Below are 72,089 nucleotides of genomic sequence, written 5' to 3' on the forward strand. Positions count from 1 at the left end.
TAAAGCTAAACATACTTAAACCTAATGACCTACTCCTGGGTAGATATCCAATAGAAATCCATGAGTATGTATACCAAAAATATATGTAAGAAAATTTGTAAAAACCTGATTTGTGACTGCCCCAAACTGGAAGCAACCTAATGTCCATGAATGGAATAGATAAATTGTGTTTTAAATATACAATGGAGCCTACGCATTGATTTCAAAAGATGCACAGTTGATATAAGCTACAACATAGATGGACTTAACAGACCTAACATTAAATGAAAGCAGACAGATGCAGAATACTACACACTGTATGATTCTATTTACATGAAGTTCAAAAACAGTAAAAGCTTGTCTCTGAGATAGAAATCAGGATGTGGTTACCCCTTGGGAATAGTAAATAGGAGGGCTATGCAAAGAAGCCTTCAGCATGTTGGAAATATTCTATATCTTGACCTGAAATACATACAGAATACATATGTAAAAAAGCATCGACCTATATTCTTAATTCTTGCATCCGTTTTGGGATATAAGTTATAGCTTAATTTTAACAGAAAGAAATAAATGCATTTTGGATAACTCACAGGCTCTCTGGGGGGTGGGAGTGGGGCAGGGGAGAGAATCTGATTTGGAACCTGCAGGGCGGGAACAATGTGCCAGTGTGTTGTAGACTGGCCCATTAAAGACTCCTGTGCTATGGCGGGTGTAGCCAGTGCAACTTACACCTTAAAGTTCAAACACTAGCCATCGGAGGCTGCCACCGAAATCAAAGCCACAGCTGTCTCTGTGCCATTCTCTCACCACTCTGGCTAGAATGGATTCTGCACAAGACTGCTCATGTGCAACCTGTCTTGGGACAGCCCGGGGCAGGGCTATCAGATCGGCCGAGCCTCCGTACTTGCCCCTTAGTTGAAGGGAAGGATGGAGAGAAAGTACCTGTTACTATTTCATAAACTGGAGGGATTCCTCAAACATAAGATGGTGGTTCCAATATGAAGCATCCTGAAAGAATAACAAATGTCGGCACAGGGGGGGTAATTCAATTAGTCAACAAGTACTTAAAGTGTGTTTATGTTGTACTAGCCATTATGCTAGTGAAGGAAATCCTTAGGCTGCTTTCCTATGAGACTATTTCTCCTCGCTTATTTGCAGGAAAGGAAAGGAATTTGCGTCCATTTAGTGTTAAGGTGATGAGAGATAAGGCTCAGATCTTGGCAGTAGGCCTTTTCCTTCCAGAGCAGTGTGAGTTCACTTTTCTTTTTATAGGTTTTTGAAAAGCAAGAGTAATGATCTCGACTACCTTTTCCTTGAAAGAATGGAACACTACTTTTAATAGTGAACTTGAACCAATGAAACACTATATACATTAATGGCAATGGGTCCCAACCTGTAGACATCTTGGCAAACTGCCAGCATCTTGCCTCCACAGCTCCATTCTTGCCACTGTGGCAAAAACTATTGATGGCCTAGGATCTGTGCCCTGGAGTGAAGTACAACAGCCAAATATAAGAACAGAAATACACTTATAGGCTGGTGTTCTGTTAAGGAGTTGACAAACAATGTTTCTGGAAACATTCCTCTTTGCTAAAGTTATTTTAAGAAAACAAGAAATAACAGATTAACTTAAAAAAATTTTTTTTGATGTTTATTTATTTTTGAAGAGAGAGACAGAGCGTGATGGGGGAGGGGCAGAGAGAGAGGGAGACACAGAATCCGAAGCAGGCACCAGGCTCTGAGCTGTCAGCACAGAGCCCGATGTGGGGCTCGAACCCGTAAACCATGAGATCATGACCTGAACCGAAGTCGGAGGCTTAACCGACTGAGCCACCCAGGCACCCCCCAGATTAACTTTAAGCAATGAAAAATATTGTTCTCTATGCAAATATGGAAGCTAGAGGTGAAGTCAGGTATTGGCTAGAGTTTAGACAAAGTTTACAAACTCCTGTTCTCAAATCAGTAGAGATGACACCCTAGGAGCCTATAATGGCAACTTCTGTGTGTGTGTGTGTGTGTGTGTGTGTGCGTGTGTGTGTGAAGAAGAGAGAGAACAAGAGAGCTGTAAGCATTTGAAACAAGTACTGAAGACATAGTCGGTGTGGTACATGAAATGGAGTCATTAGCACTGTACTGAGCATATACTAGGACATCACTGAATATTTGTGACCTAAACGTGGAGCATTCTAAAAGGACTTTTTGGCCTGGAAGATTATATTAATAGAGCAAGTGGGAGATACTGGCCCTTTGGTTACAGTATTCACATAGCTATGTGATTTCTAAAGAATATCACATGGGACCTTGATTTGCTGTTATAAAAATGGGTAGAAATGAAATTGCACATGCATTTAGTGCCAAGGTAGCTGAAAAATGAACCAAGTGATATCACTAAGTTGAGAATTTGCTGAACACAAGACAGTGGCTGACTCTGTCTCTAAAAAAGCCTTGAGCAGGACAACACATGCACTTGTAGGGTTTTCCTGAGTTCAAATTGCATTAATTTTATCATCTGTAGAAAGGTACGCTCTCTAGCAATGTTCCTCTCGGTATTTAAAAGTTATAGGGGACATGGACAAAGTTTACTTTTGTTAATATAGCACACAAGTCATGCCACACGCACTTGTTACTTTATTCTATTAGTGAAGGATCTCTGGGTTGAAAGTGACAGAAGTTTAGTGAAAGTTAAAGTAAGGGGGAAAGGCAAATTATTTGCTTGCTCCAAGCCAGAGTTCAGCAGGTTGACTAATACTTAGTGCCGCCAGATTTACTCACATACCATCAGAAATCTCTTTCTCCACCTCTGCTCTGCTTTTTTTACATTCACTGTATTCACGAATGGGCTTTCTCTATCTGGTGGGAAAGTTGGCCTGTGTGGCAGCTCCATATTTAGCTGATCCTTACCGTTCACCATCCCAGAGGAGACAGCAGGCTTCTCTATCCCACTCTCGATATTTGAAAAGAACTCTGATTGACCCACCTAAGATAAATCCCACCAGGGGAAGATACCGTGCACGTGTGCGGGAGACCCCTTTGATAAGGTGACAAACAGGGGCAACGGAAGAAGAACAGAGCCATGGGGGCTGTCTTGCGGCAATCTTGGGGTCAGTGGATGAAATGAGGGGTGACTGCAAAGACGGACCAGCTATGCAGTGTCCACCTTAGCTGCTGTATGCCTCTTCTCACCATCACCCACCTTCCTAGACCTCTCACAGGATCATCAGCCTTGGGTACTGTATGATGTCAAGGGCAGGGAAAATTCTTGATATTAGTCTGCAGAGCAACCTGGAAATGGAATTCACCAACAAATGAAGTTTGCCAATCGCTGTATAGACCTAAGAGATCTTTCCAGTGATTACATACCTTCCAACTGTACCTGTCTCTGAAAGTAGAGACAGTATGTTCCAGCTGCACAGTATGTCTGGAATTAGTTTTACTCAAGGCCAAGTATAACGCTCCAGATTAATTTTTTATAGATAAAAAGCCCCAACCCAAGTATCTGGCAGAACTGGCTCGTGGTTGCTTTCTGTCACCAATGGGGGGGGGGGCTCAGAAAGGAGGAAGGCTTAGACAGGGGAATTGGGGCATTCCATGGGAATGCCCGATGGACCAGTCCCTGCCCACATCAGGCCCAGGAGGTAAGAGAGGCTAGCTATCACTGAAGTGGCGAAAGGGACTGAGGTCTTGGCTTTAAAAAATTTGACACTTTGGGGGCATTGGGGTCAAGCTCCCTCCCCCTGGATCACCCTCATTCTGTAGAGATCAATTTTGGTTGTTCAGTCTGGGCAACACCAAGCACTGAGTTTTGTAGTCAGTTCTGTTACTGTTTAGAGACAGAGGCCCACTTTCCTTTCAGGGGCATGTGGTCCCAACCAGCACGATAAAATAGACAAAAGAAAATCCACTGAAACAATGAAAAAATATTCTCTTCTCTTCTCCAAGTTCACTTATGTCCCTGGGTAAATGGCAGATAAGTAAAGGGAATCACAGAGTCTGGTGTGAGAATTTCCGTGGTTACAATTCTAAAAGACTTGTCTAGACTTCATTCTAAATCAGCTCTTTAAGTCGTAAGGTTGTTTTGTTGCTGTCGTTGTTGTTGATTTTGGTTCTGGGTTTTTGATTTATTTGTTTTTTGCCTTGAAAACATTGGGTCTTCTGTTACAAAATAAATTTCTGAATTTTTTCTTGAAAATCAAGATACCACACAAATTATGGAGACTAACCTTAGAAGTAACTTGGAGATGGAATTTTCCAACTAGTGACAGTTTGCCAATACCCGTATAGACTTAGATCTTTCCAGTGGATACATACCTTCCAACCATGCATGACAAATAGGTGCTATATTGGTGCTGCTCTGAGAGCAGATGGCTACCCACCAGCTGCCCAGCTGTCCCATTAGATCTTCTGGCCCCCACTGCTCTCTTGTCCTAAAGACCAATACTTGCCCTTCCATATACTGACTGACATTACAGAAAAAAAAAAAAAAAGTCCTGAAGTTCAACAGAGCAAAACTGACATTTAAAAAAAGGTATTTTAACTAGGAAACTAAACGGATATCTGTATGTACCAAATCCCAGAGGAAGTTCTAGAGGGTCTGATAAAAAGCGCTTAAGCTACGGAGTAGATAGATGTGGTCTCTTGACCTTATCAAATCACAACCTCTCAGAGGTTCGCCTATAAGGTGAGTGACCATCTATTTCATGATAATCATGACTGCCTTGTGGGCAAGTGTGAGGGCTAAAGATACAGTGTGGACTGCAAATGTGGACTCGTACAGACTGAAGCCTGGACCTGCTGAGGGATGTGCCTGGAGAAATGACTATCCCTTCATCCAGTTTTATGGTTAGTTCTTGGTATTGGGCTGAGATTGTCTCTAGATCTGTGCTCAAATTCATTTTGACCATATGGGAGAGCAATGAAACTAATTCTCTAGCTCCTATTCTGTCTCTTATTCTCTCCCTCCATGCAATTCTGGCAATTTTTAATCCACCTATTATTGTGTGCAATTGTATATAACCCGAAGCAATTACTGTATTGTTATCATGTTTAGGAGCAGTTTTCATCAGGAACTATACAAATATTCTATGATATGTATCTCTTCACAAGAAAGACAGCCTTAAACACACATACAAGACTGAACCCAAAGTGGAGAAGGCAGCTTTTTGTTGCCTAACCTGAGCGTTAGGCCAGACCTTTGCTCAGGGGGCGGTGGAGCTTCTGGGAGGTCACTGGTGGGTTTTCTTTGGCCCTATAATCTCCACTCACACCAGTCCCTCTTCCAAGTAAACCTACCACCCACTGTATGCTTTCAGCTTCAAGCCAACTTCTCTACCTGGTCCCCAACCACCCTCCATACCCCCCCACTCAAACTGTCATTCATAACATCCTTGTGCAGAGAGAAGGCAATGGTGCCACCAGCAAGGACCCTTTGCCAGGAGGGTTGAGTGGTAACTGTGGTATAAATTGGAGTCAAAATTTCTTTTCACTTTGTTGCTGAAAGGTATTTACTTGATTTTGAGAATAAGGATGAATAATTTTAGGGCGATATTAAGAAACAAAACAAAACAAACACAGAAAAGAAACCTTTAATGTGAGTATGTATTAAATGAGGGAAATTGTATTGCATAGGATTCCTTTGGTATTTAGATGTTATTGTCAATATTAATCTAGATACTAATCCAGAGATCATGAGAAGTCTTTTTTTCAAATGCTATTTGTATTTACATAGAATAGAAGTTGAAAGAAAATATTGGCTCATTAAGTGGAAATATTTTATAACAGAAAATGAATGTATGAAAAAGTACATTCATATAAAATAGGAAATGCATGGAAAATATTCATTCATGTAAAAGTTCCATTTATGTAAAAATTGGCATATCTATGTCAAGTGAACTATCTCAATAGCGAGTGAAAAAGGATTGCTTCAAGATTGCTTTTGTCTGTAGCACTCTCTTAAAAAAAATTAATCCAACTCTCTTTTGTTAAATGTCTACTATTACCTTGTCTCTTAAATGTTTATTCAGCTGTCTTAGAACAATGCAGGCTGTGGTTGGGATGTTACATTCAGAGACAAAGTTCCGCATTCCGAGAGGACTTTATTCTTTGCCTCCTCTTTAAATTCTAATGTTTTGAGCCATGTTGCTTAAATTAGTTTACCAGTAAAATGGAAAGGAAGAAAGAATGGGTAAACAAAGAGTTCCCCAAGGTGTAATTAATGGTGAACACCGCCTCAAGAAAATATAAGCACAACTTTCAGTGAGATCCTTCAAACATGAGCCATCCCGCTCTCAGAGAGTTTTGATTTCCATATTGTGGAGCACTCCAGAACCCTTCAAGGAAGTTCCACACATTTCTCTTCACTTCTCCGACTTCTTTTGTCCAGCATGGGCTGGTACGTTTCAGCCACTACACAGTAAGCAGTGTGAGGTGCCAGAACTCCAATTTCAACAACTCTGTGAGCTCCTTCATATACCTTTTGTTCCTGTACATAAGGGGAAAAGTGAGATGACAAATGGCTTTCAGTTAGTCACTGATTTGCTCTATTATTAAGAAGTTGTCCACGGTCTCAGTAGTGGTTGGATTATAGGGTTTCTTCCCAGACACATCCTCTTTCTCTAGAGTCCTAGTTCAGAGCCTGATAAAGGGACAGGTCATGGCTGTGTACATGCGACATAAGGGCTGTTGACTGGCTGACTCAATGGCCAGAATCCCTTTTCCAAGAATTTATGCTGTGCAGTGAGGAAAATGGAGGAGACTTGGAGACCACTGTAGACATGCAACATGGCCAGAGACACGGATCGGGGTCCTTTAAGACTCTCTTCTCTATCCGTCCTTCCCTGTCCCTTCGAAGCCCGGCAGCACTTTATTTCCTGTTCCTTCCTGTCCCTAAGATCACTTGTTTATTGGGAGTTTTATTAAGCTCCTCCCTTCCCCCTCCCCTTTTCTATTTGAACCAGTTTGAGTGAGTTTCTGTTCCTTACAACCATAGGAACCTTGTCTTAGATAGACACCAAAAAGGAACATTCAATTAACTATCAAACAAGATAAAGGCACAGATGGTGGATTAAAATACTATAACAAAATTGGCCTAAATATATAATGCTGTGATCCAAAAGCCACTTAAAGAGTGTGTAAAATCCATAAAAATTAGTATTTGTGGTCATCAAAGGGAATTAAATATTGTTAACACCAATCTTGATATATGCACCAATCTTTAGATAGTCACTTTAATTTCTCCAGATTAACTAGGCAGGATGAAGTGGAGACCAGCTGAGCAAAGGCACACACACACACACACACACACACACACACACACATCTGATGGTGATGCCAGTCACAAACTGCTTATCAATGAGGGTGGAAGTGAGAAGGAATTGAAAAAAAAAAAAAAGGTAAAGAAAAGTAAAAGGAATTGAGTGGCAAAAGAATGGACATACTTTAGAGCTAAAATGTTACTTAAATGAACAAAAGAAAAATACCAAACTTACCTATTCACCTGAACTTACCTTTCCTATTGAATTGTTAATTATAAAGACTCGATATACTAGCTCATAGTAATTTTCTATTGATACATTTTTTCCTTTTTGGTCTCTATATGGTAAACCTGGAGCATGAAGAATCACCAACAAAGATCCATTGACTTGAGTTATATTCATGACTGGAGGATCAATTTTCGCTGGAGAAAGAATGGGGAAATTTGACAAATCATTAAAATAATGTAATATTTCACATGGACACATTATACATAATAACAAGTCACTACTAAGTTCAGAGATCTGGCAAAAATCATTATGAAGAGATACTCTGACACCTAAAATATGAATGTCTGAGAATTCTCTTTAAAGATAATTTTTTATTTGCAAAGACTGGTACCTCCTGATTCAGCTTTAAGAGGACATTTATCAATCATTTCCCCAACTCATAGTGATTGTTTTGTAAAATGAGGTGTAAAAAGTTATTTGGGTGGAGATTTCAAATATTTTGTAGGTTCTTAAAGATGCGTAATTTCAAAGCAGCGTTAAAACCATTTGAAGACTTGTTGTTACAAAATTAATTCAACAGGGTTATGTTATGTACTATGGAAGAGCATGGGAAGGATCCAGAGAGAGAATTTTCGGTCCTTGCATTTTGATATGATTAACCAGATCATTATGAACTAGGAAAGAAAATTGGATAAATTAACACTTTAATTTTCTTCAGATTAACTAATGGCAATTCTAGGAAGAATTAATTCTATGATGGATTTGTTGTTGTCTTCCTTTTTGGTATTCGTTACATATTTTCAGTTTGTAAATTCATATCTTCTATAATTCTTGAAAATCAACCATTCTTGATAGATAAGAATGATGATAGCTAGACAGCTAGACAGCTAGACAGACAAGTGCATAAAGAGCTATATATGCTTTTCTTCTGGAATTTCAGTTCAACACCTGTTAGAATTTCTTACTTGATTCTCTATATATCTTAACTTTGGTTTTTCCATCTATTTTCCTCAGCAGAGTATTCTGAATGGCTTTTTCAGACCTGTCTTCCAATCCACCAATTTACTATTTGGCCATGTCTGAAGTGTATCAATGATTTTTTTTTTCATTTTGATGAGCTCTGGGTCTTTTTCAATCTATCTGGTCCTAAAAAATAATATTTTGCCTTTGATTATGCTTTTATTTTCTCTGTTATATCTTTAAACTTATTTATTTTGCTATATGCTTCCACGATTATAAGTACTTGAAGTGCTAGTAAGGTAGATGACTGTTTTTTCCAAACTTGCTTATATTGATCTACTCCCTTGTGTTTTTGTTGTTGAGCACATGTTTAAAGTTGATACTTTCTTTTTTCGCTGCTTTGGTTTGAATTTTTTAATCTAATTTAACTTAATTTTTTTTTAAATCGGGGGACAGTGCGAAATTCCCCACAAACAGAAATTGTGCAGCTGAGTTCCCCTGCTTGAGGAAATTGCAGGTGTCGGAAAGACCTGAGTGCTTTGGATGACCTCTGCCTTGAGAGAACCATGTGATCGTGGTATCTCCTCTGCCATGTAAGTATGAATTTTTAAATTAAAAAAAAATTAATGTCTATTTATTTATTTATTTTGAGAGAGAGAGAGAGAGAGAGAGCACAGCAGGGGAGGGGCAGAGAGAGACACACACACACACAGAATCCGAAGCAGGCTCCAGGCTCTGAGCTGTCAGCACAAGAGCCCAATGTGGGGCTCGAACCCACAAACCATGAGATCATGACCTGAGCCAAAGTTGGACACTCAACCAACTAAGCCACCCAGACATCCCTGAATTTTTAAATTTTAAATAAACTTTCATTAGCCTATAAGATAGGTACTGACAAATAAGTAAATTATATGGCTCAACAAATCTTTACAAATAAACACTCCTGAATAGCCATCATCCAGATTAAGAAACATTACTAGCACCCTAGAAACCTCCTTCATGTTTTCTCCTATTACTTAACCCCAGAAGATAACTACAATTGTACTGATTTCTATGACTGCATATATCAGTTTTTGAAATCATGCAATATACACTTTTTTGTGACTGGTTTCTTTCTCTCTCTATATATATATCTAGATCTAGGTCTATAGAGAGATATAGATATAGATAGATATAGGTATATAGATATATAGTTATATAGATATATAGATATATAGATATAGTAATAGGTATGCATATAGATATAGGTAGATACAGACACAGATACTTAAATTACGGGCTGAATTGTGTCCCCTGCAAATTCATAGGATGAAGTCCTAAGCCCCCTGTACCTCGGAATATGACCCTGTTTGGAGACAGGGACTTGGAAGCGGTTAATTAAAGTACAATGAAGCCATATTGACTTCATGGGTGGTATTGGTGGGCTTTACTCCAATATGACTGGTGTCCTTACAGGAAGACACGGACATGCGTGAGCACAGAGGGATGACCATGTGAGGACACAGAGAGAAAGCCAAGCCAAGGAAGAGAGGCCTTAGCCAAACCTGCTGATACTTTGGTCTTGGACTTCTGGCTGAAGAACTGTGGGAAAACAAATTTTTGTTGTGTCAGCCAGGGAATCTACGGTATTCCGTGACAGCCCTACCAAACTAACGTATATATTATGTAGTATATATATATATATATATATATATTAATCAATATTGTTGCATGTATCAAGAGTTCATTCTTTTGATTGCTATGTAGTATTTTTTTTAAAATGTTGATTCATTTCTGAGTGAGAGAGCATGAACAGGGGAGAGGCAGAGAGAGAGGAAGACAGAGGATCCGAAGCAGGCTCTGTGCTGACAGCAGCAAGCTACTGTGGGGCTCAAACTCACGAACCGCGAGATCATGACCTGAGCTGAAGTCGGACAGTCAACTGACTGAGCCACACAGGGGCCCCTATGTAGTATTTAATTATATGTATATCACAATTTATCTATTCACAGGCTTAGGTTGTTTTATGTAGGTTTAGCTTTTATAGATATTTCCATGCTTCAGGAGACCCACCAATTTATATTCCCTTTAGTGGCATATGAAAGTTCCCATTGTTTACATTCTAACATTTGGCATTATTATTTTTAAAAAAATTAATTTGGGCTATTCTGGGAAGTGTGTTTCATTGTGTTCCTTGTGTTTTTAAGTTGCATTTCCCTGACGACTAATGGAGTTTCACGTGTTTATTGGCCATTTGGATGTCCTCTTCTGAGAACAGCTGTTCCAGTCTTTTGCCCATTTTTTTAAATTGGTTTCCTCGTCTTCTTCTAATTAATTCGTAAGAGTTCTTTGTACATTCTGAGCACAGTTCTTTGTCAAATATAGCACTGTGAATATCTTCTCTCTGAGATTTGTGTTTTCATTATTTTAATGGTACGTTTTGATAAACAGAAGTTCTTAATTTTCGTGTAGTTCAATTTATCAGTTATTTCCTTCATCAGTAGCACTTTTTGGGGATCTGGCTATGCCAAAGCCATGAAAATATTCTCCCATGTTATCTTACAGAATAGGAGGCAGCAAATATTCTCTGTAAAGGGCCAGATAATAAATACCTCAGGCTTTCGGGCCGCATGTGTCTGTTGTAACTGCTCAACTTCGCCATGGCTTGCAGTGCAAAAATAGTCACAGGCAAAATGTAAATGAATGGGTGTGACTATGTTACAATAAAACTTTATTTACAAAATTAGAAGCAGGCAATTTGGCTCACAAGCTGTAGTTGCTAAGTTTTATTGTTTTCATCCAGCCAGACTCGGTTTTGTAAATGGGTGACGTAGGGGAACAAGACTTATTATTTTTCCAACTGATCTAATCTCGTTTAGACCATAGTGATGCCACTGAACTAAACTATGAACATAAATCAAATGATCGTATATGTGGGTTGTGTTGCTTCTCAGCACTGTATTTGGTTTTGTGTCTGCAGGGTATCCCTGTGGCACCATCAACCTGGTACAATCTCAAGATGGTGTTTTCTGAAACTCAAAAGTTCGATATATTCGAATCTCAAGACTTTATGAATTTAGGAAACACCTGACTGCTGACAGAGTGGAGACTAAAACACACACCCTCCTTTGTTTCCTCTCTTTCTCAGAAGGGCTCTCCCAGTCTGTTCTTTTATCTATAGGAGCTCTTCGAGGGTCTAAGATTTTATGAGGGTACTAGTTGTAACTCCCCACCTTGTGTAGACCTACAGCCTTGTCTCCTGCCCCAGGGGTGGGGGCTGTTACCACTTAGGGCCTAGTTCCCAAGTCTGGGAAAATGCCCTCAAGGACAGCAAGCCTTCCCTTTGTTTACCCTCTGGTTTCCCTTCTGGTTCCAGTTACTTTGCTTTGGAGGCCCAGGAGATTTCCTTTATTTTCTTTTATGTTCTTCTGTAGAGTTAAAAAAAAAAGGTTATGTTTTATCCAGACTTTCTAAGCATTTTAGAAGAGGACAGTTTCTACCATCACAAACCCCCACCCTATCCCATTTACTCTGAAACCAAAAGTTGTTAATTCACTTTCCAATTGTCGGAAATTTTGCCTAATTGTTTTGAAGGTGAAGGATTTCCCCCTTTTTTACACTTTAATTTTGTGAAGTGGTTGATATTTAATCCTGTTTGTGATTTCCTTGCTCCAAATTTGAGTGATAAGTTACCGTAGACCCCTTGTCTGTCTCTTGCAAGGTGAGAAGAGTTACTGCTTTTTGTAGGCTAGTTTAATGTATGTTTAATGTTCTCCTGGATAAAAAACATATTTCTAACATTCTTGTCACATATCTAACACCAAGAAAAAAAAACCAAAAAAAAAAAAAAAAATCCAGTCCTCTTTTTAAAATGTGACTCAGAGTTTAGACTTACTTCAATTGGTAGACATTAGTTAAAGATGAATACTGGCAAGGTTAAATACTACTGTGTATTTTCTTTCTCACTAATGTATTTATACATAAACTGATAATCCTTGCCCCTTCTGGCCCAAGCTGTTATTATTGAAGAATTTTCTTTTAATCATATGCATGCAGAACCTGTCCTTTGAATGTATGCGTTCATTATCTTAAATTTTTATTGTTTAATGTGATATTTAACCTTAAATACAGGTGAAGTATATATTTCCAGTGTTGGCCTAGAATTCCAGTGAGCCTGGCTGCAGATATCACAGGAGCTCCTACTGTGTGGTCCATGATGCTGAGCTTTGTAACTGAGTGACCATTCTTGACCCATGCACTGAATTGTGATTTTGTTTCAATGGACAATTTAAGATTACTTTATCTCCCAAGACCAATTCATTCGACTGCTCTCTCCTTGAAGCATTAGCTTCCCGGAGCATTCACAAATATAATGGACTCACTGGTTTCCTCCTACCTTGTACTCAGGCATCCTTTAGATACCTGGACTTATTCAACACTCCTCAATACTTTCTGCCTAGACAATCCTATCAAGGCCCATTGTACTACGTGCAAATGACTCACAAGTTTGTGTCTAATAGAGTCCTGGATCTGTATAGCTATTTCCCTTAGATATCTGAAAAGCATGTTAAACTCAACATATTCAAAACTGACTTATGGTCTCCATTATTCTCCATCCCATCAAACTGGTCTTTTCCCATCGAGTGGCATCCAAAAATATCTCAGTGATTCATCCGGTTATGCAAGCCAGAAGCTTGGAAGTCATCTTTGACATGTACCTTCTTCCTTACTTCTTTATGCAACCCATCTCCAGGCCCTGCCAATTTTTCCTACCGAATGTCCCTTCAATGATAAATTTTCTATAGTCCTTTCCATTATTCTAATTTAAGCCAAATCCTGTCTCTTACAGGCCAGTACAGGAACTCACTAACTCACTTCCCTGTATCCAGTCTCTTCCTTTTCTGATCTGTACTTCCCAAATACAGCCAAATTGATCTTTCCAATACACAAATCTGATCACATCATCCCCTGATTAAAATCACTTTATATCTTTCTGGAGGATGCTATAACTTCGTAATAGAAAATTCTCATTCCTGGTCTATCTCTCCAGTCCCATCTTATTTCACAGCCCCTCTGCCTGCCCCTCATCACCATGCAGCTGTCTTTCAGTCTCTTGTACCTGTCATGCTTCCTCCTGCTAGAGGGCCTTTGCCAATGCTATTCCCTTTGCCTGGACTTGTCCACCTTTTCTTATCTAGTTAACTTCTATTCATCTTTAGATACAAGCTCAAGTGCCATTTCCCCAGACATGCTTTTCCTGACATCCCTGATCATGTCCCTCCTTGACTAGGCTTTCATAGCACCGTGGGTCTGTTTTGTGCCACCTGTCATTGGTATCATTTTATGTTTATTTGTATTATTATCTTATTAAAGTCTGTCTTCCCCGTTGAACAGGAATCTCTATGAAGAAAGAAACTTCTTTGTGTCTTCTGTGCTTGCTATTTTCTCCCCAGGACCTAGTACAATGCCCAGAACGTAGGAAGTGCTTTATAAATACTTGCTGAATGCATGCATAAAGTCATTCAGCCATTACTGAATGATTTTTAAGTCATTCCATTAGAAACTCAGATCTATTCCAAAACTCCACAACTATTTTCAATTCAAGAAAATATGGCTTTAGATAAGACTAAAATCATATTGAGCCTCAAATGCTGCTTTAACTTAAGTTTTTTTTAATGTTGTGTTGTCCCTAGATAGATACCAGGAGTCAGAACCCCTTAACCTAAAGCAACACCCTGTTGTTCAGAAATGGATCTCACATTAAGTCAGTGCATCCAGTTGATTCATTAGGCCTGTATCATAGACTCTAGGAACATGCTGTTCTATTATCCCTAACAACATGCTTTTAAAAACATTTTTTTCAGAAAGCCTCAGGACCTGTGGCAAGAGAGGCAAACAAAGCTGGAGGTAAGGAAACAGGCAAGTGAGCAGGGCTCTTGCTGTCTCTTCAACAAGAGTAGCTCCAGTTTTGACTATGTGATGCCCTGCTTTCTTACTCTTCTTCTTAAGTGGTCTTGGAAGAAGGTTTTTGTTGTTTTTTAGAGGTTTGTTCCTTCCTGGGGCAGTCATACAGAAAGAACACAAAACCTCCTTAATGCAACACTATCTCAATTTAGATAGAATTGAGTCAAAACTTCAGCTCATCTCAGCCAACATCTTTGGCTAATCTTACCAACTAGCCTAACGGATCACACTCAAGAAAGCTTTGTTTGAGAAATAAATTTGAAGTTGACCCCATCTGTAGGTTTGAATATAGTAATAAAACTACTCTGAAAATTCCCCTCAGTGCTGTGTATCAGCCTAGTTGTGCAGTCTCCTTTCCTCCACCAGAGAATTGCTGAAGTGAACTGGGCTTCACTCTCAAGTTATTCCAAGAAATACTGTACTGGAGGCCATGGGTAGTTTACTCAATTGCCATTCTATTCTCTTACTGGTTGAAGATTTGCAAAACTAAAGATGTTTTTTTCTAAATCCAATTCCATCTAGCATTCTGGACATGATCTAATTAGTTTGGATTTAATTGGACATTACACTAGTTAGGTCATTAGGGTGAGATTTGGAAGCAAAGATTCTACCAGTTTTATGATAAATCTTTCATCCTTTCCCAGAGGGTAATTGTGAATTGAAGAAAGGTAAGTATGTATAGACTCTGGCCAGTAATGGGACCCTGGTTCTCAGTTGATGATAATTTCTGGGGACTCAGAATACCTCTTATAAGTGCATTCTTATAGAGGTCAGGCAATGAAAGTAAATTTAATAAGATGTACACCACAACTGACAGAATTCATTTCCATTCTGGTTCCCTGATCTGTGGCATGGAAGTTATGATGGGATGAAAGGCCAAGTGGAAGCCAATGGAATTTCTCTTTTGAACAAAATTTGTCCATCAAAAACACCTTGAAAAATGCCGGGGCAGTGAAATGTGTCACTTCCCCCACTTAAGTCATTTATTTGAATTGTACCCTCCTCTCCCCAAACCATGGATCTTAAATAATTAAAGGGATAATTGTACATGTACTCAGGTGATGACCACGGTGTAATTGCTATTCAGTTACAGTGTCTCTGTTCTGGAGCCAATCAATAGAGCTATTGTTTGGGGAATTTTTTTCCTCCTTTTGTCCAATAATTAGAAAGCATCAGAACAATTTCTTTTCACTTGGCTTTCATTGTCATCTGGATCTTTATCACATAGAGTCTACAGAGTCTTTGATATTTTTACCACGGGATATCATGACACTGATTGAACTTGGTATGCCTAGAGTTCTAGGCACTATAGATGCTTGAGTAAGAAACATGTTATAGAAACATGTTGGAGTAAGAAACATGTTGGAGCTATATTTCCTCTGGGGTTTGTTGAGACATTTCCTCTCAAGTGAAAGACAAGCTATTTCACTTTGCATCCCCTACTGCTAAGAAAGGTCCACTGGGTTTGTTGGGCCTCTATGCATTTTGTAGGAAACACATACCGTATTTAGATGTGCTACCCATTTGCAAAGTAACCCATAAGATTTTCAGCTTTGAGAAGGACCCAGACTAAATGACAGACTTCTCAACTAGTTCATGTTGCAAACAAGCTACTCTACCACTTGTCTTTTATGATCCAGAAAATCCAACAATCTTCAAAGTATCTGTGACAGATCAGGATGCTATTTAGAGACTGTGGCAGTTCTAAGTCCCTGGATGTTTTGGAACAAAGTCATACCCACTTTAGGAAACAACTATGTTTCTTTTGAAAAAAGCTCCAGATTTCCTTGTTCCTGAACCCTGATAGAAAATGAATGCTTGAATCAAGGGATATCAAGGAGCCATGTGGTCTGAGTTTCCTATCATAAACTGGATGTCCTCTGATACAGAAACTCATAAAATGCACAAAAACATGCCAACACTAAGTGGAAACAGATTATAGGAGTCTAGCCTCTAGCAGGTCTTAACATCAAATTAATTCACAAAAGTAGGTGGTTTATCCTCTCAGCACAACTATACATACTGTCTTATCACTTCTTCCTCCTTTATAGTTATGGCATCTTGAGGAGTCCCCTATGACTGGTTAAGAAGAAAAAAAAGAAGCCTGTTTCCCAGAAGGTTCTGCATGACATGATGGCACTGGCCAGAAGTGGACTGCTACAACATTATATACACTCAGTTGGTGGCAGGAGGTCTGGGTAAGAGGTATGTGGAGGGACCCTGAAGCAAATATTTCTGTGTCCATGTGAATGCAAAGCAAAATACACCTACCAAAAGGAAGCTTTCAAAACTAGGTGGATATGAAATTGCAAGGGACCCAGAATAGCCAAAACAATCTTGAAAAAAGAAGAACAAAGTAGGAGGGCTCACGCTTTTCAACTGCAAAGTTTGTTCCCAAGCAACAGTAATTAAGGCAGTGTGGTACTGGCACAAGGATAGATGTATAGATCATTGGAATCAAAGTGAGAACTTAAAAATAAACCCACAGGTCTATGATTAACTTTTTTTCACCAAGAGCACCAAGATCATTTGGAGGGAAAAGAATAGTCTTTTCAACAAATGACACTAGAACAACTGGATAGCCATTTATAAAGGAAGGAAGGTGGACCTTTACCTCACACCATATATAAAAATGAACTCGATGGAAAAAGATCAAAATGTAAGAGCTAAATCTATAAAACTCTTTTAAAAACTTCAGATAAACCTCCACAGCCTTAGATTTGGCAAGAGATTGGTAGATATTGCACCAAGAGCACAAGCAACAGGGAAAAAATAGATTGACCTCATAAAAATTTAAAAAATTTGTGTTTCAAATCACTCCACCAAGAAAGTGGAAAGACAAACCATAGAATGGGAGAAAATATTTGAAAATCATATATCTGACTAAGGACTAGTATCCATAATATATTAAGAGCTCTTACAACTCAATAATAAAAAGACAAATAATCTAATTTAACAATGAGCAAAGGAGCTAAATAGCTAATTCTCCAAGAGACGTTTGCAAACAGCCAATATGCACATGAAGAGATACTCAACACCATTAATCATCAGGGCAATGCAAATCAAAACCACACGAGATACGACTTCATACCCACTAAGACAGCTATAATCAAAAGGTTAGGTAAGTGTTGCTAAGGACGTGAAGAAATCATAACCCTCATACACCGCTGATGGGAATGTAAAATGGTGCAGCTGCTTTGGAAAACAGTCTGGCAGTTCCTCAAAGGATTAAACCAAAGTCACTATGAGATCTAGGGATTCTACTCCTACGTATATACCTACAAGAAATAAAATCATTTGTTTACACACAAACTTGTATACGAGTGTTCATAGAAACACTATCATAGCCAAAATGGAAAAACAATTCAGATGTCTATCAGCTGAGCAAACTGTGACATATTCATATACTAGAACATTATTCAGCCACAAAAAGAAGTGAAGTGCTGATACACGCTACAACACGAATGAACCTTAAAAACATTATGCTGGGTGAAAGTGGCCTGCCATGAAAGACCACATATTATATGATTCCACTCACGTGAATTGTCCAGAACTGAGAACTCTATAGATATAGAAAGTAGATTAGTCATTGCCTTGGCCTAAGGGACTGGAGAAATGAGAGAATAGGATGGCGATAGCCGAAGAGTGGGGCATTTCTTTCTGAGGTGATGAAAATGTTCTAAAATGGACTATAGGTGATGGTTGTAATGTCTGTGAATATACTAAAAACCGCTGAATTGTACACATGATATAGGGAACGTAAGGGGTGCCAATTATATCTCAATAAAGTTGTTTTAAAAACTCCAGGTGGAGGCAGTGAAAACTTATTTCCCCAGTGTCTCATACTTGCTCCATAGGCTCATGAGCAAAATGGTTGTGTGAAAGGAATGGAGACTTTATATAGATTCAAAAATATGGACTTCCCTTTTCAAAGCTGGATTGACACCACTGAATAGAAGAGGACCAGTGCTGAACCCCTAGTATAGTTCACTTTATATAGTAGATATATATATATATATATATATATATATATATATATTTCATCCCTTCCAACAGGGAGGGGAAAAGAGACAGGGGAATAGACACTTTTCTGATTATAGATTTGTCTTCTCTGCGTCAACGCTTTTATCAGCAGCCCCCCTGACCACCCACCATGAATGTAATGGATGCCTTATTCATGAGCATAGTACCTGACGAGACGTTGTTTATGACGGAAGAACTAAGTCAATGTGGAAGAGGTGAAGTTACTCTCATACCCACAGGAGTATTTGACCTCCTGATATATCCCATCACTTAGAAACCCCTGGTTTTATGGGAAGGTGAAGTGGCTAATTGAAAACTCAGTTTGAGAGCACCTTGTGAAGTTGAACATGAACTGGTATATGCTCTAATCTTGTGACCAATATATGGTGCTATTTCTTCCGTAGACAGCACTCACCAGTCTAGGATATAAGAAGTGGAAATGGGAGGGGCAGTTCTTGCTGTTAAACATGATGAGCAACTCATGAAATGGCTTGTTTCCAAGCCATTCTAATCACACTTGATTAGAACAACAATGGTTTCAAAAAATTGGAAATTGAGACCGCCTCCTGACTCTTTGGAGTTCTTTATGCCATTTAAGCACCATGGAGAAAATGAGATCCTGTGTTGTCTAGGGCAATTGGTTCTGACTCTCCAGGGGAAGCAGAGTTGCTATATACACGACAGGGTCAGGTAGAAGTCTGCTTAGTGTCCCCCTGGGATGCCTCTTAGAACTCCTACTTTCAGTGATAAAAATTAATGTAAAATTATGTTCAACTAATATGGTAAAGATTAAAAAGACTTAAACTCCTCAAGAGTGAAGAGCTGAGGTGCTACCTGGAAAGAAAGCAAATGTTGAGTTAATAATGAGAGAAGTTATAAATATTAACTAGAGCTACATGACTAGTCGCAGTTTTAAGGACTGTTGTAGATATCCATATTTTCTTTCTTGTTTTGTTATGCATGTTTTTGTACATGTAAATTAAGTGCTTTCCTTTTACTCTTTCCCTTTTGTTCACTATTTTATATAAGGTCGGTTGGTCATGGTTTCTTATAACTTATATTTTAGATTATATTATTCTAGGACTATGACTGAGAAAAAGAGTATATGTCATTGAGGAATGGATACAAGAACAAGCTTTTGGTCTTCCCTTTGGGGAGATGACTAAAAGTCTTAATTTCGTCAACAGAGAATCCTTCTGAAGAGTATTTTCAAGAACTTATTCCCCATGCTCAGAAAAGGACTAGACTTCTTTCTTAGTGCCTAAAACTTTTTTGTCCTAGCAGGTAACAATTGGGTAGCAGGCTAGACTGTGAGCTCTGCAGTCAGATGCCATAGAATGTGAATCCTGACTTGGGTTGTACAGGCCATGAGACCTGGCCACCTACTGGAGCCTCTGTGCCTTGGTTTTGTGGGCTATAAAATAAAGATAGTAAAAGCCATCTTTGGGGGTTGTTCTGAGAATTAGATCAAATGAGATGATGGTGTAGACCTCAGTAAAAGTCATCTTCTAGGGTTGTTCTGAGAAATAGGTCAAATGAGATGATGGTGTAGACCTCAGCAAAGCACAGGGCCTGCTCTATGGGGTTCCTTGGGGTCAGGAAGAGCAAATGTAAAGGAACTCCATGGAACTCACTTTCCCACCAGGGAGTGAAGCGCTGCGTCATGGTCCAGCCTGAGCGGATCCCAGCTGAGATGGTCCTCACCCTTCCATAGTAAGGTTCCTGTATATCTGATGTTTCATTGGTAAGGTCACAAAAGGATTCGAGAATACCCCAACAGTCCTCTTTATTTTTCCATTGTCTCTGTCCATACCTATAGAAGGAAAAGACAAAGATCTGAGGTTTTTTTTTTTTCTTCCCATTGAAGGAGTCATCCATTTTTTTCAGTCTATGAATGTTTTAAATGGGTTGAGATTTGTCCTCCAACATCAGCACCCCTGTGAAAGCTTATGGCTACTCTCATCAAGCATCTTTTACAAATATTTTATTCTTATTAATCCAAGTGTTATCTTGCTGAAAGAAAAACTCCACACAGACACCTTCTGTATCCCTAGCAAAGGGGTTTCGGGGTTTTTAATACTTAGTGAAGTTATTCTTCTAGTATATGAACCAACTTCCACTTTTGAGTACTAGCTTCCCACATCCTTAATGCTTCTGAGGTTTCAACCCTGTGGTTTTCTTCACTTCTCAGCAGCCTGCTGTTGAGTAACGTGGCCGATTCTGAGAAGTCGCTACCACTTTTTATCTCAGGTGTTGCTTACCCAACACATCTGGTCGCTATTTTTGTTGAAAATGGGGCAGGGGTTAATAGTGAGGAAATCCTGTAATTAGGAACTAGGTGTGAAGGAGGGGAGCCCATGATAGAAAGGTCTGAGTCAAAGAAACAGGTTGACTCAGCCCAAGACTATGGGACGATGTAACAGCAACAGGGAAGATTAAAGCTTCCCTTCCTTTTCTGTCACAAATCAGAAAAGACACAGGAAGACGATGGTGGAAACAGAGTGGAAATTAGAAGCTGGGTGAAAGTCTTCCCAAAACGTTTGCTTTGAAGACTTGAAATCTAGCTTTCTGGCCATATAATGAGGAATACTTCTGGCCTCTATACTCTGTAAACTATATAATGGCAACAGTGGCATTTTATCAAAGGACACCATTAGAGCAAAACCAGTGACATCAATTGAATACAGTTTGATGTCTTTTAATTGTTACTTATTGTTGAGACATTGTCTTTGCTAGCTACATTTAGTTGTTGTGGTTGGCTTCTCTTCTAACGTGGTAGCTCATTTTTTGTCCTATCCCAAATGGGACGTATATTAACAGTAGACCCACATGGATGGAATAGTACCATGAGCTTTCACCAAGTGAAAGATCTCAAAAATATAAATCTGCATTGTGCTCTTGAAAATACGATATAGAGAGGAATGGATCCAGGCATTCTGGATCTCATACAAGTTTGGGAGTATTCATTAAGAAAAAAAAAATTACAAATATAAAATTCTCCCATGGGATCTTAAAGTTTAATCTTCACTAGTTTCATGGTAAAACAACTTCTAATCCAATTTTAACACTGGACCATAAACAGGCCCTATTTATACCGCCTAAGGGGGAAGTATACAAAAAATCCCTATATTCTATATGCTGGAGTATCTCCAAGTAAGCACAAATCTGTTTTTAGCATGGAACAGTTTTTATTGGAAAGATGCATAAATTTTACAGCTGCTACACAAAATATGTTGAGAAAAGCAGCAGTATTTAGAGACTGAGAAACTTCTGGAAATAGTTCTTACGAGGTTAGCAAGAGGTTAATTAATGGGAAGATCTGACCTCAAGCCTACCCCCATGCTCGAGAGACATGGAATAAAAATGATGGAATAAAAAGTGCGATGTTGGTCCACAGCTACATCTGATGTTCTGAATTTCTAAGAAAAAACTCATGGGAGCAAAAGTGCAATATCTCCTGTCTCAGTATCTCTCATCCAGCATCTTAAATTGTGAAAGAGAAGGAGGAGGCTCAGAAAACCCCAACAAGTGTATGAGTGGGAAAACCCGCCACTTGCAAATCAGGAGCTTGTGTGTCCAAGGCCTGGATCCAGGGAAGGAATTGATTGTATCTGATGTTTTTTTTTTTTTGTTTTATTTTTTTTTAAACTTTATTTATTTTTGAGAGAGAGAGAGAGAGAGAGAGAGAGACAGCGTGTGAGCAGGGGAAGAGCAGAGAGAGAGAGGGAGACACAGAATCCGAAGCAGGCTCCAGGCTCCGAGCTGTCAGCACAGAGCCCGACACGGGGCTGGAACTCGCCATCTGCGAGATCATGACCTGAGCCGAAGCCAGCTGACCTGAGCCACCCAGGCGCCCCTATTGTGTCTGAGTTTTGATAACGATCCACCAGAAACATCCTGAAGAGCCCAGAGAGGAGCATGCAGCAGCACGCTCTGGTTTGTGTTCGTGCTTACAGGAGCCATTCGTTTCTGAAAAGAATTTTCTAAGTTTTCAAAAATGGCTTTTCAATTACAAAATATATTGTGTACACTCATGTCCATGTGTCCCACAGCTTGTTCACCAATTATCAATAGCATCAAGTTAGTTGAGTGCCTACTATGGGCTAAACAATGTGCGTCCAACGTTCACTAGAGAAATATGTACCCGAGAGGCCACTATGTGCCGGGCTCCGTCGTGAAGCCAAAGGCTCGGCCTGTAAGATCTCGGCGCTGGGTCTCCGAGGGATGAAGCGTCTCCCCAACAGACTCACATCATCATGCATTTTGTGTCCCCAAGGAGACGCGGCCCTCCTGTCCCCACCTCTGCTTCTCAACCTCTCTGAAACTGAGAAAAAGATCCTAACGCTCCACTGCATTCTCGAACATGAAATTCTAGTGACCATCTCCATCAGCTGGAGGAAACGCTGATTACTTACATTTTATACTGTACGAAATAGATACTGCTGTTGCTGGTACAAGCCCTCCCAGGCTGCCAGTGCAAAATGTTGTGGAAATTTCGAGACTGAAAATGTACTCGCTGAGGCATCAGGGATTCATGGGCTGACTGGGTTTCTGGAATAAAAAGAGAAGGAAAAACATTGAACACGGATGCAGGCACGATTGTTATTAGCACTACTTTTCAGTGTAATACCGGCCTCAGGATCTCCTAAAATAGTTGCTGTAAGTGCAGATGGTGGAGGTGAAACCTAGAAGCCGACATTTTGGATCTTGAATGTGACGATTTTTATGCACACTAAAGTTTCAGAAAAACTGTGTTCCTGACTACACAAACGTAAGGGATATCCTCCCACCCCATTCCCAAGCTCCAGAGGAAGTAAATGGCAGCGAAGAAAATATTGTCCTCAGGTCCTTCCATGATGGCAAAGGAATATAATGACCAAGATGAAAAGCGCCACTCCAAGGCCACTCCCCCACCTTCCTTATTATTGTATTGTATTGTATTGTATTGTATTGTATTGTATTGTATTTTTTAAATATCATTTATTGCCAAATTGGCTACCATACAATGTGTAAAGTGTGCTCTTGGTTTTTGGGGCAGATTCCCATGGTTCATCACTTACATACAACACCTAGTGCTCATCCCAACAAGTGCCCTCCTCAATGCCCATCACCCATTTTCCCCTCTCCCCCACACTCCCATCCACCCTCAGTTTGTTCTCTGTATTTAAGAGTCTCTTATGGTTTGCCTCCCTCTCTCTACATTTGTAACTATTTTTTCCCCTTCCCTTCTCCCATGGGAACCAAACCTTCCCCCTTCTGTTAAGTTTCTCAAGATCCACATATGAGTGAAAACATATGGTACCTGTCTTTGTCTGACTGACTTATTTCACTTAGCAGAATACTCTTCAGTTCCATCCATGCTGCTGAAAATGGCATGATTTCATTCTTTCTCATTGCCAAGTAGTATTCCATTGTATACATAAACCACATCTTCTTTATCCATTCATCAGTTGATGGACATTTGGGCTCTTTCCATAATTTGGCTATTGTTGAAAGTGCTGCTAGAAACATTGGGATACATGTGCCCCTATGAATCAGTACTCCTGCATCCTTGGGATAAATTCCCAGTAGTGCTATTGCTGGGTTGTAAGATAGTTCTATTTTCAATTTTCTGAGGAACCTCCACACTGTTTTCCAGAGCAGGTACACCAGTTTGCATTCCCACCAGCAGTGCAAGGGGTTCCCGTTTCTCCACATCCTTTCCAGCATCTGTTTTTTCCAGAGTTGTTAATTTTAGCCACTCTGACCCGTGTGAGATAGTATCTCAGTGTGGTTTGATTTGTATTTCCCCGATGAGGAGTGACGTTGAGCATCTTTTCATGTGTCTGTTTGGTCATCTGGATGTCTTCTTTGGAAAAGTGTCTAATCATGTCTTCTGCCCATTTCTTCACTGGATTATTTGTTTTTCAGGTGTTGAGTTTGGTAAGTTCTTTATAGATTTTGGATACTAACACTTTATCCGATACGTCATTTGCAGATACCTTTTCTCATTCTGTCGGTTGCCTTTTAGTTTTGCTGATTATTTCCTTCACCGTGCAGAAACTTTTTATCTTGATGAGATCCCAAAATCTCATTTTTGCCTTTAATTCCCTTGACTTCTGAGATATGTCGAGCAAAAAATTACTGTGGCTGAGGTCAAAGAGGTTGTTGCCTGCTTTCTCCTCTAGGGTTTTGATAGTTTCCTGTTTCACATTTAGGCTTTTCATCCATTTTGAGTTTATTTTTGTGTATGGTGTAAGAAAGTGGCCCAGTTTCATTCTTCTGCATGTTGCTGTCCAGTTCTCCCAGCACCATTTGCTAAAAAGACTGTGTTTTTTTCCCCCACTGAATACTCTTTCCTGCTTTGTCAAAGATTAATTGTCCATACATTTGTGGGTACAATTCTGAGTTCTCTATTCTATTCCATTGGTCTACGTGTCTGTTTTTGTGCCAATACCATACTGTCTTGATTATTACAGCTTTGTAGTAGAGGTTAAAGTCTGGGATTCTGATGCCTCCTGTTTTGGTTTTCTTTTTCAATATTACTTTGGCTATTTGGGGTCTTTTGTGGTTCCATACAAATCTTCTAGCTTTGAGAAGAATGCCGGTGCAATTTTGATTGGGATTGCATTGAATATGTAGATTGCTTTGGGTAGTATTGACATTTTAACAATATTTATTCTCCCAATCCATGAGCATGGAATGTGTTTCCATTTCTTTGTGTCTTCTTCAATTTCCTTCACAAATTTTCTATAGTTTTCGGCATACAGATCTTTTACATCTTTGGTTAGGCTTATTCCTAGGTATTTTATGATTCTTGGTGCAATTGTAAATGGGATCGATTTCTTGATTTCTCTTTCTGTTGCTTCATTATTGGTGTATAGAAATGCAATTGATTTCTGTACATGGATTTTGTACCCTGTGACTTTGCTGAATTCATGTATCAGTTCCAACAACCTTTTGGTGGAATCTTTCGGGTTTTCCATGTAGAGTATCATGTTGTCTGCGAAAAGTGAAAGTTTGACTTCTTCTTTGTCAACTTTGATGCTTATTTCCTTTTGTTGCCTGATTGCTGATGCTAGAACTTCCAACACTATGTTAAACAACAGTGGTGAGACTGGACATCCCTGTCGTGTTCCTGATCTTAAGGGGAAAGCTCTCAGTTTTTCCCCATTGAGGATGATATCAGCTGTGGGCTTTTCATCTATGGCTTTTATGCTGTTTAAGTGTGTTCCTTTTATCCTGACTTTCTTGAGGGTTTTTTTTAAGGAATCACCCACCTTCCTGGGAGCCATTATGTTATGGCTACACTGAGACAAAATCTGGCCTGGGACCATTTTTGACCCTAGGAACTCAGCCCAGAACTCGGTTTCCCCTTCCTCAGGTTCTTTCTCAGTCTCTGGGTCTTGCCTCATTGGCCTCTAACCTCTACCAGGTGACCTGGCTTTATTTCAGATAGATGAGCCTTTGCCGCCCCAGTCCTAAATGGCTGCACTTATCAGTTTGCATCTTGGCTCCAAGAACCCAAGCATAATTGCTGAGATGAACCTGTCCATGCTATCAAGGGAGACTGCCCAAGACCCTGTTGTGTTCTGAAAAGAGTCTTGGCAATAATTGTGGCAGGAGAGGGGATAATTGTGTATTGGCGTGGCTTGTGCTTTCCTCCACAACTGATTGAATGAGTGACCCAATCTCACCTGCATTCAGTCCTATGGAAGCAAGGGATCTTGACAAAATTTTGTTCTAGAGTCTGCAGGAAACTAGAATATGTCACTAAAATATGCCTCTTTGACATAAAAAATATTGTGAGCTGAAGGCAATTAAGAAGCAGCAAACACAGGAAAACTCTCTCCCTTGTCTGCCTAAAGGCAAGATACAAATTCTCTTTTTACTGGAGATGGACTTATCAGCCCAGAACGGCACCACGGGAGTCTGCAAACAAACCTTCTTCCATTAATTTCCTCCCATATATTTCCCTTACCACAGTCTGCCACCCTTGGAAGCCTACAACTGCTTTCCTGTGTCCTGTCATGTCCCTGCAAAGGTATTGTTCTTCGTCAAAGATGCTAGATAAGTTGAAATGCTATTGAGTTACTCTTTGCTTATGTTCCTCCCTCATGATGGGCGCTGCACGTGTTAATAAACAATTTGTTTTTCTCTTGTTAATCTGTCTTTTCATTAAGGAGTCCCAGCTCAAAGCCTAAGATGGGCAGACTTGAAGTTTTGCCTCCCAACAAGTGCAAATTTCCTGATCAGGGATAGGAAGTCCAGCAGAAGGAGAGGACGTCGGGAAATATATCCTGCTCTTTTCCCTGGGTCCATCTTCCACCCCTCACCCCTCCAGGGCGGCCTCCTGACTCCTGCTTCCCCCTGCTTTGTGTGGTCCCGCCCGAGGGTCCCTGCACTGGCCCTTGCTCTCCCCACATGCGTCATTTCTTTACCTCCTTCAAGTGTTTGCTTAAAAATCACTGAGATGTCAGAACATACTTCTGAGCCCTGAGCCCTTGATCTCAGCTCTGAACATTTAAGATTTGTTACAGTCTAATAAAGGAGGCTATTTCCTTACGTATTTGTTTTTACCAACCAAATACTGCTATTTGGTTTGTTTGCTTTTATTTTTCTTTTTTGGAACTCCTCCAGTGCATCAAATGCTGGTGTGTTCATGGTAAGAGTCTACGGCCAGCGTTGATTTTTCTCATGGGCATCACTACCGGATCAATCCTGTATAGCACATAAGCATTCCAGAAGTCTCAGGACACGATGCACACAATTTCCTAGAGGCTGCGCCTAGGGCTGATCTGCCACCCCGAGGAGTGTCGGCTCAATGCCCTTTATGTCCTCCGTCTCTGGATCTCTTTTCTCACTTTTATACCACCACCTCCGCCACCACCAACAATAATAGCAAATCTCAGTGCCGGGCACCGAGCGCTTGTACCTGCATTAACTCACGTAACCTGCCCAGCTCTTCTCTGAGAGAGGTACTCTTGCGGTCTGCCTCTTCCAGACAAAATCGGTGAGGCTGATTTTTGTACCCAAGCATCTGGCTGCAGGGCCTGCCTGTCACCCACCACAGACACCAAAAGCAGAGCCTCCCTCAGGAGAGAGAAGTTAATGGTGGGGGAAGAAAAAAACACTGCACTGAGAGCCTGAGGATATTCTTTCTCCTCCTCTTTCCCTCCTCCTCCTTCTGGCTGGCATTCACTGATCACTGGACATGTATGAACATCAAACGTTTATCAGGCACCGTGCTGGAAGCTTTATGTCTCATTTCGTATTCACAACCACCTAATAAGGTAGGCATTTTTAATACATGTTACAGATGGGGAAGCTGAGGCTTAAAGACTTTGTGGATCTTGCCCAAAGTTACAGGCCTGGTAACATGTAGAGCCAGAATCATTTTGGTAGTGCTTGAATTCCTGCCATATTTGGCTAAACCAGCCCTTGCTATTGCCTCAGACCAAAGGTACACTGTACTCAAATCCACACCTTTCTGAAAGAAGACGGATTGAATTGTTTTTATGTTACCAGCCACTGAGTATAGTCTTAGAACAGTTACTTGAACCATTTACAGTGGGAGGTACCTGTTGGGGGGGGGGGGGGGGGGGGGCGGTTTAATGGCTTTGATCAGAGGCGTCTTGGGGTAAGATGTTCTCTGCTCTTGAAAAGTCCTCTCTGAAAACCAACAGCACATTCTTACACGTGGCTTATGGTCTCTATTCTGTGCCAGGCACTGTTCTAAGCACTCAGTATATATTAACTAATTTATTCCTCCCAGTGACTTACAACCCCCTTTCTACAGATGAGGAAGTTGAGGCACAAGGGGGCCAAGTCAATTGCCCCAGGTTTTCTAGATGGTAAACGACAGAGCTGGGATCCAGACTCCGGCAGTCTGGCTTAAGGGGCTGCTCATAATCACCATGCCATAGTGTCCCTTGAAGGCAAAGGAAGCGCTAAGGAGACAGAGAGGTGGGTGTCCCTATGTCCTGGGTGAAGTTTCTTGAATGCCTCCTCTTTGGTAGCTACTTATTAAGGCCGCATGGCGTTAGTCAGGCTGCAGACAGAAGTTGACCCCCTGTCTGTTCTGATCATTTCACGACAGAAGAAAGCTGACATTTTTACAAAGCCCAGAGAAGCACCAGTGCCGTTTCTAACAGTCCCTTGAGCAGACTCGGAAGACAAAGCCGTGAACAATTAAAAAGAAATGAAGCACTTACCCACTACACCAGTCAGGAGGAAACTGATGAGGAAGCCTAGAAAGCAATATTTAGGCGTCATGGTTGCAATGTGACCGGTCAGACAACCAGTGCTGCCCTCAATGAGAGCACAGCTCTGGACACAAGAGGAAACTGTAGAATCCTCATGCCGGACATCCCCTCGTGGGTTTAAGCGGTTCCTTGAAGGAACTACAATTTCATTTTTTAAATACATTATATTATGTATTATTTTAGGGTTCTTATAAAAGAATAAAAAACCACCAAAAGATATGTGCGCTAAGTCACTTCAGTGTGGCAGCTTGTTTTCGTTGGGACTGGGACTTAGTTAGCTTTGAAAAGCCAGAACACTGAGGATTGGCGGAATGGAGGGCAGGGTGGGGCAGAAATTGTGCAAGGCACTCAAAGGTGAGGGAATAAAACAAGTCGTGAGCCTTCAGGGAATCTAGCCTTGGGAGGCAGAGAAGCTGCCTGCCAGTCACCAGGACTTGGCTGACAGTGATTCCCGAGAATTGTACATGGCAGGTGTAGCTATCTGGGCTCCTGGCAGTGGTTCGAGCTGGTAGGGTCTCTGGGAGATTGTTCCTTTTTCTCTCTTCTTGGAAGCTCTCTGACTAGCCTCCCTGGTACCTCATACCCTCCATACCCTCTGGCTCTCCACAGGGCTCCCTGCCCTACTGGTCAGTCTTCCCAGACCATGATGGCCTTGGGCCCCACTCAACTCATGCTCTTTCTTTTCCATGCCCACCCTCCATTTCCAGCAAGCTGATAAAGATTTCGAGCTGTCAGACTAAATGTACCCTTAAAAGGTTGAGTGTGGAGAACAATCGTTCTGAGCTGCATTCTGTCTTTTTCCATATCTTCTTTGAAATCTGATCGAACTAGGTCATCTGTTCTTTGCCTATGATTCATTACACTCATTTTTCTCGCCTTTTTAACCACATGTTTTTAGAGGCACCGGAATTATACTGAAAGCCCATGAAGAAAATCATCTTTTTTTTTTTTTAATTAGGATTTTTAGGTCAAAAGAGGAAATATCTTCTTAGTCTCTTTTAAGTTCTTGGAAGAACAGCCTCTTGAGTGACTACTAGGGAGGGTTGCTAAGCAGTTCTCATTCATTCAATAAATTGAACAAAGATTTGCTGCCTTATCACGTGCCAGGAATTATTCTCAGCAGCAAGGGTGTAGCAGCGATTCAGATAGACATTACCCCTGCCTTCCAAATCCTACTCAAAGGGGAGTAGACATAGCTGCCAGCAGTGTGGAGGGGTTTGTGAAGATATGCCAGATTTCCCAGCACCTCCGTGCTATGTCCCACTTCTGAAGCAGACCCCTTATCTCCTCCATGTGGAATTTCCATTGCTCGTAAGCAAACTGAGGCTTTCAAAGAAGAAACATGCAACCAACCTCAGGCCCCCTTTGCACCGTCTTGCTGCTCCTTGTCACAACTCCAGGGCTCTCAGCAGTACCTACTTACTCACCCACGTTACCCAGCAAGCTCTAGACTTCGCATTAACCTTGGTTTTTAAGTAGGGGGGCGGGGCGAAAACCTGTGTTTGCACTACTGATGTTCAATACCTTCAACACCAATTAGCTCTTGTTTGGAAACAACCCAATCATTCCAAATTCTAGCTAAGAAAACAAGAAACTATTTTAATTCAAGGTTTAATGAGTGCAGCAGAGAATAAAATTGGGGTTTGTACTGGTTTACTAACTTTGTAGAACAAATAAGGGGCAATTAGAGGGGAAGGGGGGGAAGCACAGAATATACTAAGAACAGAATTCTCTCAAAGATGTGTGAACGTTTGTGCTATGTTAAATTACAGAAACTAAACCAGTCCTGTCACCATTCAATGAGCTCCCTAGTTGTGTGATTTCATAATCTGCATAGATGAGAAGATAAAATTAAATTGTAAATCCCACCTATTTGGAAGCAGAAGAATTTATACAGAATTCTTTCTTCTTTTAAAAAAAATTTTTTTTAACATTTATTTATTTTTGAGAGACAGAGAGGAACAGAGCGCAAGCCGGGAAGGGGGAAAGAGAGAGGGAGACACAGAATCTGAAGCAGTCTCCAGGCTCTGAGCTGTCAGCACAAGAGCCCGATGTGGGGCTTAACTTTTGAACCGTGAGATCATGACCTGAGGCAAAGTCAGATGCTTTACCAAGTGAACCACCCAGGTGCCCTAGTACAGAATTATTTCAAACGAAATGACATTTGCTTTGGGAAGTAAGAAAATTACAGATAATAGGAGATCCCTGCTCTACTTTGCTTCAAGCATGAAATACTGACTTCCAACGCATCCCCCACCTTCCCGCCTCCAGCCTATCGGAAGAATCTACCTTGACAGTGACAGTGGGTGCTTCCATCATGCTGGGTCTGGAGAGAATTTGCCTAAGCCCCTGCCTTGGACAGACCTGATTCTTTTCTTTTCTCCTTGTGGCTTTCAGCAGACCAACAATTCACCTAACTGGGAAATCATTATTAATTATTTTTAATGTGATATGGGATTTTGGTTATTAGAAATACATATTGAAGTATTACAGATAACATGATACAATGCCTGGAATTCACTTCAAAATAATCAGGGGGTCAGGAAGAGGGTCACCAATCAACCCCCAGCTGAAAATTATTGACACTAGATATTGGGTACACGGAGATTCATTATACTTTCTACTTTTATATATATTTGCAGTTTTTCATAGCAAAAGGAAAAAGGTTTTAAAAGTTAATCTATAAGATGCCATCTTTATAAAACTTCGTTTGATAATCTGAATGCCATTTTAGTGTTGATAACAAGAATGAATAACTACAGGGACTGTGTTACATTCTTGCCATGCATTATTCTAGTTAATCCTTACGACAAGCCCAGAAGGTCAGTATTATTATCCTGATATTACAGATGAAGAAAATGAGACATAAGCGCAAAGAACCTGACTAGCTCTATAGCATATAGTGACAGAGCAAGGGGTGAAATCGGGTCTGGCTGACCAAAGGGACCTATTATAAAATCACTATGCGTTGTTCTTCACTTATAATATTTATTCCATAAAGGGAGAGAATGCTGTCAGTGAAAATTTGGACATGCAGCCCTTTGTTTATTCACTCAAATGAATGTTTACTGAGCCTATGCTGTATCCCAGGCACTGTGTGAGGTATGCAGTAATGACAAATGGGCTGAGCCAGTCCTGATGGGCCAGCATCATTTTCTTCAGCCAGGTCTTGGTAGTGAAGGGCCACATGTTCCTTATTCTCCTTCAGAAAAGTGTTTAGGGTCCCCTGGGTGGGTCAGTTGTTCAAGCATCTGACTTTGGCTCAGGTCATGATCTTGCAGTTCGTTGAGTGTGAGCCCTGTGAGTTTGAGCCCTGCGTAGGGCTCTGTGCTGATGGCTCAGAGCCTGGAGCCTGCTTTGTATTCTGTGTCTCCCTCTCTCTCTGCCCCTCCCCCACTTGTGCTCTGTCTCTCTCTCACTCAGAAATAAACATTAAAAAATTAAAAGAAAAAAAAGAAAAGTGTTTAAAAACTGGTGTCCTGGACTGCCTCAGTGGGGTATATCCAAGGGGTCAGATGGACTGGGTTTCTGCCCCAGGTTCTTTCCCTCTTTCTATGATTTGGTAAGCAGAAAGGCCTCTTTTTAAAGTTAATAAAGAATAGTAACTTGAAATCCACTCTTCTCCTCAGACCCACAGAGAACCATATATTTGTAGTACGAATAACTGGGAGCTATTTGTTCTTTCTCATGCTGGGCCCTCAATAACTCTGAATAATGCCCATGACCTTTAAGCAGTTCTGCATTCTGGAAATAATTGGCATGAATTTCAAAATAGCTTATGGACTTAAATTCAGGGAAAAAAAAAAAGGAACTCTATTGTTGAAATGCATGCAGTAAACACAATGACCAATCTGATCAAGTTCAACTTTGATTAATTTTTTGGACCATGAACACTAATACATTATTTAAAATTTCCATTCGTAAGACTTAGGGCTTCCTTATGGTAACTTTTCCTACTCTTCACTCCTGTTGCTCTGAATAAAAGACGCTACTGATTTTGTTCTTGACCAAGGTCTTTTACTGACCCTGAAAATCCTACTGGATATAACGTGTCATTATACCCATACACTAGCATGTGCTTGGACTTTGTTTCAACTCTGGAAAGATTTTCATGGTGGACCCAGATTCCAGCCAGTTGGCACCCCTCTGCTGCAGCGACTTGGGTCCCTGCCACCACCGTCTCTTGCCTGGGTTGTGGTCACAGCCTCCTGTCCACTCTCCCCACCTCTGCCCCTGTCCTCTGCAACAGGAGTGTTTCTCTAAAACATGAAACTTTGTTCAAAACCTTCTAATGTCTTCTCATCTCTGTCAGAATACAAGTCAAAAATCTTAGAGTCACCTACCAGACTCTAGGTAATCTGGCCCTGTTATCTCTAAATACATCTCCTTTGTCTCACCTCCTAACCCACAGTGCTCCAGCCCTGTGACCATTTGCTGACCTTTGTTTTTATATCAGTACAAGTATTTACACTAGGAATTTACTCTGAAATGTATGCCGCAGGCTCCCTCTTTTGCTCTGAAGTGGGATATATTCTTTGTGTTCTTTTTCTTAACAATTCTGCAATATAGATTGTTTTAATTTTAATGATTTCCAGAGAAAAAGAAGATGCTGACTCATGCAATCACGTGCAATTTGGAAATCCCCCCTTTTTTAAAAAGTTTATTTATTTATTTTGAGGGAGGGAGAGAGAGAGAGCGAGAGAGAGAAAGCGCTCAAGCTGGGGGAGGGGCAGAAACAGAGCAGGACAGAGATCCAAAGCAGGCTCTGTGCTGACAGCAGACAGCTTGATGCAGTGCTCGAACTCATGGACCATGTGATCATGACCTGAGCTGAGGTTGGATGCTTAACTGACTGAGCCACCCAGGGACCCCCAGAAATCCCCTCTTATTGCTTTGCTTTCTGGAAGTTGAACGGCAGAAAGCTGGATTAGTATTCATTATTATTCATGAGCAAAGATAAAATATGGCCACACAACTGCTTAGGTGTAATATCCATTCAACAAGATGTACACTGAGTATCTAAACAAAATTTAAAAACCCTAATGAACCTCAGACTAACTAAAATACCTTTTGAATTTCAAAATAATGACTTTGTCTTATTTTACTGTAGTGTTGTGAGTAACCACCATAAGCAACTTATTAGAGTGTATTTCCAGCTTCACCTAAGGCTATTTCTGGAGACGGCCTCTGGGTTATCAAAGTTAAAGCATGACTTATATTCAAAGACAGCTGGAAGGCGTAATGTGTCTTTTTTTTTTTTTTTTTTTTTTTTTACCAGAAGCTAGAGACATCAGACCACAGTGGGAAAAGCTGCACTTTGAAGTTGAGTAAAGCTTGAGTTCGAATCCCTCCAAATAGATCTATCTCAGCTTCATCCACTTGTGATGAGTTTCCCATCCTGGTACGCAAAGCCCCGGAGGATGTCATTTCTTGTCCCTCCCCAAATGCCCAGACAAATCCTGAGCACAGTCTCAATTCACTTAATTTCTGGGGTCTCTGAATTCTTTTCCTGAACCCATTTAAACATCCTACATTCAAAAGGTACAAACCTTGAGTTTTAAGGTAAATAAGTCCTGGGGACTTAATGTACAGCATAGTGACCAGAGTTAATGATGCTGTATTGTATATGTGAAAGTTGCTAAGAGAGTAGATCTTAAAAGTTTTCACAAGAAAAAATTTGTAACTATGTGTGGTGATGGATGTTCCCTAGACTTACTGTGGTGATTATTACACAATATGTACGAACAGCAAATCATTCTGTTGTATACCTGAAACTGATAGGTCAATTACATTTCAGTTTTTAAAAAACCCGTATTCCCCAAAGGAGGGCTCCACCTTAATATTGCGGAGGGTGCCCTAGCTTCTCCCCACCTCGTTTCCTTCCCTCAGCCACACATGACTCCAGCAGAGGTTCCTGGGCAAGGCTGCAGGGTCCAGGCTCCCGGGCCCCAGCCTCAGAGGGGCACTTTGCCTAGGCTCTGTGGCACCCCTGCACCCCACTGCCCTAGCTCCAAAGGGTCCCAGTCCTGCCATGCCCCCATGTTTTAGGTGCATTCTGATTTCCTACTATATTGTATTCCCAAGATATACCTCTTTGGTTTCTAGTTCATCCAAAACCAACTTTGCTGTGCCCCGGTTTCCTCACTTGGAAAAAATTGTGTAATACCTGCCCCACCAGCTAGTGGGGAGGGCTAAGAGAAATTGGCCAAACAGCTGCCTGTAGCAGAGGCAGGGTAAACATTAGTCCTCCCTGCAGGCTTGGTGAGTGGGGGACGGCTGCCACAATGTTCCCTGAACATTCAAGCAGGAGTCAAGCAGGAATCCTGCTGTGGAGAGCAGGGAGAGGAAGTCAGACTGGCTGCATGTGAGCCCTACCCGAGAACAATGGAGTTGATGGGAACAAACAGCTCTATAGGTGGCATAACACAGGCAGAATCATTACACTTAAATGTCACTTCCTCAAGAGGCTGGATCTCAGCTAGGTCCCCTTGTCATGCTGTGGTTGCACCGTGTGCTTTTCCTTCATTTTATTTGTCCGTTTGTTTGCGAGGAAGAATTTGAAGATTTAATTATGGTTTCCTTCCCGCACTTTGGCATCTGATCTTTATTGGGTGCTTGCGTACAGCCCTTGCGAGTACCGCGCGAACGGCTCTCTGAGCTGATTTCGTGACTATGTTGTGCACCTGCACCTAGTAAAGCAGGGCAAAGAGAAGCCAAGGGACTTGCTGTAAATCACTTGGTGAGTGGCAAAGTCGGGGTTCTAACTCAAGGGTCTGACTTGGGAGCCTTTGCTCTTCATTAACCACTACCCCAACACGTATTTGAGCCTGGGGGCTACCGGTGCGTGCTTGGCTCTCGGTGGGTGAAAACACATCGACCGAAAGAAGACGTTTCTTAGACCACATCCTCATTTGAAATTGATCCTTCTCCGAGATTTGAATTTAGAGCACCCTTCTCCAGCCCTCGTTTCTAACTCAGGGTGGGCATCAGGGCCTCCTGTTGCTCAGGTCCCACACTTCAGCCCTGCCCATTGTGTGTAACATGCCGTTCTTGGCCTCTCGCCAGCAGGTAGGGTTCCCTCTCTTTCCTGGAGCTTCTGGTCTGGTAATCCCGTGCTCATTCCCCTTATTTTGAAAAGATGGCTTTGCTTGGGGTAGCTATGTGACAAGATACAGGTTCTTCTTCCTCTCTGAGCCTGTTTCTTCACTCATGAAACATGGGTAATATGGGATCTTAGTAATGACATAGCACATGTGAAACACTCAGCATCGTGCCTGGCATGCAGTAAGGACTCAGTAAATGTCAGTTGTTGTTTGCTCCTCGGCTCCAAACGTCATGTGACAAGAGGCAGAGGCTGGTATGATACAGCTAAGATTTAAGGCAAGCTGAGGTTTGCCAGTAATCATGAGAGCTAGGAAGAGGCAAAGAAGGATCTTTCCCTAGAGCTTTCTGAAATAATCTCACCCTGCCTCTGAATAGTGAGAGTATAGACTTCATTTATACTTTGTTTGAGAGAGCACGAGCAGGGGGAAGGACAGAGAGGGAGAGAATCCCAAGCAAATTCCATGCTCAACAGAGCCCGACATGGGGTTCGATCCCACAACCCTGGGATGATGGCCTGAGCTGAAATCGAGAGTCAGACGCTTAACTGACTAAGCCACTCAGGCACCCCTTCATCTGTACTTTTAAGTGAAGAGAAATAGTTCTACATGGTTTGTTAATTTACTCAGAGAGGTGTATTTAAAAATTTTGGGGGGGGGTCAATTAATTCATTTGAATCTTAAAATTACTACCCTCTTAGTAATTCCCAGGAACTCCTTGTGTAATATAGAAATCAACTCTTGGTTTGCCTCTTGCTGGGACTCTCTCTTCATACTACATGCTTTTCAGGGCTCCCACCCACCCCAATGGCTTTGACCACCATCGTTATGCTAGAGACCCCTCAATCTTAATACTCTGCAAAAAAAAATCTGCCTTTTTGTTTCTTCCCCAAAGAGCTTGGGACAATGTTCTGTACATTGGATGCTAAATATTGAAATACAGACGTAGGGGGCGTCTGGGTGGTTCACTTGGTTAAGCGTCCGACTTCGGCTCCAGGTCATGATCTCGCAGTTGGTGAGTTCGAGCCCCATGTCGGGCTCTGTGCTGACAGCTCAGGGCCTGGAGCCCTGCTTCAGATTCTGTGTCTCCCTCTCTCTGTCCGTCCTCCACTTGCACTTTGTGTCTCAAAAATAAACACTAAAAAAAAAAATTAAAAAAAAAAAAAGAAGTACAGACATAAAAGGACCATTCTTAAAGATTAGATTATTTTAGGACTGCTTTGAAGATTAGATATGAATAATTACGAAACAATTCTATAGCCTTACTACGTGGAAACAAGCAAATGGATAAAAAAAAATCAGGTTAACTGCCTGAGTGCTTGAATAAATGAGTACAAAAATGAATTTTAAACATACTTTATTTACAAATATCTAAATACAACGTTCCATACAAAATATATACATGTGTGTATTTACATATTCTTTATGAAGTCTATTGACTGGAATTAGATTTTGAATTCACGTTTGGAAAACTTTCACGATTTCTTCTCAAAGTGAGCATTTAAAAATACTATGGACATAGACTTGCAAAAACAAATAACATGCTAGGGCACAGAAAAGGAAAACAAAACAAAACGAAACTAGTTTACAACTGGAAGTGATTAGAAAGGACCTGAGGCATCTCACCCACTGTCGTGGGAAGCAGGATTCTTAGCGTGTTCGCTGATAATGCAAGCTGGATGGAAAAGTTCCTATGTGACAACGGTTTGTTTCTTTACAGCTTCTGCAGTTTTCGGGCCAAATCTGACAGTGCCACAGAGGCTCTTTGCCCTTTATGTAAACCAAGATACTACTGTATTTGGTGAATGTCGACAAAGAAACGGCTTCTCAAATCATGATCTCTTCATGAAATCGAGGCAGAAAAACCGTCTGGGGAAAAAGGTAGATCCTTCCGGGATGGCGCATCTTCTCTGATCTCAGGAAAACTCTTTGGAATCTGCTGTAGGTCTGTAACCAATCAAGGATTCCTTACCGCCTTCATCCACCAGCAGATCCACTAATACGTGCGGCTTGTCATAACCAAAGGAGGTGGTCGTGTTTCTCAGCATTACGGGCTCCGGTTCCTCGGTCTTTATTTCAGGCTTACTACTTGGGGGAAATTCTGAGTCCGAGAAGCTCTGCGATTCCACAGTGCCACTCTCGGAACCATTTCTGGAGTGATAGGAGTTTAAAGCGACAACACAGGTTTCAGACTGGTTACTATTTGAACGGACAGAATTCTCTCTCATTACCGGGGTCTGAGGGCTATCAGGAGCCATGTCAGAAATAGTCCCTTCAGGGGTCACCACTTGTAGTTCTTCGTGCTGTCCCATTTTTTCCAGACTGTCTTCAGCGGGCAGATCTGAAATCGTCGCTGGAGACAACTGCTCTTCCCAGACCATCTTCTCATTTTCTGAGACAATCGGTTGGTAGGTGATGGGTGATACACATTTCGATTCAGATTTTGTCTCCGAAGAGGCATTTTTCACCACAGAGAGCTAAGGGAAGAAAAATGAATGATGAAACATAATGAATTATTAAACTTAAGTGCACATCCTTAGAAAGAAATGCTCTAAGAATAATGGTCAATGAAATATACCACCAAATGGTATATTTATGGTAATAATATAATGGCATCTGGTGGTTGCCTTTTCTTGCTTTTTAATAAAATATACTATATTAAGATTAAGAAGAAGTTTTTAGAATTTTTAAAAAGTCATCCGCCATCCAACTAGTCCATGTTGCTTTTTCTATGTGACTTCACACGTATGCACATTACATCTATAGCCGGAGAATACCTACTTATAGAATATTCTTACCATTCGCCTTCATAATTACAATTTTTATTATAATCTTCACTGCCTCCTGATTTCTCTATCCTGATTGATTAACGCAATTTCTCTAATCGTAGATATTGAAGTGTTCCCTATTTTTATGATTTATGGAACGTGCTGAAGTGAACATTTTTACACATCTTTTTATTTATGAAGCGGCTTTATAAGAATAAATTCTTGGGGCGCCTGGGTGTCCCAGTCAGTCCAGTGTCCAACTCTTGATTTTTTGGCTCAAGTCATGATCTCGTGGTTCATGCGAATGAGCCCCACGTTAGGCTCTGCACTGACAGCAAGGAGCCTGCTTGGGATTCTCTCCCTCAGTCTCTCTCTCTCTGCCTTTTAAACATTAAAAAAATAATAATAATTTCTTAAAGGTAGAATTACTAAGTCAAAGGCTGTGGCACGTTTATGACACTCCTACACCCTCTACCCATTATATGTTTACCTTCCCACCAGCGCTGGATTACTTTTCCCACTTTACACCAGTTTACTACTAGTGGAAGTACTGAATATTCAGGTTTATTTTTCCTTCTCTAGTGCGTGTAAAGTTGTGGACTGCAAGGTTGCGTTCTACTTAACTACTTACTTAGTATGGACAAATACTAGAATTCACACGTGAATTCTCTCCTGTTGAGAGAAAGGTGTTTTCAGTACAAATTGAAAAGTCTCCTTTGCGTATCATGGATATTGTTCCTGTTATATTTCATCCAAGTAGCTATGATCCTGTTACCTGTAAATGGGCTTTTCATTGCATAAAGGCTTTTATTTATTTTTGGAATGTTTATTTATTTTTGAGAGAAATAAATCATGTTTATTTTTGAATGTTTGTTTATTTATTTCCCACGAGGAGGGGAGGGGCAGAGAGAGAGAGGGAGACAGAGAATCCCAAGCAGGCTCCACACTGTCCACACGGAGCCCGACACAGGGCTCAGACCCACGAACCGTGAAATCATGACCTGAACCAAAGTCGGGATGTTCAACCAACTGCACCCAGGGCATCCAGGCGTCCACACAAAGGCTTTTAAATACTAGACATTAAAATGTGAAACTTCCAGTCTCATGTGTGACCGCCTTTTCTTCTACAGTCCAACCATAACAATAGTGTTTCTGTATTTTGAGATTTTCAAACGCCACGCTTTCTTGATGCTGGGCTTTGGCACATACTGTCTCTCAGTACCTGCATAAACTCCTGTCTTTCCATCAAGATTGCTCAAGCCTCACTGCCTCTAGAAAGGCCACAACTAACCAGCACCCTCCAAAGGTGGATGAAGTCCTTGCTGGCCTGTGTGGAAAGCTCTGTGTTTGAACACTGTTCACTCACTGAATACTTATCTTTTTCTCCCACTACTCTTGAAGCTCCTTAACAGACTTATCCAATCGTGTTCTTGTTTTGTGCATATACGAAAGCACACGATGTGTAGTAAAAATTATGGCATTTTGGATGGGTGGTAGATTGAGTGACTGACGATAGGTGATACGCTGCTGAACATCATTCTACTTAAAAAATTAAACAACTATCAAAAAGGTCCAAGTTAACGTGTTAGTATATACAATTAAAGAAAAATATTTAAATATTTTACCAGGGACTTTGGTAACATGATGGTTCTTCTCTTAAAGGGATTAATCTTCTTAGTGTAACAACATACAAATACCACGACAAGAACTACAAAAAGGAAGAGAACGGCAACAACTGGAACCCAAACAGAATCTAAAAAAAAAAGGGAAAAATCACAAATTAGAATTAAGATGGAATGCTGCTGTATCTGTGAAATAGTTATAAAGCCTTAGTGCTTTGCCCGTCAGGTGATTAATATGGTCCGGACTGCAAAGAGCACTTGCCGTAGAAGTCAGGTGAGGTGACCAAAGACTCAGGAGCCTGTCCTAGAGACCAAGGTGATTCTTTCCAGCTCTGCGATTCTCCACTTTCTGCAACCATACCTTCATGATGCAAAGTGGCTAGAACAGATTTTTCGTAACAGTTTTCTTGCTTTTTTATTTTTTAATCTCTTTTCACGTTTACTTTTTTTGGAGAGAGACGGACAGACAGACAGACACAGAGAGTGAGCAGGGGGAGGGCAGAGAGACAGGGAGACACAGAATCTGAAACAGACTCCAGGCTCTGAGCTGTCAGCACAGAGCCCGACGTGGGGCTTGAACCCACAAACTGAGAGATCATGACCTGAGCCGAAGTCGGACGCTTAACCGACTGAGCCACCCAGGCGCCCCTCATAACAGTTTTCTTCATGCCCTGAATATAGGGTGTTTCCAGAGTTACAGTTTTCTCTCCATTAACAAGGCAAAAGAAACATACAGTGGGAAAGATTTGTTTCAGAGCACATTTATAATCACTGCTGTGTATTCTGCTCTAATGCTGCTTTTTATTTTCAAAGCACAATCTTCCGCGTTCTAGCTGCACAGTCCTCTCTTTCAAATGAACAGTCCTCTACAGATCACAGTGGTGTTTGACCTCTCTACCGGCATCTTATTACCTTTGATTTCGATTTCAAAGTTACCTTTTTGGAACAGCGACTCTGGAAATTGCTACTAAGGGAATGCTTGTATAACACATTTTATAGGATGTGGAAAAAACGAAGTTATTATGGCAGTAAAGATCAGATAATGACATAACTAACATCAGCGCTGTGTTTAGAAGCACAGTCCAGGCAGGCAGGGAAACTGAGCCACAGTGGTGCCACCATGTGGCCACCGTGCCAGCCCAGTTTGTAAACCACATTTTTAAAAACTAAATCTAAGGCGGGGTGCCTGGGTAGCTCAGTCGGTTGGGCGTCCGACTTCAGCTCAGGTCATGATCTCACAGTCCGTGAGTTCCAGCCCTGCGTCGGGCTCTGTGCTGACAGCTCAGAGCCTGGAGCCTGTTTCATATTCTGTGTCTCCCTCTCTCCCTGACCCTCCCCCGTTCATGCTCTGTCTCTCTCTGTCTCAAAAATAAATAAACATTAAAAAAAAAAATTAAAAAAAAAAAAACAACTAAATCTAAGGCATCTGCATTATTTAGAATTTTGTGTGTTAGTAAGAACTTTATTTTTCAAAACAACACAATCCAAGAGAGTGTAAAATGCACTGCATTGCTTTAAGTCACCTATTTGAAACCCTTGTCCTAATGATCTAAAAGTTATCAATATTAGGGGCGCCTGGGTGGCTCAGTCGGTTGAGTGTCCGACTTCGGCTCAGGTCATGATCTCGCGGCTCAGGTCATGATCTCGCGGTCCGTGAGTTCGAGCCCCGTGTCAGGCTCTGGGCTGATGGCTCAGAGCCTGGAGCCTGCTTCCGATTCTGTGTCTCCCTCTCTCTCTGCCCCTCCCCCGTTCATGCTCTGTCTCTCTCTGTCTCAAAAATAAATAAATGTTAAAAAATAAATAAATAAATAAATAAAAGTTATCAATATTAAATTTTAGGCCTTTGGTCTAGTTCTTCAGCCTAGATTCCCATTCTTCAAAAAGGTACTTGTAACAGAAAATTTTTGTTCCCAGGAGATATGTTCTAAAAACAGGCTGACAATCATATATACACAAAGACAGTTATCAAAGCATGATCTATCATAGAAAAAATCTGTAAGTAATCTAAAAGTCCAAAATTGGGGAACATTAAATAGAATACACGTTCTACATGATGAAACAGTCTAAAGGTATTAGAAAACAGAATTAATAAAGTATGTGAAATAAAATGGAAAAATACTTATAATAAATACTTAAAGCAGTACACAAAATTATATACACTATACAATATGATCACAGCTCTGTAGAAAAAGAGAACAGGATGAGAAAAAAAAAAACCACCAAACTGTAACTGAATATTTGGATTGATAGAACTATCGATAATTTTGTTTTCTTCTCGTTTTTTAGATTTTATAAATTACCCATAATTAACATTTACATTTCATAACTGCAAAGAACGGCCCTAATTTCAGCTAAGGTAGGTGCCCCTTGAGAATGTTAGTCCTAAAGTTCTATTATATGTACCCCCTCACACAAAGAAAGTATGATGAAATAAACTTATTTTTAAATAAACTTATCAATATTTATTTTTGGATATTAATTTCTAGTATTTATCCAGTTTACATCACATAAGCCAATGAATATTTTTGCTATTCAGTTTTTAAACTTGCCACCCCCACAAAGAACACTGTAATGGGTACATAACACCTTGCCATGTGGAAATAGTTAAGCTGACTTCTGTCGCTACGTGTAATCCTGAAGTGCACGCAGTTTTAGGTGTTGTATTTCTTTCTTTCCTAGGTCAAAAGGTCATCATGTGGCTTTCTTTAATCGGCCGTTTTATATCTTTTAATGCCTGAGAAATGAGCTTATTTGTACTTTTGAACTTCTCTGAGGAATGGAACCATTGCATATTTTTAAACGAACAGAGATTTATTGAAACTGCCTCTTTTCAACACCTAGCTCGCTCATCACTCCCTGTATTTAGGACAAAACCAGCAGAAACTTGCCTTCCATGTGTTTGCCATCCAAAGTGGTAACACAAAGTTCTTTGGACTGTTCAGTTGTAACAAGCCATGTTTCTGAGAATCCTTTTGTCCAAGCACAGTACTCAGAATCCAACGAGGACACTGGGACAGTTAGATAGCACTGAGTCTCATTGCAGTTATCTTCCTCTACATCCGTTTTATATGAGGTCTGCATGGGAACAAACGACAGTGAAAACGTATGGCTTCTTTTATTCTGCAAAAACAAACAAAATCACCTACATTTACCTGATCAAACCCCTGAAGAGAATATATGGGATGAAAGTTGAACCATGTCTGAAAATAGCGTTGTGGATATCAAATAGTAAGTCAATTTTGTGGTTTCAATACAGCATTATGAAATGTCTCCAGTAAAATGTTCTTTTTAGGGATCATAAATTTTAAAACTCAAATAGCAAGAATGTTCACTGGTCATCGTTAAACCAGCAAATGTTCATTAGTCCCATTCCAGTAGTGCTAGAAACAGGTGGGGAGAGCTATAAACCCATCTGTAGGAAGAATAAGAAAGGTATTTCGCAAAGACTGTAGCAGCTCTTGGCCGTGGTACACAGAAGGGACCGAGGCAGTCTCTGGCAGTTTACCATTCATTCCGCCAAAGTGTGCGCATCACCTGTGCCAGGTAGGGCCTGAAGACACGAAGGTAGGACAGCAGTACCTGACCTCAAACAACTTCCGCCAGAGCCGAAAGAAATGTGAGTGATGAGTAGAGCAAGGGGGACCGTTAATGGAACTGGGAATATCCAAACCACAGAGGAGCAAACAGTCTTCCGTGTCAGAAAAGACTTCAAAGGGGAGATGAAATGCCAGCTGAACATTGGAAAATGAGTAGAAATTTGCCAAAGGTGAGTGGGCGGAGAAGGGCATTCCGTAAAGAGCACGGCACCTGCAGGGAACTAAGAACACAACAGCAGTTTGCCAAAGCACAAATACAATTCGGGTGAGAAGGGACGGGGAGACAGAAAGCTGGAAAGGACGCAAGAGGCCAAATCACGAGGGTCTCGCAGGCCACGCCACGAGAGGGAATTCAGGCCTTAACTGTGTAGCTGGTGGGGATTTGCTAAAGGGTTTCAAGCGGTGAAGTACTATGGTTAGATGTGCACGTCAAGAGGACAATTCTGCTAAGCATCTAGAGTCAAGTTTTAAAAATCTAAGTCAGATGTCACTCCTCCCGCTTAAATCTTCCCAGAGGCACAACACCTCAGTCAGAATAAAAGTCAAATCCTTCCAGTGCCCCACCGGATGTGGCCCCCCCAGTGACCTCTGACCTCATCCGCTCCCGGGCTCTGCTGAGTCCTGCTGCTCTTCACGTGCCCAGTGTGGTTTTGCCAGATTCTCTGCCTGAAACATTCTCCCCAGACGTGCCCGTGGAACTCACCTCCTAACCTTCCCCAGCACTGGCCGCAGTAACACCTTCCCTGCTCCAACCACCCTACCGAAGACCACAAGCGCCCCCAACGCTGCTGCCCATCTCCCCCCTCCCTGCTTTGTTTCCCTGCTTCGCGCATCACCAGAGGTTTGTCTAGAACACGCAGAGCATGTGCTTGACAAACACTATTAAATAAAGCAGCGGCAGTGCCGTGGAGAATGGATGGACTAGCACAATACCAGTCCAGGCGTGGGCTGCACACCGGTGCCAGAATGCAAATACATCCCCACCGCAGTACTGCCACTTTTTGTTTCCAAAACAATGATTTCCGATCACAGCTTCATGTTACGTTACATCACTACCAATGCGGAGGGAAAGATTAAAATGATCCTCACTTTGCCAGGGCAGAAATAAACAGGTTTAAGATCCTCAAACAGGACCATGCTGTTAAATGAGGCAAAGACACCAGTGCTAGTGATGAACTCCAAGCCAGTTCCCTCCACCAGCACTCGTTTAGGTCGTGTTTCTTTTCTTTTCTTTTCTTTTTTTTTTAACATTATTTATTTTTGAGAGAGAGAGAGAGACAGAGCACAAGAGGGGGATGGGCAGAGGGAGAAGGAAACACAGAATCCGAAGCAGGTTCCAGGCTCTGAGCTGTCAGCACAGAGCCTGATGCGGGGCTTGAACTCACAAACTGTGAGATCATGACCTGAGCCGAAGTCAGATGCTCAACCGACTGAGCCACGCAGGCGCCCCTAGGTCGTGTTTCTTAACAAAACCTATGGTAAGGTCTATGATCTGTAAGTCTTGTCTGAATGTTCATAAGCATTCTACTATTGTTACACCACATGTGGAAACAACTTCGCGTGAGCAACAGAAAACCTGCCATTTTGGAAAAGACGAAATAGAAACACATACCTCATTTCCATTTATTCTCAGATGCACCTCGTACTTGAATGAGTAACAATTTTCTTCACCATATATGGCTACTGGCTCCCTTCCACTTATAATAGCTAAAGGGTGAAATACGTCAATAATGACGTGTTTTTCCATGTTTCTGATGCCCAGTTCAGGTGGTCCAATTTTCCCTGTGGTTGGGGGAGGGGGGGCAGGGACAAAAAAAAAAAAAATGCAGAATTAGCATTCCCCTGGAACTTTATAGTACATTGCATAAAACTGCCAAAATCAATCAACCTAGTCTTTCTGTTGTTGTTCTAAAGCAGGATCATGTTTAAACCATTCCACAAAGATCTAGATGATATTCTGGATGTTCTTAATAAAGGGGCGCCTGGGTGGCTCAGTCAGTTAAGCATCAGATCTTGGCTCAGGTCATGGTATCTCACAGTCTGTGGGTTCAAGCCCCACGTCAGGCTCTGTGCTGACAGCTCAGAGCCTGGAGCCTGCTTCGAATTCTGTGTCTCCCTCTCTCTCTGCCCCTCCCCTGCTTGTTCTCTCTCTCTAAAATAAATAAACACTTTTAAAAAATAATTTAAAAAAATGAATGTTCTTAATAAATGTTTAATTAATCTCAAGCAGGAAGTATTCTTATCTAACCTAAACTTCTCTTTAGCAGTTTAAATTCTAGTCCTAAAGGAAAACAAACAGTTGGGTCATGAGCTCTGGTCCTGAGTTCTGGTAAAAAAAAAAAAACAACAAAAAAAAACCTTACCATAATAGAAGCTCTGTTATTTTTCCTTTTCCTTTGGTTCTGGTAGATTAAAAAGGAAACCTGTTCTCTAAAAAATGTTTCAGAAAAGGCATTTTAGTTACCTTTGAACACTCACTGAAACTCTTTGTACCTCCAACACCTATAGATGTCTGGCATGAGGCTCTTATAAAAGTTTGCTAAATAGATTCAATTTTTATAGTGAAAATCAAAACCAGATATTTATTCACTTGACAAATATTTATTATGTGTCCCTGATGCTCGAGACTTTGCTGGTGAGCCATTTACCTATTCTTCACATATTTATTGCACACTTACCATGTACCAGGCAGGTTTATTTTTATCTTCAGGGCCTGGCATATTTTCTAGCACATAGTGTGCCCTTGATAAATCTGTGTGGGAAAAATCTGATATACAGATGGGCACAGTTCACAGATGACAAAGGCATGGACTCGAGGGAATAAAATTATTTCAAGGGCAAGTGGAGGAAGGGCCAATGGAAGAGACTGGGTAGGCACAGCTGAAGCGTAGGAGCAGAATCAAGGCCATACTGGAAGGAAAGACACGTGGCAACTGAAGAAGGGAGAGAAGTTGAATGGCAAGGCACAAGGGCCTAGAAGACTAGGGAGGAGTCACATGATTAATCACTTCTTTACCCACAAGTGAGGGTAGTAGAGCTACAGGTAGGATTTCAATCAGAAAAGAGGAATTGGTGCTGAAGATTCTGGAGCTTAAAGTCATAACTCAGATCAGGTATGCCATGGGGATGTGATGCTGGCAGGAGAAAGGGCTAACAATCACTGGGGTTGAGGAGACTGCAGAAATCTAAAATTTCTTAATGTATTAAGTTGGTATATAAAATTCCCAAGGGCCTTGGGGACTGGGCACACGGAGGAAGAACGAGAGCAGGTGCCCCTGGCCTCGGTAAGTGTAACCGAGCAAGGAGCATTGGAGGAGGGGAGCGGGGGAGGCCGGTGCAGAGCCCAGCAGGGTAGCACCGATCCGTGTTTACAGGGAGTAGAAATGCAATGGTTTAGACGGGGCAAAGTGATGGGCACCTCTCAGCCCTATTTTGTGGAGCTCAGGGAAAGAGGAAGATACAAACTCCCTAAATTCTTCCAAAGGTTTCCTGGGCATTGCGATAATTTTTTTTTTTTTTTTAAACGTTTTTTATTTATTTTTGGGACAGAGAGAGACAGAGCATGAACGGGGGAGGGGCAGAGAGAGAGGGAGACACAGAATCGGAAACAGGCTCCAGGCTCCGAGCCATCAGCCCAGAGCCTGACGCGGGGCTCGAACTCACGGACCGCGAGATCGTGACCTGGCTGAAGTCGGACGCTTAACCGACTGCGCCACCCAGGTGCCCCTACGATAATTTTTAACAAGTGCTAATAAAAGCAAATACATACAGAAGATGTGTGTCAGTATTTTCAAATTTCAAAATTCTACTCACCTTGTTTACACAAAATAAATTCTTTGGACTCTGCATAGGCTGATTCTTTTTGTCCAAGTCTAGCTTTAATTCTGGCCCAGAGAGAAAGTGATGGATCGGTAATTGCGGAAAAGATATTACAAGAATGATGAGAGGTATTGCAGGCATCAACCCAGATTGCCTCCCTAAAATGAAGACGAGTAAAGAAACAAGGGTAACTTTTGTTAATCTGTACACTTCAATCATCTCTGTCTGTGCTTTGCTTTTCACTCACAGCATGGAGCTGGTAGCTGGTCGAAAGAGCTAAGTAAGAACAGGACGGAGAAGCCAGACAAAGGAGGAAGCCCTTACTCTGGTTAGAAGTCCTATAAACTCCTTTACAATAAAGAGGCTCAATTCAAAATACAACACCTGAACAAAGTACATTCCATATGTAATTGTAAAAAATCTGGTCTTTAAACAATTCTAGATTCTATTAACATCGATAATCATTACTTGATTGCAGAACCTAACACATTACAAAGACTCTTAACAGGAACTCCTAAAATTGTTCTGAAATTCTCATCTTTCTGCTAAACAACACATTCACTATGGCAAGTAAGATGACCTCACTTTTAATACGAATTCTAAGCTTTATTTGTCATGCCTTAAAAAAATTCTGAAAGTTGCTGAGACTCCTCTACTTGAATTTGACAGGAAGAAGAACTAAAAGGCAGGAAGTCTTGTGAAAATAACTAATTTGCGTCCTTAGAGCTTCTGGAAGTCTACAAGCAGTTTAGGAAGTTCTGCCACATGGGAAAGGAAGATGATGGGGCAAAACACAGTCATGGAAAGTACAAAGACCTAGGCAAAGTAGAATAAAAAGGATGAAAAGAGTTAACACTTACCCATAGTTCTTTACCTGTACGATAAAAACAGGGGTCTGTGACATGGTCGGGTAGTCCCAAGATAGGACAGTATTAAAGTTATAGGCCTTAATTTCAATATTCGTTGGTTTTGGCACTGTAAGAGATTCAAAAAGTAAAATGGGCAATTGTAAGAAACTAACATTAACATTAGAAAACCTCACAAAGAGCCATGGTAGCCGAATACGTATTTTGAAGAAAGGTAGAATTTGCCAGAACAGACTGTACAATTATTTAATTGAGATGTATAAAAATTAATTTTATTGGAAAATGTATAGAGTTCTGATTCACTTTAAATTACTGAAACAACCCTGGGATACACGGGAAATACAAGTATCATAAAGGCCATAAATTCCTCTCATGTTTCGGGAGTTTTTATGAACAGATGCACTACCTGTTGTAATAATAATCCTGAATTCGTTTAATCACTAGCATTTCCTATATTTGATACCACAGATTGCCTTCAACGTCTAGAGAGCTGGCTACCCCAAGCGATGGCCAATTTCAGTCTAAAATACCATCCGGGCTCTCAACTCTCTACTCAGTATCGTTACACACGTTCAGCACCTCGTCTCTAGCCCAGGAATAGCAGCCTAATAACGGCCTGAAGGAGCCATCCACCACTTGAGTTTCACTAACATTTTGCTCTCTGGGGTGTGCAGGGCTTTTCACAAAACACGCCCAATATTTCTTCTCCCTTTTGCTCTTTTAAACCATTTTAGAAAGGGTTTGCTAACATGGGAGTCCCATGAGAGAACAGGCAGAAGTCACTTTAACATCTTGTTACTATTTATGAAAAGCAGCCACGTATTCCCCTGCTCAGTGTAGACGGCTGTTGTCTACCACCCCTTGGAAAACAAACATACACATACATCTCCTCCCTTCCTCCTTTTCTTTCTCCTTTCTTCTCTCCCACCCTTCCCTTCTTTATGAGCGAACATGAAGATACAGAGTTGGTGATACGACTTCAATTTTAAGATTATTCAATCCAACCTATCGGAAAACCATTAAACATAATATAATTACAATTAAAATAAATGAATAGCAATGTGGTCAGTGCAGTGGCTTACAAACATAAGTCATCATCAGCCTCAAAAATTCTAAGAGAGGGGAGCCTGGGTGGCCCAGTCAGTTAAGCGTCCAACTCCTGATAACAGCTCAGGTCTTGATCTCAGGGTCATGAGTTCAAGCCCTACACTGGGCTCTGCGTTGAGCATGGAGCCTACTTAAAAAAAAAAAAAAAAAAAAAAAATCTGAGAGCTAAAGTGTTGTTTTTTTTTTTTTTTTTTAAAGGTACTCCAGCTGATAATGATGATTACTTAGGGTTGTATAACGTGGATGGGCTCCAATAAGAAAAATACTCCCTGGGCTGGACATTAGGAAGTGTGGGTTCTTTCTTCGCTATACTGCTAGTCATTTCAGATTTCCTGATCTGTCACGTGAGGTGTTAATTTCACATATATAAGGTATTTCCTTACTATTAAAGGAAACACCTCCTAGATTTTTTCCCAAAGCCAAAATTCCAATATTCAAATCCAAGCTGGTGCATTGCTTTAATTTTCAATTATTTCACACTTGTATTATCTTTTTTTAAAATCTTTATTTATTTTTCAGAGAGAGACAGAGTGTGAGCAGGGGATGAGCAGAGAGAGAGAGGGAGACACAGAATCCAAAGCAGGCTCCAGGCCCTGAGCTGGCAGCACAGAGCCCGACGCGGGGCTTGAACCCACGAACCGCAAGATCATGACCTGAGCCAAAGTCAGATGCCCAACCGACCAAGCCACCCAGGCGCCCCTCACACTTGTATTACCTTTTTAAAGCAGAACACGGATCAAGAATTATTTAGGTAAATAATACAGACTTATGGACAATTAAATTCTAAGGTCTTTCCTCCCCCCCCTTTTCTGGCTATATTCTTCCTTGATATCAGTGGTTTTCAACGAGATGATTTTTTTTTGTCCCCGAAGGGACATTTGGCACTGTCTGGAGACATTTTTGGTTCTCACTACTGGATGTAGTGGTAGGGTACTCGTAATTTTTTTTTTATTATTTAGGAGGAAAAACTAATTTAAAAACAGAATATTTTTGATACTCCCAATATATTTTTCATGGCTTCTCCCGCAATGAATAGCTTTGATTACTGCCAAAATGTCTAACTTCCATATTACTTATTAAACAGTGTGACAATCTGTGCCAAAAGGTCGAGATTATGAAGCTGGGAGGATGTCTCACAGATTCAGATACTACATACTTATCCTGCGTATGCGCTTTCTGCAGCCTGTGATCAGACACCTGCAAGTTTTCCATTTGCTCTTACTGAAATACAGCTGACAGCTGTTGGTACCTATCATCTTTGGTTCTCTAAGCAATTTCCTTGCAGATGAGCCAGAAAGCACTGGCCTTGCCAGATTTAGCCCTGGTTCTTCTCTTTTGCTTTTTGGTAGAGCAACCATGACCCTACTTAGCAGGGGGTACCAAAGCTTTCTTTTTCTAGGTTTTTAGAAATGTTTTTATATGCTTGCACCTTAATTCATGAAACGACCTAGTCTCAAACAGTGTATAATCTGTGGTTGAGAAGGAAATACAAGGCACTCCCCGCCCCAGGTTCAGTTCAACATTAGTATCAAATAATATCCACACATATACACCTAATTTTCAACCTAAGATAGGTACTGGATGCTAAGAAAACTCATAATGAATCTGAAATTCTCTCAGAAGCCATTGCTTAATTTCCGCCTCTTTTGCCTCTCCAGAGGCTGAGAATTTTCAAACCACCAGGTTCTGGTTCTTATATAACAGTCATTCTCCTGACTACTCTCTCTAGTCCTGCATTTTACTCTAAGAAGCAAGAAGAAACCACGTGGCACCTTCAGCACTGCTCGGAGACCTCCCCGCCAGGTTGTGCCGGGCACCAGGCACATTTCCTATTCTACAGACTCCCTGTTCCTGAAAGCCCACAGCGTGGCTAAGCTTTCTACCTCTGGTAACTAGGACCTGACTTCCTCCAGTTTCCAGTAAAAGTGAGTTCTTCACTGCCTTTTGAATCTCTTTAAAAAAAAAAAAAAAATATATATATATATATATATATATATATATATATATGCCCAATAGGAATGACTTTTAAATTGTATAGACTCCAACTGAGATTCCTGTATTTGAGAAACATGCATATAGAAGCCAACCTATATAAGAGTATTAAGTAAAGTGCATTTATATTTAAGAAGTTACTGAATCATAATTATAAAACCACACAGAACAGTGGATGTGTATATCAGATTAGTTTTTAATGTGAATCAAATGGGGTTTCCCATAATTTAAGCAGAAGCTTGCCCTGGTTAGACTAGAATAAGGGCTTAAGTCACAGCTTTCAAAGCAATCAAGACAGGCAGGTAGTGGAAGGAGGAGGGTCCAATGGATTGTAACAGACAGGCATTACCATTATAGTAAAGGAGAAACTCGGAAGTAACCTGTGGTTTTAATGCTACCAGAAGAGAAACTGTGTGGTTATTACACATCTGCCTTTGTCATTATTTGCCAAACTCGTACAGTAAACAGCCATGAGTAGTTTTCTCGTTGTTTCAGAATTTTGTGACCTAAAGTTTAAACTGTTATACATTCAAATTAAAATAATGAAGGCTTACAGCAAATTTCTATTCATAAGAAATTTACCTTCTATCAATAAAAATGTGTGGAGAAACAGCATGAGGATTATCTATAGAGTTTAGGGAAAGATCCTACTAGAGTATCTAATGAAATTGAACAATGTTACGGATTTCTCCCTCTCTGGAAAATGCCCAACTAGCTTTCTGGGACTCCGGTTGTTTTTGGAAATGGATTCAGTTATTTGATACATTGTGTCTACAAACGACCCAGAATGAACTTCAGCTGTTTTAAAATCTGCTTCCCAGGATGCCTCTTAGGGGATTTAACAAAACTAAACAGAGGAAAGAAGAATCAGTTCTTTATCACGCTGGGGGGGGGGGGGGGAGGGAGAGTTCTGGTTATAATCAACTGTTTCCTCTTGATAAACAGGAAATCCTCTCTCTTGGGAGAGACAGGATATGGAAAAAGAGCAAGAGGAGGACAGAAAAACTGACGGAGATCAGCAGGTGAGGGAGCAGCGCCACAAAACAGGGCAATGGGGATGTCACCGAAGACCAAAAGCCAGAACGGCTCTGTTCTAATTGCTGGGGACAGCAGCAGAGGGGAAGCAGGGAACTACAGACATCTCCAGGTCTCTTCTGCGTGGATGCTAACCGGAGTACAGGCTGCACCTGCCCCCCCCCCCATTTCCATAACCACCAACAGCATCTGCACCGTGACTGAAAAAGCGACAGCCACAGGAGCTCTTCACCAATGTGAACACAGCAGCAAAGACTATAAAAGACGGGCACATCTAAGGCAGAACAGAGCTCTGCAGTCTGAAGACATCCGTTTGACAATCTGCCTGCCAACCTCCCTACGGGAAGGACACGCTGAGAAGCATAAAGAAAGATACAGGGGTCAGGAATTAAATTGTTTTGGGGGATTCTACGCCATCTGACACTACAGGTCAAACACAAATGCTCCAGATGAAAGCATCCAGACCCTTCTGTGAATGAACAACTGTCAGAGAAAAGTTCTAACACTTTCCCCAAATGAAAGATGCAGGGCCACCTGCATGTTTTTACATGCAGGGGTCTTATACGCATGTAAGATGTTTTTACAAAGGGTTCTTCTTTCATTGCAAACTGAAAAATGACATGAGAAATTCAGGGGAAAAAAGTGAAAAATACCAAATCAAGACTTATGCATTTCTTTTCCAGAATATATTATGATGACCTCCTGAAAACTTGTATAGAGCTGACAAAATAGCTATTTTCTTTTTTTTTTTTTAATTTTTTCCTTTTTTTTGAGAGAGAGAGTACACACAAGCAGGGGAAAGGGGCAGAGGGAGAGACAGAATCTTAAGCAGGCTCCATGCCGAGCATGGAACCCGATGCGGGGCTCAATCCCATGACCCCAGGATCAGAACCTGAGTAGAAATCAAGACTCGGACCCTCAACCAATGAAGCCGCCCAGGCACCCCAAAATGGCTATTTTCTTAATGCCTTCCAAATTTTTCTCTTAGCAAATAACAGCATCCTCTAGATTTTTTTTTTTTTAATTTTCTTTTAATGCTTATTTATTTCCGGGAGAGAGAGAGAGAGAGGGAGCGAGCATGAGTGGGGGAGGGGCAGCGAGAGAGGGAGACACAGAATCCAAAGCAGGCTTCAGGCTGTGAGCTGTCAGCACAGAGCCCGATGCGGGGCTTGAACCCATGAGCTGTGAGATCAGGACCTGGGCTGAAGTCGGACACCTAACCGACTGAGCCACCCAGCTGCCCAAGCAGCATCCTCTAGATTTAAAAATAAAGACATTTTAAGAATTCTTGAACATGTTTCTTGCACATGTTTCAAGTGTTCATAAAAGTTTTGTACATGAAAATACATTTTTTTAATTCAAACATTTCAGTCTTTTCGGGCTTTGAATCATCCATCACTTTGTGAAACAAATACAAAAACAGTCTGTTTTCTGCTTCTGTTGCTTTCTTATACCTTCGGAAAAAAAGTGTCAGAGCTAAGGGTTCAAATAATAAAATAATTATTGTCCATAATAAAATTATTACTCTCTACAAAATAGTTCCTCAGCTGGATCAATACGATCAATACTCTTAATATCTCTGCAGTCTGCTCGTCTTCCTGTGTGTCTTCCGGATCTGGTTTTAGCATTCACTCTTTCTTAAGCTGTGGAACCCAGAATACGACAGACATGAATGAAATACTATTCTTCCTCTTCTTCTTAAACAGATGGACATATCAACTAGTGGCTTGTGCTGAATTTATAATTACCCCATCCCCCCAGATCTTTTACTCAAACCACCACCCAGTTAGTGCTTATCCAATAAACATCTGCTCAGCCACTTTCTGACCTGAAATGCAGGATTTTACACAGGCTCCCATTTATTCAGTTTCATCTAGAACAAGTGAGCGGCTGAGCCTATTTTAAATTTCTCATAGTTGAAATGGATAAGTTTGATTTCTTTATTTTTTAAATTTAATTATATATATATATAAATATATATATTTATATATATATATATATATATTTTTTTTTTTTAGGTAGGCTTTACACCCAGTCCAGAGCCCAACACAGGGCTTGAACCCATGACCCTGAGATCAAAACCTGAGCTGAGATCAAGAGTCGGATGTGCTCCACTTTATTATGCATTGTCTTAGTTAACCCACACAAACCATTGTACGAGGGAGTTGAGATTATTACACGTATTTTTACCAATGAAAGAACAAAGGCTTAGAGAAGCTACTTAAAGGCAAGACAGTCTGTAAAGTTTTGCTGGTTTTAGTTAAGAAAAGCTACTGAAGCATCATTTTTGTCATAGTTGAATAAAATAAGAAAATGACCTCCATATATGAACTGGAATTGGAGATGATTATTTGCTGATGACTTCACAAGCATCTAATTCAAGTAGTTTTACCTGATTTATCATACTACCGCAATTATATGACGGCCACTGTGAAATCTGAACCATGTACGAAAGGAAATGATTTCTTTGGAATGGACACGACTGAATGGGTATTTACCATTCTGATTACTATGTGTTGGGATAACCCAAAATAAAGGGACTCCCGTAGTAAGAAAACTGTAAGGAAACGGATTCCTTCCTGTCGAGAATTCATTTAATTCTGGTTCAATTCTCCTTCTGTTTCTCTGTCCACTTAAAATGGAACCACTGAAGCATTGGTCTAGTTCCTATAATAACAAGGTGCTGCTACATTGTATTAGATAGCTTGAGGTTTTCCTAGATATAGAACCAAACTGTGGACCTTTCAAAGTCCATACGGATCATGTTTCAGAATAAGCTGAAAAAGAAAACTATTAACCTGTTCAATAAATATAATTAGAATGCACTGTCGTAAGTATTCTGAATTTCTGAAATAAGTAAAAATAGGATCCAAAGAAAATCAGGAAAAATTCAAGCACACCCAGAACATTATCCTCAAGTCAGAAAAGAGGCTTTCTCTACTTTATCAGTGGAGAAGGTAAGTTAAGAGCCCCATATCTGTGCGAAAGTACAGTGTGCTCTTTAGGTAATACCCAGAGTGGAAGAGAAAACTCTAAGAAGGGAGACACTGATTCACTTCAAAATATATATACTACTTTTATAGGTAAAACCGTATGAAAAGCAAAACACCGCTGATCATTAGACAGCACACATGGGTTCATTCTCCCTATCCATTCCCTAAGAAATATTAACAAAAGCCCATAACTGTAACACAATACATTCCAACCACTTAGATTTTGCAGAGACTGGCTATATTCTCTTGCCTGCCTCCCTGCTCCTGCCAGATTCCCTCATCTGAGATGAACTACTAAATATACCAGTGAAACTCAACGCTATAAGATACACACTGAGTGTGTATTAAGTGTCAGGCACTGGTGAGCCAAGGAAGCTAGCCAAGAGCCAGAAGTAGGTTGTCCTAATGGGTTTTCCTCCTAATCTCTGGAGACTTTACATTTTATTTTATTTTTTTTTATTTTTTATTTTTTTTGAGACTTTACATTTAAACTAACTTTAAAAGCCTAGGGAACACAGCACAAACTAGAGAAATACACCGTAAAAATCTAGGCAAATGTATTGAAAATGCACTGAAAAAAGGAGGGTTGGGGGGGGGGGTCACTAGCTCTTGTGTTTGCAAAACGCTGGGGTACAGAAGGCCATAGGAGTAGATGTTCCTATGGGAGCAGACAGGCGACACTCCCAGGGCTGGCTTCAAGGATATGCAAATTGTGTAATCACAAGGGGGCCCACATTGTTCTAGGTGTTGGAATACACAAAATGGGGGTTACTCGGTTTCTGCTTTTGAGGATCATGATTATACAGCTAACAGCAAGTGCTAGGCACGGTTGTTAACTTCTCATCCCATCCCGTTTTCACGACAACCATATGATGTGGGTGCGATTGGCATCTCCATTTATGGAAGAGAAATCAAGGCACAAAGAGGCCTGCCCCACTTGTAGAGAGGTCACTGGTGCTCAGAAGGGAGCTTGGCAGCTGGGCTCCAGAGTCCAAGTTCTTAATTAACCACTCTGCAAACTGCCATTACCTAGGGCAGCTTCGTTGTCTGCAAGGACAGTTGCCATATATTGTGGTAAGAGCCTGGACTTTCACACAAGCTACTGGAAAGCAAGATAGCCTGGCTCGGGAGGGGCCATACTCAGACAGGCGTGGCACATAGTTTAATGCTCCACCTACATCAGGAACCCTAGATACCCTCTTCCTCTCTTCCCACACCCAAACACCGACTCCTGCTGACTCTGACTTTTAAATGTTTTTCAAACTGGCATCTCTTCTCCATTGAAACTGCCCTTTTCATCAATTCCTCCCCACTTAAGCAGCGGCATAACTGGCCTCCCTCTTTTGGGTCTACCCCCAAACTACTGTGTAAGATGAACGGTCTTTCTAAATGGCTTCACTGATCCTGCATAAAATCATTTGTCTTCTTAAAATCCAGTGACTGCCCACCAACTTGAGCAAGGTATAGTGAGTGAGCATATTATTCTGTTGGCTCAGCACCAGTACTCCCTTCAGGAACATTATTTCTCTTCTGGGAACTCCCCTACCACCAGCCTCTGTAACATGGTCCTTCCCATGCCAGCTGGTGGCTGACCCAACCAAGCTGGGCAAATCAGAGCCTTCCCCTGGGATTCTGTCAGAACGGTGGAGGCTGCAAGATGTCAAAACCCAAAAGCTGTCAACATCCATGGTTCCTGCCAAGTAGGAAAAGGTATCCACATCCAGAGTCAATAATAAGCAAAAGAGTGTCTTGGCACTTTTGACTGACTGGTTCAGCTCTCTGAGGCCCAGATGGCATCTACGCCTTTCTAACTGTTGCTTGGATTCTCTAAGCCAATAAATTCTTCTTTTTGCCTAGGTTAGCCAATGCTATGCTGCTGTCTCTTACACGTGACAATGCGCTTCATTAACTGGTTCCTACCTCTCTCCCTATCTTAACTTCCCTTGTATCCTCACACACCTATTCTACAGTGATAACCCTTAGTATTCCACTAATTCAACATGCTGTTTCACACTTCTCCCTCTGCACACACAAGTCTCTCTCTACCTCCAGCTCCAGCTTCAACTCTGGGGTGATGTTTCTCTGGGAAGTCCTCCCTGAATCCCCTCGTCGGAGTCAGGTACCTCTATCTTGCTTTCCAGTAGCTTGTGTGAAAGTCCAGGCTCTTACCACAATATATGGCAACTGTCCTTGTAGACAACGAAGCTGCCCTAGGTAATGGCAGTTTGCAGAGTGGTTAAAAACTTGGACTCTGGAGCCCAGCTGCCAAGCTCCCTACTGAGTACCAGTGACCTCTCTACAAGTGGGGCAGGCCTCTTTGTGCCTTGATTTCTCTTCCATAAATGGAGATGCCAATAGCACCTACTTCATATGGTTGTTGTGAAAACGGGATGGGATGAGAAGTTAACAGTGTGTACCCAGCACTTACTGTTAGCTATCTAATCATGATCCTCGAAAATAGAAACCGAGTAACTCCCATTTTTGTATTGACAACGTCTGGAACAATACCTGTCCCAAGGAATGGCTAATTGCTTATTTGTGTGACTCTTATAGAGCAGTCCAAAGGACAGCTGGATACGAATACAGCACACCTAACAGGAGCTCACAGAGGAAGTCATAATACAGAGGTTCGGACCCAGAGTTGGCCAACGGTGCAGGAGGGTGGGTCTCCTTGACCCCTTCCAGGCAGCTGCTAACTGTGGGCACTGAACAGACACTCAAGACTGATGGGTTTCTGATATTTTAGGTTTAACCCTGTTGCAGGAAAGATTCGCTGATTTCACTGGAGTTCCTAATCACCATTACACGGAGCTTTGGAAAGCATATTCCCAGCACTTATTTCCGGAGAAATCTCAGCGAGCAGGAGGAAAAAAAAAAAAAATGCTCGGAGGAACTAAGCTAAGTGAAGAGACGCATAGCCTGACAAATCGGCTCCTGAATTCACGCACTACACGACTTGCAGACTTAGATGTAAGATGGCCAGTCACTGCCACTTAATGATTCTCAGTTGGAGAGAGAACAATTCTCTCTTAAGGATTTTGGGTCCACCCTAAGAATATTTAAGTCATGGGCGCTGGCCACCGTCTACAAAATGCTGATCGGGAAACTCACTTATTTGAAAATGACTTAAAAGAACTGGAGGACCGAGAGGCGAGTTTTGTCATTTCGGCAACAACGGAAGAGGAGAGAAAAAGGGAACTTAAGTCCGCGGACGGCGCAGACCTGCGTGGCCTTCCCGGCGGTCGCGAAGACGTTCCGGGGCGACCGGGAACCCGGTGCGAGGTCTGAGGCTAAGTAGGACGCGGCCGCGCGGGGCGTGCTTCCAGATTCCTTAGTCCGGTCCCCTCCCCCCCCCCCCCCCCCACCGGCCGCCGCCCTGCCGAGAGCTACATACCCGAAGACAGCTCCAGATCCGCGGCGTTAATCTCAGCCCTACTCCCGACCTGGAAGACGAGGACGAGCAGAAGGAGGAGAGCCATGCTGCCCGGGGGTGCCTCGAGGTGCGGCCCTGAGAATAGGGCGTCCAGCCTGCAAGCCGACCCCCGCGTCACTTCCGGACCAGAGGACCAACACTCCAAGGGGAGGCCGAACCCGCAAGCAGTGGAGGAGCCAGAGTGGAGAGGCGGGGCCAGAGCACGAAGGCGGGGCCCCGGGGGGCGGGGAGACCAGGAGTGGGCCAGGCAGCGGGATAGGGCGGGAAGGCGGGACTGGGGCGGGGAAACTGGGCCTTGGGAAGGCAGGCGGAGCCAGGGAGGGGATGCCAGGCGTGGACTGGGCAGCGGGATAGAGCGGGGAAGCCGGGCGTGGGCGGGGCAGTGGGGGCTAGGGCGGGGAGTAGGAGGCAGGGTGGGGAAGCGGGAGGCGGGGGAAAGAGAGGGCGGGGGGCGGGGCCAGGATGCGGCCTGGGGGGCTGAGGACCAGGACCTGACCGGGAAGGCAGGACCCCTAGTGCCGAACCGGGCGTTGGCTAGTAGGCAAGCCTAGGACCGGAAGGCAGGAAGAGGCCGGTTCCAAGGACGCTCGGCCTTAAGGACATGGAAGTCTGTGGTCCTGACAACGGCCCACAGGTTTGTGAGGAACTTGAGTCCAAAGGTTACGTTCTTTCGATTCGGCACCACCTTCCGCGATTATTCTTCCTGTTTTTGCAGTGTTCTGGGGTTGCAGAGCTTTTCCTGAGGCCACAACCCAGCCACAATCCTAACTTTACTCTGTTAGACTTCACCATCAAGGCGTCTGGAAGCCTGAGAGTTTAGAACGCGAAGAGCCTTAAAGGCCTTCTCTAATCTCTGCATTTCTATTCGAGGAAGCTAAAGCTTCAATGGTGAAATGGTTTGTGTAGACAGCCGTTATCGAATTGACTTGGCCGAGAACTACTTTATCTTTGGAGGAAAAACAACTTGTGTTATCTTTTCAGCAATTAAATATCACATAGCGATTTCTTAAGCAACCTCTCATCGTGTGATCCGCCCTCTTTCCTCCCTGACCACATCACCTATTACTGGGCATTTCTCCTATATTGATGTTTATTTTCTCCTCTTAGAATGTAAGCTCCGTCTGCCTGAAGTCTGGCACTTGGTTGGTATTTGTTGAGTGAAAGAATGCCTGATTATGCTAGCATTAAGCAATATTTTAGAGAGAAAAAAAAGATGCTCTACAAACGAGAGAGGAATTATTAACAGGATCATTTTATTTACCTTAATAAATGCCTTAGCTCTGAGACTTCTGAAACCTCAATGAACATATGAACCACTTGTGGATCTTGTTAAAATGCAGGTTGATTTAACTGGTCTGATTCAGCTGGGTCTGGAGATTTCTGCATTTGTAACAGAATACACAGAGATTGCCCGGGACCTCTGACTCTGAGACCATACTTTGAATAGGAATGCTTCAGCTCCATCTAGACCAAGTTTGGGGGAATATTTTGCTTGGTATTTATGATGCCCGCTGTCTTAGTCTGTTTGGGCTGCTTTAACAAAAAACCACAGACTGAATAGCTTATAAGCAACAGAATTTTACTTCTCACATTATGGAGGCTTGACGTCAAAGATCAAAGTGCCAGCATTATCAGGCACTCTTCTGGGTTAGAGACTTCTAGTTGTGCCCTCCCATGTTGGGAGAGGGAGAGAACTCTCTGGAGCCTCATTTATAAGGGTGCTAATCCCATTCATGATGTTTCCATCGTGATTTAGGCACCTCCCAAAGGCCACATCTCCTAATACCATCCCCTTTGGGAGTTAGAATTTCCACATCTGAATTTTGGCGGGGGGGGGGGGGCGCAGACATTCAAACATTAGCACTACTATATGAAAGGCACCTAGTCATTGCAAGCATGCAAGGATGAATAAGAACTGATCTTTGCTGTGTAGGGGTTTATGGAGTAGGACAAAACATAATCCAGTTCAGTAACTATTTTTTAGTAGCCATCACTGGTTGGGCTATCCATGAAATGGACCCAGCAGGGAAGATTGGCATGCAAAACACGCTGTTGTATGCTCTTGGGATCAACCTCTGTGAAAGGGAGAGGGAGGAAACAGGATTGAGCAGAGGGAGAGATTGATCTGTGATGTCATCCTAACAAAGGCTTCAGGGGACCTCTGGGAGCTGGGATGGCCTTTGAGAGGGAAGGATCATGAGTGGATATGAGTGGCTAGGCCTTCACCTCCCAACATTGATTGGTGGTTGGATACACACCACCCCTGGAAGGAGACATGATTTGAGCTTGTCCATTTCTTTAACTGAGGCATTATCCAAAGAGGGCTGACAGTTAAAGGGTTTTGCCAGCACTACTCCCAGCAGCAAGGAGGGATGGGGCTAAGTCTTCTGTTCCTAAAGGGGGATATGATCAGAGCTTCAAAGTCAGCATCCACCATAGTACCTATCCTTCTGAGGCACCTTGCTAGCCGCTTGGAGACTAAAGAAGTTTATTAATTCACTAAATATTATTGAGTGCCATTATGTCTATGCAACCCTGTTATGCACCAGGGTACAGACCTGAATAAGACCGATATGCCCCCCGCCCATGGTGCTTACAGTCTATGAGCGATTAAACAAGCATTGATCAAACTATCACATAACTAAGTACTAAAATTGTGGTCATCCTTATCAAGGAGACCAGTGGATTTACAGGTGAGTAAACAGAAACTTAGTTTAGACTAAGTTTGAAGGAAACTCTCTCTTAAGGAAGTTATAATCATGACCTGCAAGATAAGAGGGAATTCATTTGGACAAAACTGGGACATGGGGACTCACAGGCTAGTATGAGAGGTAAGAGGATGATCAGTAAAATATATTTTAAAACCCAGTATATAAATCTTACATAGCCACACAGAAAGCAAATGAGCAGTGCCAGTTTCCTTGGTAAAAATCTTGTGCCTATCCAAGTATATCCTTGAACATCCAAGTATATGTTGGTCCCCACTATGTCCTCTGGTGAGTTTTTAAAGCCAAAAACCAAACCAAAACAAAACAAACCCAATGTAGGGTAAGGGGTGAATAAGTCCAAAGCCAAGTGTGAACTGAAGTGGCACTCAGAAGCTAAGGCTGCATTTTATAGGTCAAAACAGGAAATTAATAGCCCAAATAAAATAATTTAAGATGCTAGAACTATGATGTAATGAGAACAGAGAGTGAGTATGCAGCACAAGCTATGCACTTTGGGCTCCTGGCAGGCATTGTGTATTTCCTTCCTTTTTCCTCTAGAGCAGAAAGGTCTGCCAGTTTCCCTTTAAAGGCCACAAACTTTCCAATTATTCTATGAACTATTCTATTCTATTTCCAATTCTAATTATTCTAGGAACTATGGCTAACACTTCCCCACCTTCTCACACTTTACTATCGCCTCTATCCTGCCCCTTACCTACGTTTTCACCACGGCACTTATTACCATCCATATGTGTGTAAATATATATATCTCCAGATATATAAGTACTGAAATGGTGGTAATCATTACCAAAGAGAGCAACGAGGTTATTAGAGCATAGATTCTCACTCTCTTCCACTAGAAAGTAAGCTCCTTATTTTCTTCACTGCTATACCTTGAGAAGCACCTATCACTATACAAATATTTATCGAATAAATATATGAATGACAAAGCAAGCTTGTGAATAGATGTGGGATTAGAACAGATACAGTTAAATTTATGGTTGATTAAGCTATAGTTGGGTCACTGATGAGAATTTAGACCATTTGTTCTTGCCCAGAACACAGCCCCCTTCCAAGGAAGGCTGTCATGCTACATCTAATCCTATCATATCAACCCCTGACTCAAAGGCAATTGTCCATAGACTGCAAAGTCTTTTAGTAGATAGCTTGTCCTGAAGCATTGCCTAAGAGACGCCATATGTAAGATGGTGACTGTGGCAGAAATTGTTCACTAGCTGAGTGCTAATAACGTTTCTCAGGATCCTTCTACCTTTCTGTCTTCTCACAGAGGCTATAAAACTCAATACTCACCTTCCCAACCTTCATGGCAGCTACGTGTAGTCACGTGACACGGTTCTGGTCAATAAGACGTAAGCAGAAGCCTGTGTGTGTGCATGTGAGCATGTGGTGGATGCGAAAGGAGAACTTGCTAGCCTTGACCCTTCTCCAGTCTTCCTGCCTGAACTGTAGACTCATGATACAGTAGTCCTCCTGCAACCGCGAAGCAACATGATTGAGGATAAAAAAGCCAACAGCTAAAAATGGAAGAATAAAAAGAAAGCCTGAGGAGTCAATGTTAGCATCAAGCGGCTGGACCAATGTCTGCAACCACCAACCTCTGGACTCTTGTTTTAGGAAAAAAATAACAAAACCCTATTGATTTAAGGTACTGCCAGTTTGGTTTTCTGTTAGTTGACCTGAAATTTTTTTCGCAATCCTTGTTAGGACACCCTAAATAAATTCTCATTCAGAGAGCTGGAATGTAAACCACAAGAATGGATGGGGTTAAGTGGGAAAGAAAAAAAAAAAAAGAGAGAGCGAGAGAGAAGCAACTGGGACACCTGGGTGGCTCAGAGGGTTGAGCGTCTGACTCTTGGTCTCGGCTCAGGTCATGATCTCATGGTTGGTGAGGTCAAGCCCTGAGTCAGGCTCTTTGCCAACAGCGTGGAGACTGCTTAGGATTCTCTCTCTCTCCCAGTCTCCCTGTCCCTCCCTGTTCCCCGCATGCTCCCTCTCTCTCTCTCTCTCAAAATAAATAAATAAATTTTTTTAAAAAAAAAAGGAAAGAAAGAAAGAAAAGGAAAAAAAAAGAAAAAGAAAGCAGCCAACTCAAGGACAGAAAGTAGAACTTTAAACAATTTTTAAAAAATGCTTATTTTTGAGAGACAGAGTGCAAGCAGGGAGGGACAGAGAGAGAGCGAGACACGGAATCCGAAGCAGGCTCCAGGCTCTGAGCTGTCAGCACAGAGCCCGACGCGGAGCTCAAACTCACGAACTGTGAGATCATGACCTGAGCTGAAGTCAGCCACTTGACTGAGCCACCCAGGCGCCGCAGGAAGTAGAACTTCAGCATACGAAGCAAAGGTGATCTGTCATTGAGGGGGAACAGGAGGCCCCAGTGTTGGGGCTGTAACAGTCTCCAGAAGCTTGCTGGCCCTGCTGTGTACCCTGACCAGTGCTCCTTCCCTGTGGCCCCTGAGGACCGGCGCACTGGTGACTGTTTCCTCTTCTGACTTCCTGGCACATCTTCATCCAAATCCCTGGTCACTAAAGGTAACCTGAGTGTCTCTGTCCGTGGCAACTAAAAAAAGCTCACTTAACCTAATTTCTAGCCATTGTGGTCAGTCTCTTAAAGAACAGCTACCATATTCTTTCAGAAACCGTTTCTCAATGTCAGACAAAACACCGAGCTGCTGGATGACTACTGCTGAAAAAAACCCAAGCGACGTAAAGAAGCTGCAGTTTGTCCCCAGGGCCTCTGACTTCCTCTTTCAGTGCTTCTGCCTCTCTGAGTGCTTCCTCTCACCACACGAATGTCCAGTGCCCTCTTGCTGCTTTTTACTCTTTTATTTTTTTTATTTTTTGAGACAGAGAGGGCTCAAGTGAACGAGGGGCAGAGACAGAGAGAGAGAAAGAGAGAGAAGTGGGGCTCATCCGAAGCGGGGCGCGTGTTTCTCCCAAAGCAGGGCTCAAGGTCACCTGCTGTGGGACTTGAACTCCCGAACTATGAGATCATGACCTGAGCCAAAGTCAGATGCTTAACGACTCCCCATCTTGCTGCTTTTTAGATACCAAGAGTTCTCCTACATTGAGAGTACCTAGAACTGCCCTGGCTCACAAGGCTTCAGCTTAAGGCTTCTCTGTACCTTGATCTTTAACCAACATTTAGGTAAACTGTTTTATAATATGCAGGCACATGCTCTTAGCTGGCTTTGAGTAAAGATGGATAAACAGCTTATAGACATCAGCATTTGGTAACTATTCTAGCGTTGGTACCCTTAGGTATTTTAGCATTATAACATTCCCTAACTAGCAAAACAATGGATTTGCAAGACTGTTGTCTTTTTCTTGAGTCAACATATCATCAGATGTTTTTTAAGAGAGACTGTACAGTGCAATGTGCCCAGTGTGAAGTGTCTTGACACGGGGCTACCTGGCTTCAATGCATCCGTCACTGTTAATTAGCCATGTGACCATGGGCAAGTTGCTTCACCTCTCTGTGCCTCAGTGTTGTTACCTGTAAAGTGGAAATAGAATAGAGTGTACCACACAGAATTATTGTGAAGGTTAAACGAGATCATTATGAACAGTGCTTAGCCCCATGCCTGACAGGTAAGTAGATAAACATTAGCTGTGTATTATTATATGCCAGATACCCTCTGCCATAGGGATGTAAAGAAGAATAAGGTATAATTACTTCTTGGAAGGGACTTACTCTATGAGACAGAGGATTGTAAACAAAAATCATGTTACAGATTTGTCTTGTCATAAAAGTTCCTGTTAGCGGTGTGGGAACACAGCAGGGATGTTCTGTTCAAAGAGCAATCCGGAAATTCCTTCCGAGAGGAGGGGACCTTTGAACTAAACCTTGAATCCAGTTTCTAGTCTCACCTGGGGGTCCTAGCCACCACCGACTAGTGGTGAAGAAAATAAAATAGAAAACTTTATCAACGTGTGGGGGCCAAAATGGGCCGCTTTGGCATGAAAATTATTTTTGAGTTAAAAAGCAATGAAACGCCTCAGGTGCCCGGGTGGCTCAGTTGGTTACGTGTCTTGATATGAGCTCAGGTCACGATCTCACTGTTCGTGAGATGGACCCCCACGTCGGACTCTGTGCTGACAGCGTGGAGCCTGAGCCTGCGGGAGATTCTCTCCTCTCTCTGACCCAACCCCACCCTGCTCTCTCTCAAAATAAATATTAACCAAAAAAATATGAAAAGCCAGGAGATTCGGGAACCGCTCTTTGCTTCCCCACAAGTGCCTACTCGAAGTGAGATGGACCTGCTCCAGGAAGACAGTTCTCCCCGTAGATAATGATGTCATGACATGAGCTAGATTGGCAGACAGGAAGGAACCTCGTAAGGCCTGTTTGATCAAACTCCTCTGTGGCCCAGTTGCTTCTGAGAAGCTGAGCAAACATCTGTTTCCCAACATATGCTCTTTTTCATCTTCCCGTGAATTGAATTCTTTCCCTTTGAAGACCCCTACCCACTTCTCCTTAGTTCAGAATGACATCCATACCTCATCCTGCCTGACTGTCTTTGGAATGTCTATGTCTGTGTGGATTCCTCATATGCCTTAAATTAAAATTAATTTTCTCCTGTTAATCTTCTCATGTCAGCTTGATTCTTAGTCTGGCTGGAAGGACCTTGAAGGGGGCAAGAAATTCTTTCTTCCCAACAGGTATGTACTTTTCCTATCAACTAAAATAAAATGACTGTGTCTTTCATTGATTGCAGTGAACAGTTCAACGTACATTTCAATGGTTGCAAATAATAAATCTGTTAGCATCATCAGCTTGCATTTCCCCTGTTTTTGCCTTTATAGCTCCTGTACCTACAGACCCCCAAATTCTGCACCTCCCCTATGCCCCATTCCTTACTCATTCACATCAGGTGTAAGTACATCAACAGGTTGGTAGAAGATCATAACAAGAATTTGCTTTTTTCTAAATTGAGATAGAGTTGATATATGCTGTCTATCAATTATATCAGTTACAGGTTAATCAACTTTATGTTACAGGTATACAGCATAATGATTCCATATTTGTATATATTGTGAAATAATCACCACAATAAATCTAGCTAGTATCTGTCAGCATACCGAGTTACAGGTTTTTTTCCTTGTAAGAACCTTGAAGATTTACCCTCTCAGCAACTTTTGAATACAGTATTATTAACTATAGTCACTGTGCTGTATATTACATCCCCATGACATTTATTTTATAGCTGGAAGTTTGTACTTTGACTCCCTCCACTCATTTCACTCCTTCTGCCCACCCACCCCCTGCGACTACCAATCTGTTGTCTGCATCTACAAAGAAGCTTGTTTATTAAAATTAAAATATAATGAAGCCAACACTAACCCTTAGGCTACAAGTGGGAGGAACAGTTTAATCATGACCTAACTGGAGACAATAGAATAGTTTTAAAAAATTGCATCAATCTGAGAGGAACAGTAATGATGGAAACAGAAAAAACTGCAGAGTCCTGAGAGGCAAAATGGTTCAGTGTGTCCCCAGCAGAGCCCCAGAGAGAATGTCCATTCCTGGTTATGCTCACATTCAGCCCCTTTGCCAGAGAATACAGGGGTGGGAAAGCAGACTGCCTGGGTTCGAATCCCAGTCCTATGTAGTAGCCCCGTGATCCTGGGGAAGTTATTATACCTCTGTGTGCCTCACTTTCCTCCTCAGGGAAATGTGGATAATAGTGATACTCACCTCAACAGGGCAGATGTGAGAGTTGAGCGAATACATGAGAGGGTAGCACAGGGCCTGGTCCTGAGAGGGCACATGAGAAATTACGGTCCACCTTTCTTTTCCCGGCATCAACTAGTTACCGTTTCCTCCTCTTTTCTCTGGCCCGCAGTCCCAGGGCACCCAGGCGTTGGCGTGTGATGCAGGCAGAACTAGGCCTCCCTGTGGCCATTTTGGGGGTACTTGGCACTGAGCAGGCTGAGAAAGGAGGTAAGGACTGGCCCAAAACGGAATTCCCAGAAGCAGGCCTGGGAGAGTAAGAGATCTGACGACCTAGCCATGCCTCTGGGAAGCAAAAAGGCAAATTAGGAAAATCCGCTTCAGGAAGAGGACAGTTGGTGTCCAGCACAGTTTTTGTACACGTTCTAGGCACAGCGCCTCAGGAAAACTGGAAATCAGAGGAGACATTCAGGAGGTGAATGGGCCCCATGTCTGACTGAGCGAGGATGAAGACAAAGCCCTTGTTGGCAGGGCTCAACCTCACGGGAAACAAGATTTCGAACTTCTCTCTTATTAGTGCCTCAAAATTTTCGGCAACTCCCTAGTTTCATTACAAAATGGCGACCGTAATGATGACTGTATTAAATTTATTTTTATATTTCTTTTAGGGAAAGGGATGAAAATTCAGAAAGAATAATCTGTTGATGGTAAAAATTGTTCTCATCTTCTCTGTGGAAGAATTGCGGGGGTTTTAAATCAGAGCCCAGAAGTTTAAACAGCTACTAGCAATGAATTTCCTTTTTAGAAAGTGTTACATTGTAATCATTACGTCATTATCACTTCAAAAGGTTTGTTCTTTCAACTTTGTGGTTTAAAATGTGTGTGTTAATTTGTCAGCAGTGAAAAGGAGCTGGGGAGTTCGCTGAACTGTAATTGTGGTTTTTAGCGAGAATACTCGCTATGATCCATTTTTAAGTGATGAAGATTTGGATTTAAAAAATCTGTAAACCCAGTCCCTTTTTCAGGTTAGGGAACAAGAAGGAGAAAAAGGCCAGAAGACGTTTTAAGAGTCTAGACTTGCCAATAGCTACCTGTGGCTACCGAGCACTTTTAATGTGCTCGGATTCAGGCACGAATTCTGGATATGGACGACTCAGTACAAAAGGAAAAAGTAAAACATATCATTAATATTTTAAACGTACGGATTACACGCTGAATGATCATGCCTGGAATATAGCGAGTTAAAAAAGGGTTCTCAAAATTAACTATACCTGTTTCTTGGGGCACCTGGGTGGCTCGGTCGGTTAAATGTCCGACTCTTATTTAGGTTCAGGTCATGATCTCACTAGTGAGTTCCTGAATTCGAGCCCTTTGTTGGACTCCACACTGACAATGCAGAGCCCGCTTGGGATTCTCTCTTTCTCCCTCTCTCTCTGCCCCTCCCCCATTCTCTCTCTCTCTCTCAAAATAAATAAATAAACTTAAAAAAATTTACACCTGTTTACTTACACCTTTTCATACTTATTTAAGTATGAAAATTTAAAATCACACACACACACACACACACACACACACACACACACACACACGGCTCACACTAAAATCTACCTGACTAGCAGCGCCTGGGTGATTCAGTTGGTTAAGCGTCTGACTCTTGGTTTGGGCTCAGGTCACAATCTAAGGGTGGGTCCCTGAGATTGAGCCCTGCATCCAGCTCTGTGCTGACATTGCAGATCCTGCTTGGGATTCTCTCTCTCTCTCCCATTCCCTCTGCCCCTCCTCTCTCTCTCTCTCTCTCTCTCTCTCTCTCTCTCTCTCTTTCTCTCTCTCTCAAAATAAATAAAAATAAAACTTAAAAAAAAAGAAAAAGAAAAAATCTACCAGACTAAACACGAAAGTCCTTTATTTCTGTCATTTTCTTTGCATATGTGTGGACACCACGCTGGTCTCAGGCTCTTCTGCTTGGATCCTGCTATCTGCAACTCTTTCCTCACTTCTTACTTTCTGCTTGCTGCTGAGATCTTCCTCAGTCAGCATTTCCCTGCTAGAGACTGACAATGACTCCATCCTGCTAAGTGTAAGGTTTCAGGTCTTCTGCCTGGTCATCCTTTGCATTACCAATAAGCTTTGAAATTAACTCTTGTTGTAGTCCAAACAATAGAATTTGTTGGAAAGGATACCAGGGCATTTCAGGAGGTCCAAAGACTGGGCCTTGGGAAAGGAGGCAGGGATAAGGAGAGCACCATGGGCTAATTCAGGAGAGTTATTTCATTGCTGTCCTGTTCCCATGCTCGTGGTTAAAAAGGCTACCGGTTGGCCTCTGATTTTTACCTATGAGGCTGTTTCAGCTACTGGTAGAATGACACTTGTCACATTCTGATTCTAAAGTGGAGATGTCCAGCTCGGGGGCCCTGGTCTAATACTGTATCTAATATTCCTTTTAATTTTTCACATTGCAGTTGGCCTGACCATACAGGCTGTCTCAATACTCACTGACTGATATCACAGTAGTAACAGGAAATTGTTGTTTGCTTTACCTTTTAGAAAACACTTGTAAATAGCCGTTATATTCCTGAATTCTCACAACTGCAAGCTGTTTATTATCATTCTGTAGACATACCAACAGAAGTGCAGATCAACGAACTGACTTTCCCGAGGTCCCAAGCCAGGTGATTTGGTTGGCTCATCCTGAAGGCTGGGCTCTTGGCCACATGTCTGGGACCCTTTCCACCCTTGCATGCTTCTTGCTACTCTCTTTCCTCAGGAAAACCCCCTTGGCTCTGACCTTGCAGAAAGCGTGTCAGAAGTTGTCAGACATCATCTGCTTTTTATCAAAGGTACTTTGGATGTGGGAGGAGGAAAGTGGTGAGCTGTACTAAATAGATGAGTCATTGTCTCAAGATTGAGGAAGCCAAGATTTGTATCTTGGGGACTTTTCAGGAGGATGGTAAGTTTCTTGACATTAAAAACAAACAAGTGAAGGAAAAGAGGAAAACAGACTTCAGGTTTTTATTTTCCCTTTTTCCTTTTGATGCACATTCTTCTTATTACATTTCTCACCTGCACATTTCTTACTGATCTTAACAATTTCTGTTAAAAATGCCCGGTGTTGTTGTAATTTACTTACTTTCTATAGCATTATAGAAATTGACATTAATTGACAACCTCCGGAGAGGTGTTTGTACATATGCTTTACAAGGCAGTCTTTCTTTCTTTTTCTTTCTTTCTTTCTTTCTTTCTTTCTTTCTTTCTTTCTTTCTTTTAATTTGAGAGAGAGAGAGAGAGAGAGAGAGAGGAAGCATGCACCTGCTGGGGAGAGAAGCAGTGGGGGAGAGAGAGAGAGAGAGAGAGAGAGAGAGAGAGAGAATGTTAAGCAGCCTCCACGTTCAGCCTGATTTCACGACCCTGGGATTATGACCTGAGCCGCAATCAAGAGTCAGATGCTCAACCGACTGAGCCACTCAGGTGCCCCACAAGGCAGTCTTTCAACTCTTTTCCTACTAACATTCAGGTCTGCGCTTAATTGAACAAGCCTCGCTGAGGTTTATCACATTTTTCTTCCTTTTCTGCTTGGCTGTTCTGATTCTTCTCAAATACTCCACCCATTTGCAAGAAAGCATTCTGGTCGGTGTCCTTATCCTGGCCAGGAAGGAAAGAACAATGAATCTTCTCAGCAGGAGACACTTGTGGATGAGTCACAGTCATAGCGTAACTTTTTTCTGCGCATGTATTCTCCTTAAACATTCCCTTGCCAGCCTTTAAAAGTTTTGGGGGATATTTAGTATTATCTGTGAGAATCTGGAGAACTAGTTAGTATTAAGGTCTTGTTGGATAGAAGCTCGATAGGAGCAGTAGATAGAGGCAGCGTCCCAAGTCCTTGAAGGGAACAACAGAGATAAGCTGGAAGCAAGGAGAGTGATAAATAGATTACACATTACAAGCCAGAGGACACAACATCCTGACCCTGTGGCTTCTAAGACCTTCAGCCTGACAGACCTAGAGTCACTCTCTAGAGACCTAGAGAGTGCATATACACTCTCCTCTTCCACCTCTGCCCCAGGGTTACACCTAGACTCATTATATACATTGGCATTGCAGGCACAGTCACCCCTCCCCCCACATTGAGGAAGGCTGCCGTGATGGTTCTGGTACAAAAGTTCTAGAGTCAAAAACTCCCCCTCCCAACCTGTGGCAGGAGTCTCCCAAATGGTTGGAAGCAGCCTCTGTTAGAGACCACCCCACTGTCCCATCTCCTTCCAGCCCAGAGAGACCCAATAATATCCAATCCCAAAACACCTGTTCCACCTGGAACCTACTTGTTCTCCCACCATGAGAGTGCACTTTCGTTTTAATAAACTGCTTTGTGCTACTTTCCTTCTGCCTGGGTTTATTCAAGTGCAGATCCCCACGTAAGTCTCGTGGGAAATACAAGGGCCAAGACCTCCATTCACACAGTGCAGACCTCACCCCTGACATTCTGAACCGTTATTTTACTTGGTTGCTTGCTGTAGTGGGATGAATTAAGTTCCGTATTGGGAAACCAGAGTAATTGGACGATGAATGTTATGTTCGAGTATAGTTTTATGAAGGTTTCTAGGCTCTTTAAAATATCCAATTTTGCCTCCTTCTGGAAGAGAACTATAATATTTTTACTTCAAAAAACTTTTAGGGGCATCTGGGTGGTTCAGTGGGTTGAGCATCTGACTCTGGATTTCAGCCCAGGTCATG

The 72,089-nt window shown here is 41.9% G+C and overlaps 2 protein-coding genes and 1 pseudogene across 2 annotated transcripts; all 3 read right to left on the reverse strand.

Annotated features, from left to right (window-relative positions):
- Positions 1 to 5,554: 5,554 nt before the first annotated feature.
- IL22RA2 (interleukin 22 receptor subunit alpha 2) lies at positions 5,555 to 28,863 on the reverse strand. Its single transcript, XM_049654435.1, has 5 exons — positions 28,577 to 28,863; positions 22,799 to 22,934; positions 20,018 to 20,196; positions 7,482 to 7,651; positions 5,555 to 6,457 (listed from the first exon to the last, which is right to left on the reverse strand). Exons 1-5 carry the CDS (start codon positions 28,788 to 28,790, stop codon positions 6,308 to 6,310), a joined length of 849 nt encoding a protein of 282 aa, XP_049510392.1. The 5' UTR covers positions 28,791 to 28,863; the 3' UTR covers positions 5,555 to 6,307.
- Positions 8,865 to 9,018, reverse strand: LOC125939218 (uncharacterized; annotated as a pseudogene).
- An 8,204-nt stretch (positions 28,864 to 37,067) lies between the features above and the next one.
- IFNGR1 (interferon gamma receptor 1) lies at positions 37,068 to 59,147 on the reverse strand. Its single transcript, XM_049654437.1, has 7 exons — positions 58,920 to 59,147; positions 48,393 to 48,507; positions 47,527 to 47,690; positions 45,326 to 45,495; positions 43,006 to 43,192; positions 40,121 to 40,248; positions 37,068 to 38,204 (listed from the first exon to the last, which is right to left on the reverse strand). The coding sequence occupies exons 1-7, from the start codon at positions 59,002 to 59,004 to the stop codon at positions 37,644 to 37,646; spliced, it is 1,410 nt and encodes a 469-aa protein (XP_049510394.1). The 5' UTR covers positions 59,005 to 59,147; the 3' UTR covers positions 37,068 to 37,643.
- Positions 59,148 to 72,089: the final 12,942 nt, after the last annotated feature.

Source organism: Panthera uncia, assembly GCF_023721935.1.
Source record: "Panthera uncia isolate 11264 chromosome B2 unlocalized genomic scaffold, Puncia_PCG_1.0 HiC_scaffold_24, whole genome shotgun sequence".
In the NCBI taxonomy this organism is placed as follows: domain Eukaryota; kingdom Metazoa; phylum Chordata; class Mammalia; order Carnivora; family Felidae; genus Panthera; species Panthera uncia.

Excerpts from the sequence above, each read along its gene's own strand:
- IL22RA2 (XM_049654435.1), bottom strand. The coding sequence starts at position 28,790 with ATGTATTTAAAAAATGAAATTGTAGTTCCTTCAAGGAACCGCTTAAAC. Across the intron at positions 22,935-28,576 it reads CCTCCTGACTGGTGTAGTGG|AAACCCAGTCAGCCCATGAA; the intron begins GTAAGTGCTTCA and ends TTTTTATTCCAG. Across the intron at positions 20,197-22,798 it reads TATTTCGTACAGTATAAAAT|GTATGGACAGAGACAATGGA; the intron begins GTAAGTAATCAG and ends TTCCTTCTATAG.
- IFNGR1 (XM_049654437.1), bottom strand. The coding sequence starts at position 59,004 with ATGGCTCTCCTCCTTCTGCTCGTCCTCGTCTTCCAGGTCGGGAGTAGG. Across the intron at positions 47,691-48,392 it reads GTACAGGTAAAGAACTATGG|GGAGGCAATCTGGGTTGATG; the intron begins GTAAGTGTTAAC and ends TCTTCATTTTAG. Across the intron at positions 43,193-45,325 it reads TGAGAATAAATGGAAATGAG|ACCTCATATAAAACGGATGT; the intron begins GTATGTGTTTCT and ends GTTCCCATGCAG.